This window comes from Gouania willdenowi, chromosome 22 (assembly GCF_900634775.1).
Source record: "Gouania willdenowi chromosome 22, fGouWil2.1, whole genome shotgun sequence".
NCBI classification, from domain to species: Eukaryota; Metazoa; Chordata; class Actinopteri; order Blenniiformes; family Gobiesocidae; genus Gouania; species Gouania willdenowi.
The window spans coordinates 19,703,869-19,762,286 of NC_041065.1; the positions used below are offsets into that span (position 1 = coordinate 19,703,869).

The window sequence follows — 58,418 nt, forward strand, 5'->3', positions numbered from 1 at the left end:
AAATGAATTTTAAGAAAAACTCCACAATAAACGCAAAAGGGGGAAAAAATAACACTACATCAATTACAGTATATAGGTTTATTTACCCAAAAGTTTATATTAAAATAAATTATGATTTTTGTCATCAGTTGGTGCACAAAATACCTTGTACACATTGCCCGATACCAGCTTCAGGCATGTGGAAAAATAATTTTCATTTCATTCATAATTTTTCATTGAATTTACATCGTCCCATTAAGTAAAGTAACTGCTGTAGAGTCTTCGATTTTTCCATTTCAAATTTTCCCCAATTACGTTTTGTTTCATTTCAGTTTAGTTTATTTCAATTTAATAAAACACATGATTAAACATGAGTAAAAAAGCCAGAATTAGCCAGGGAGGCTATTTTTCATCTGTAGTCCCCTGGCCATGATGTTAAAAAGCAATTAAAATACATTAACATGAAAAACACACATGATAGATAGATAGATATTGGTATTTCAGCCAGATTTTGTTTTAAAAGATAAAGACAGTGTAGACTGATATATCAAAGATCATCTCTTGCCAACATTGTCGGAAAAGTTTCAAGCATTGCATTGTGGGACGTGGAGTTCCGAATAGAAGTGGTTCTGCTTCTTTATTCCTGGGTAATCTTGTATTTGTACTCCCCGACACATTTCTGGTGTTTTTACGGAATGAAAGTAGTGGCAAAATGATGTCAGACGTTTATTTTGGGGTTTACACAAAAATATCCGAATCCAGTTTAAACTGAACATCTCGTGGAGTGATTTGTGCGTTCAAACACAACGCATCATTTTGTGGGTCCCACTTTTGCAATTGTGAGATGTTATTGCAAGAGGCATTCAGTATTTCTAAAAACAATTGTTACCTTATATTTTGAGTTTTGAGAGTAATTATGACGTGTGAAAACAATGTGAAATCATGCTTATAGATATGTTTATATTTGACTTCTAATTTAAGGCCATTGGATGAATTAATTTAATGCCTTTTAAGACTTCTTAAGGATACGTGGGAGCCCTGTAATATGAAATGCGCTTGGATTTGTCTCTCGTTACATAAGTAGGAGTACAAGACGATGTTTCCCCATGAATTATTTCCGCCTGTGGGACATTTGGTCACCATATGCAACATGTGTTCGCGTTTCACTCCAATCTGATCTCGCTCTTCCGGGGATCTTATCTGCACTAACGGGATTTCAGGAAGTCTTTCTGTTTTTCAGTAGTAAATAACTGTATCTATTGACATCTTGTTTAAATCTGTTGCTCTCATAACATTTGGGGGTTTGTGTGGGCAATCAGTGAGCATACTTCCTCTGTTTGCTTGACATGACAGAAGCTGCCCCAGCGTGTGATTGTTAGGGTTTATACACTGAACACAAACGCAACACTTGTTGTTTCTGCTTCCATTTTTCATGCGCTGAACTCACAGAACTAAAACATTTTCTATATACAGAAAATACCCATTCCCTTTAAAATATTGTTCACAAATGTGTCTAAATCTGTGTTAGTGAGCATTTCTCTTTTGCGAGATAATCCATTCCACCTCACAGGTGTGGGATATCAAAATGCTGATTAGACAGCATGATTATTGCACAGGTGTGCCTTAGGCTGGCCACAATAAAAGGCATCAGAAAACCAGTCAGTATCTGGTGTGATCACCATTTGCCTCATGCAGTGCAACACATCTCCTTTGCATAGAGTTGATCAGATTGATTGTGGAATGTTGGTCCTCTTCAATGGCTGTGTGAAGTTGCTGGATATTGGCAGGAACTGGAACACGCCGTCGTATACGCCGATCCAGAGCATCCCCAACATGCTCAATGGGTGAGTACGCTGGCCATTCAAGAACTGGGATGTTTTCAGCTTCCAGGAATTGTGTACAGATCCTTGCAACATGGGGCCGTGCATCATCATGATGTACTGTAACATGAGGTGATGGTCACGGATGAATGGCACAACAATGAGCCTCAGGGTCTCATCATGTTATCTTTGTGCATTCAAAATGCCATCAAGAAAATGTACCTGCATTTATTGTCCATAACATACGCCTGCCCATACCATAACCCCACCGCCACCATGGGCCACTCCATCCACAGACGTTGACGTCAGCAAACCGCTCACCCACACGATACCTCACACGCTGTCTGCCACCTGCCCTGAACAGTGAAAGGTCCTGGGCTGGTGTGGTTACACGTGGTCTGCAGTTGTGAGGCCGGTTGGATGTACTGCAAAATTCTCTGAAACGCCTTTGGAGACGGCTTATGGTAGAGAAACGAACATTCACGGGCAACAGCTCTGGTGGACATTCCTGCAGTCAGCATGACAATTGCACACTCCTTCAGAACTTGTGACATCTGTGGCATTGTTCTGTGTGAATAAACTGAACATTTTTAGAGTGGCCTTTTATTGTGGCCAGCCTAAGGCACACCTGTGCAGTAACCATGCTGTCTAATCAGCATCTTGATATGCTACACCTGTGAGGTGGGATGGATTATCTCTGCAAAGGAGAAGTGCTCACTAACACAGATTTAGACAGATATGTGAACAATATTTGAGAGAAAATGATATTTTGTGTATATAGAAGTGTTGTGTTTATATATTTTATTCATAAACGCATGTACGTGCAGTTTACCGAAGCATAAGAAGAGTCACAGAATGGAAAAGTTTGCTTCACCTTTTTTGAGACCAAACATGTTTTTCACAAAAGCTGTTATATAACATCTTGTGTATACAGGGCTGTTGTTTATCATGGCGAGGTCTCGCTGGTCATCTCTGATCTTTGTCACTGGCACTGCCCCTGAAACCAGCACAATGCTGATTCAGCAGGTTTTGAAGAGGGCATGAAAAGATTTTATCTTTTTACAGTGCATTTCAAAAAGCTGTTAATGGTGTTTTATAAAGAAATGCTAAAGAGCACATGCATGTTAACAGTAAATGGACATACCTGTGATAGAATTATAGCGCGGAACTAGATCGGTTAATGAACTCCAAGAGGAAACTGTTTCTCCCTCTGAGTTCAATCATGGCTCAACATTGCTCTTGGGTTTTAAACCTTACATGTCAAATGCCATGTCGTCAGAACTAAGAACATAAAATACTTCAATTAACTCATGAAAACACACATTTTACACGTTTCACAAATAAAATACCTCATTGGCCGCATCAACTCCAAGGAAATAAAGCTGAAGTCTTCTTCATAAATGACGACTTTAAATATCCTTTTATCAACTTTTCTCAGACATTTCAGGGAGACAATCCATCACCTTGTGCTGCTCAGGAGTGCCACAGCTACTAATAAGTTCTCACCCTGTGTCTCGCTGTAATTTTAACCAAATACACAAATTATATTTACATAAATCAACCAAATTATTACTTATTTATTAATTGAACATTTATATGAAATATGAACGTGAAATTATGTAATGCATTTATTATCTTATTAACTAAATATGAAAAGTATGAATTGCATTTATGAGAGAATCTGACGGCAACTAAAGAAAGTTGCGGGATATATTTGTATATGTTTTTGAATAATTCAAATTCAGTTCTAAAGCAGAACACTGAAGGACTTTTGAACGTTCGTATTTCAAATGTCATTTCACACCCTCTAAGCATTACCTTCAGATTCCAACAGGGAGCCACACTTTGGGAATTCCTTGTCTATATCAGATCATTAGACACTGACAGCTGGATAAGCAGGCTGTCAGCGCCACCATGTTAATGTAGCGTGTTTAGCTTTGCAAACAGAGTGTAACACAGCTGCCTGTAATCTATATATCACCCTCAACGGTGAAAGTTTTCAAAGTATTGTTTTCAAGCTGCGTTCTTTTGTTGTTATCCACCTCAAACCAGGAAATATCACACCAACTGACCCATTGTTTATTGGAACAGAAAGCAATTTCCAAGGACAATGCGCCCAATGTTTCATTGCACAATATTAAAGACGTCTGTAACGCACACAGACAGACACAAAAAACAGTGATTCACCTATTTCTAAGGTTAGTTTCATCCAATCAATTGCACATGCTAATACATTTCAAGGGTACCCCTAAACTTTATGCCAAAACAACTTCATCCCATTGTTAACATTGCATAAGTTACAGAAAAACATGGAGTTGAAGGTTTGTGGTTGTTACGCTAAATCAACTTTTCTGTGCTTTAAACATCATAAAAGTGCTATTTGGGCTTCATACACATGCCCAGTGTTTTTTTTCCATTAATTCCCACAATCATTAGTTAGAAGGTGATTTGCTCCTTTCTTACTACAGGGCGAGCCCAAACACCTCGCTCCACTTTGATGACGAATTTCCACTGAGCTGGAGAAGCCGCGCCTCCAGGAAGCTCTCTGCCGTGATTGACATGTAAACAGACACGCCCACGAAGGTGAGCATTTCAGCATCCTTTGCGCAGTGCTATGTATGTATTTTCTACAGTCTATGTATGTACCGGTGAACGCCCCGCCCCCACGCTCTGTCTCGTGTTTATAAAGCAGCATGAGCTCGGCTACAAGGGGGTGGGAGGAGGGCGGGCCGTCCTCGAGCCCTAAATCCCCGTGCGGGGAGGAGGAAGTCAATGTTCCCACTATAGACACGCCCACTCATGAATATGCATAAGTAGGCCACAAATCAGCCTCTTTGTGTAGAGTTGCTCAGAAAGTGACTTTTCGGAGGCTAAAACTCTGGAAAACAGGCAATTTTGGGAAAATAAAACTCAAATGCTATGTTTTTGGGGTTCTTTGAACAAATGAAGGTGGGTGAAAAATAGCATGACATAGGACCTTTAAACGGTCAGGTGGGAATGGTACTGCCCCCCGCAGTTCCTGTAAGGAACTCCACCAGGAAGTGGCTGCGCACCAGTTTTTATCCTTTGTTTACAAGATTCATCGATACATTGGCACTATAAAATCTGCGTCGATGAATTTTTGTAGTCAACGTTTATCGATTATGTCAACTAATCGTTGCAGCCTTATTCTCTACAGTTGTTTTTTTTTTTTTTTTCATAGCATTCTCAGCAAATTGTTGGAAAAAGGGGGTACTGGGATTCAGAAATAAGAGGAAAAAAGCCTATTGAGCAGTCACTGTGTTGCTGCAGCAGGTTGTTTATATCTTAAAGTCATTAATATATTTACATTGCAGAAGGAACTGCAACCCTTAGCAAATAAATGGTTACCCATTTTTAGGAAGTTGCTAGGGGAAAACAAGCCCAGCATGAGGAGTGCATAACGAATGATGATGCAACATCCTACTGTCTTGCATTCCAAATTCTCTCATACCTTACACACAACCCTCACATTGTGGACGGAAGCACATGGACGTCTTGTGACAGCCGTCATTTATTGAAGGCATTCATTCGACTGAGGAGTTTTTTGGTTTCGTTGCTGCAAAATATCCAAATAACTATAGCTTAGCCTTGATGACAGTGAACTGTGCTAGATTCTGTTGTGTTTACTTAAAATAATAATTTTCAACAAGTTACTTCCTCTTTTCAATCTTTCCTGCTGACAACATTAATAAAAAAAACAATAACTGATAATCACATATTTAAGGCAAGCACTGTAAATCGGTGACAATGAAAGGTTGTTGTGTCACCTTCGGTGCATGCTCTGTTATTGTATTACTGCATTCTTGGACTGTTTGATGGAGTTGAAACTCCCCTAATAGCATTTTTTAGGCCATGCCTTGACTTGTGTTTTTAAAAAGCAGACTTGGTTACACACTGATGTAGTATCTACAAATGATAATCATACCATTTCTTTGTATTTTAAGTTCCTGTATGGGAAAAAGAGAAGATCTCAACAGCTTGCAGGTTCTTCTTTACAAACTTTACTCTTTGCATAGTTAAATTACGAGATAAACTGGATCCACTAACGTTCTCCTGCATTTTGCCTTCAGGCAGCATGTTTGACACAACTGCAAGGTTTTTCATGCATGTTTACCACACCACGTCTCCTTCATACTCTCTCTAAATCAATCCTTTTTGTTTGTTTGTTTGTTTGTTTGCTTGTTTGTTGACAACTGTACAAACTCTGATAAACATAAACCAATGCATGCATGAAAAAACATATGCACGCCAAGAGAAAACAATGAGCCTTTACGTTCAATCTCTAGATGGTTCTGGGACGTTTTTACTAGTGTCTTACATCATGATTTTCCCCTTAGAGAAATACATTTTGTGTTAATTTATTGTATTCCTAAAAATATTCATAATTCTTTATGATATAAATTATTTTTTTCTTTGCAAATCCCAAACAGATCATTTCCCAGATAGCGCGCAGACGTCTCGACGATGACGGCCTCAGATCGTAAGTCAGCATTCTACTCCTAATGCGTCATTTTGTGCGTGTTTTTACCCCCAAATCGGTGATACCACTTATACAGTTGTAAAATATCACTTCAATGAAGCTGTTTTTGTGCTGGGGCTCTTTTGGCTATGCTGCTAAAAATACATTTATGATCATGAACTGTGTCTCTCATTATTTTGTCCACACGTAATAAGCTATGTAGTTGTAGTATATTGTTGTTTTGTTGTTGTTGTTGTGATATTGCCATATTCTTATCAGATTTAAGTAAATACTCACTATGGATATGGAGATATTTATACTAATTAAATGATCCCAGCTAAATAAAGGTTAATATAAGCTGTAGAGAGGCCGTGCTGAGCATCTTTAATCCATCGTCCAAGCATCAGCCAAACGCCGAAGTCTCCGCCAATGAGAAAACGCTCACCGATGCAACTTCATTCATCGTGCCAACGTCGGCGAGATGTATATGTGCTATTAGGGTTGATATATGCCTTAAACTAGTGACTTTTTAACAAGGGTTTTTGTCGTTCTTCAGTATTCAGTATTTATTTTACATTAAATTTTAATTTAATTAAAGGATGTTTTGATTAATACAGTTTAAATGGTAGATTTTCATAAAGAAAATTGTTTTATTTGAAATAATAAAAAAGGGTGGTGGGGGAGATCTGTTTTCTATTAAAAATTTGAATCTTTAACACTGTTTTCATTTTCCCACAGAGAAACAATTTTTTTATGTATATAAATAATTATACTCCTAAAATTGTTAAACCTTCTGTAAGATATAATTTCTTACTTTTTAGTTACTTTTTTTATTTAAATTCTTGCAAAACCCTGACAGCAATCATGACATTTCCTAAAACTTGTGACTTTGACTTTTTTTTTCTCCCTATCTTAAAATGTTCTCTAGATTCTTTCATTAAAAAAAAATCTCATTACTCTTTATTTTGACTTTCCAACTAAAAGTAGAAACTTTTTTTTGTATTTTTTTTGTATTTTAAAATGTTTTTTATAAATGATTTGTTTAACTTTTATAATTAAAATGTAAACCCTTGAGGATTTACACCATTGAACCTCAAACTTAATTTTTTTTTTAAATGAAATTGAAATGGTAGATTTTCATACCCTTTTTTTACATTGAACGAAGAAAAAAGGGGTGGGGGTGGGGCTCTGTTTTGTAATTACATTTCAATCTCTAATATAAATTTGGGGCTTTTTTTTTTACTTTTTTTTTTTTTTACATTTTGGTTTTCCTACAAAGAAACACATTTTTTATGAATAATTGTAATCCTAAAAATGTTAAACCTTCTGTAAGATATAATTTCTTACTGTTTACTTGATTTTTGCAAAACCCTGACAGTAATTGTAAATTTTTTATTATTATTATTATTATTATTATTCCTTTTGCAATTTAAAGATTTTTTTTTAATCAATGCTTAGCTTCCTATAATTTCTCCCACTTTTTATAATCAAAATGTAAACCTCTGAGGATTCAAACCATTGAACCTCAAACTTTGTTTACTTTTGTGTTTATTTCCTTTTTTTTTTTTTTCTTTTCTTTTTTTTATCCGTGTTGAAAGTCCTCGTGCTGGGAGCGGAGCACCTGTCCTCCTTCTCGCGCCGACACACGGACGACGCTCCGCGGGGGAAGGAGGGGTCGTACCCGGCGGGACAGCGGAGGGTTCCCTCCTCCTCCTCTTCACTCTCTGGGCGGTTCCTCCGTGGATCCTCTACACTCCCTCCAAACACCCGTACTTTAGCCGCCACCTTCCCCCGCAGCCGCCCATGTGCACGGACGCTTCGCCCCTCTTTCTCTCTCTCTATCTCTCTCTCTCGCTCCTTCTCCCTCTGCCGTGATGTGGCGGCGCTCTCCGCCTCCGGGAGCCGAGGAAAGTTGCCTGTAGATGCGGACACTTGTTGAGAATGAGAGCGTAGCCCCGGGTATTGCTGTCCTCCACCCCCTCCCTCACTAAGGCATCTCCCCCCGTCCCGCGCTGTCCTAAGTATGGTAGATAAAGGGCCCCTGTTAACCTCGGCCATCATTTTTTACCTGTCCATCGGGGCAGCGATTTTCCAAGTTCTGGAGGAGCCCAATTGGAAAAAGGCTGCAAAGCAATATAGTGCAAAGAAGGATGAAATACTCGCGGACTACCCCTGTCTGTCCAAAGATGATTTGGACAGAATATTAGAGGTATGGACCTTCTTTTCCACTATGGACTTTCCTCCTAACATCTGTTTATTTCCAGTGCAACAGCTGCATTGTGGTTTAAATGAAGCTGATTGTATCATTCATTCATGCCTCATTGTAGCACTGTTAAAGTAATGAAAAGATGTGAGGTTTAACCAGGGCTGGGTTAAAAAAAAAAAAAAAAAATCCATTTAAATCAGAATTTCTTTTGAATGGTCCGATATCAATGATAAAATCCTATATTTGATCATTTAATACATTTTTTTTCTCCTGTGTGGGGTCAAATCTTAATAATGTAACCATGAATATTTTGTACTGCACCAAGAGTTACTTTCTCCTTTTTATACCATTTGATCTTTGAGAATCTCATCCTTATTCAAGGAAAATTGTGAATGTGACTGAAATATCCTTTACAGAATCAATAAATCTAATTGAATCGAGAATCTAATAAAATATTGAAATCATATCTGAATCGATATTCAGCTGTATCTTTAACTGGCTTCATGATCATTCATAAATTGATATCTTGGACATCAACGGGTGAACATTCAGTGCTCAAGTTTGGAGTTTTAAAACTCTGAAAAGTTGGCACGTATATAGATTTAACTGAGTTTACGTCAGCATCATGGGTAAAGGTTGGTAGTTTGAACCCTAAAATAGTCAAGGTCCACCGTTCCCTGGCAAGGCATTGTCAGGCACCAGTTTTTGGTGTATGTGTGGTAAACAATAAACATGGGGTTAAAATTGCTGACCTTTCGCTCTTGTGTTTATGTGGTTTTGATGCATTGCATTGTGGGGATTTACACTTTTATGACAGATTGTCTTGTTTTTTTTTTTTTTTTTATTATGTGCACACTATTGATCGTGTCCAATGTTGGATCAAATCCCGTCTGCCACAGAAGATGGTAAAGTCCAAAGTTCACAGATAGTTTGCGGTAGGTTATTAGATAAGTGAAGCCCTGACGTGTGGGTCCTTATTCCTAATGAGTCTCAGCTGATACGTTAGCTTTCACTATCTCCTGAGGAATGACACTTTGTGGTTCATCTTTGCCATGTGGCAGACAATCCCAACCAACCGCGGTGATGCCTTAACACCGTTTTTACCCAACACATTGTGCATCTTACCTGAATCCAGCAGATGAAGTCCCGCTGACCGTATCTAATAATGCTAATTATTTTATGGACTGTAATGATTGGTTCTCTGTCGTAAAACTTGGGAGACTTTCAGTCTGAGGGAGTGGGTGTGATAATCCGTGCAGAAGCGCAAATCAGTAACGTATGCACGTCTTGGTAGCATTACGGGATGTTCTAGTAGTCTCTGCTCGCAAATCAAAGCTCTCTGTACCGTCCATCAGCACTGAATAAACTCGTAGTAAACAACACGTGTGCTTGGAGGTATTCACGTACCTCCATGACACAGATTACTGAGTGCAAGCGAAAGAAAAAGTTCATCTTTTTAAATCTGCACATATCTATTTTTTTACTTTATTTTGGGGGGGGGGGGGTTCTTTCACAAGTATGACCAGGAACATGTGTCAACATGACCCCCATTTTGGGCCCAGTATTGGGAAGATTTATTATCCCCACCATCCCCCCCTTCTCTTCTGCTTCTCTTTTGTGTCAGGGGGCCCAAAAGTTTCATGCCTAAAGGCAAATCCCCCAAACTATTCGTTTCCCATTTTTGGATGACCGAATTCCAGCAATGCCAGCTCACAAACGTGCTTCAAAAACTCCCACCATTGGGCAGCTTTGCTAACTTCCCTCCACAGTTTTTGCAGATAAGAGAGAGTGTTGGTTCTTTTCACTCTGCTGAAACTGAGCCTCTGCAATGCTCTTTGTGATCTCTCAGGGGTCTAAGGCAGCACAATACCATCTGTTGGGTTTCCAAGCTTTCACAAAAGATCATATTCAGTCGCATGTTGGAAATCTGAACCATTTCTTTGGCAGCAGGGACAGGTTTTGTTGCCGTGTCAGGTTAAATATCCATTTGTTTTTTCTTCCTCCCAGCAGCACCTGTTGGAGTCAGAATAAATCAACAATCACTGCCTTTATCTGCTGGGTTTGTGCTGGAGTCTGATAGATTTCATGACGGAAACTTTGCTCAGCTTGTTAACAATTAAAGACATATACACAAGATCTCTCTCTTAACAAGAGGGAGCGACAGTTGTAAAAGTTAGTCTTTCTCCGTTTTATTAACGAGGAGTTTTCTATTAACTCCAGGGCCCTTGAAGTGGTCACAGTTTACAGGTTGGATTTTATGGCCCATCAATGTTGGCTCTTGAGAAGCAGTTGTAAAACTTCAGTAGGGGAATTGGTTTGAACATTATCTCTTGTGCAAATAAGAATTCAACGTTATGTGCGAGCACAGTTGCGCTTCTCGAAAAGGGTTGTGGACCGAGAGAAAGGTTAAGGTGACGGTTAGAAATGCTAATATTTATATTACAGTGGTGTAATATGAAGTGTTGTATCTCAGACATGTTTTAAAGTGGGTCAGGTGTAATGGCCTTAGGGGGAATAAAACAATTCCTGTTCTTTTTTTAAGGTCAGGCTTTTTAAAAAATCAGTGATTGGCCAGAAAATTACAACCGGTGCACCCCTAGTTTTCATGGTCATAGAAAATGGACAGAATTCACTTTCTGAAAAAGGAATGGCAATTTTAAAATTGTATCTATTGATTTCAAATGTATCAAAGCAAAATCAGGGGGAAATAGCAATATAATGTTAAATATACCCTTACATGCATGTTTTGGACAATTTCAAGCATTTACGCGCTATTTCCTCATGAATGGATGTGTAGCAAAGAAACGGAAGTGTAATTACTGTTGGATTTCTCAGAAATTTCTTTGTGTTTGATGGCATTGCTTATTTGTATTAGGCTATATTTGCTTAAACTCAAAAGTCTTGCATCCGTTGGCATTCGCAGGGATGTTTTTAGATTTTTTATGTTTCAATAAACTCTCGTACAAACTTTAATGCTGCTGTGCATGTTCTACCAGGATAGAGATCCTTATTTTTTTTCCAGTAATTAGGAGAACTCTCAAATTTAATACGTGGGGTTTAGGAAAAGCTATCGAATACTTTATCCATCCATCTATTCATCCATTTTTAGACCCACTTATTCCTGTTTGACAGGGTCGCGAGGGTCTGCCGATGCCAATCTCCGGCTCTCATTGGGCGCTGAGCGGGGGTACACCCGGGACAGGGCGCCAGTCCATCGCAGGGCTGGGCTATTTTAGTATTCCAGTATTCTATCAATTATTACATTGAGAAATCAAATAAAATATAGTTTTGCTTTAAGCTCAATTTTAAACAACAGAAAATAAAACCAATCACCTAATAATAACAAGCAATTTCTGTTATTTTTAAGGGAAAAACAATTATTTATTCCATACAAGTTATCCAGAGTAAAAACAAAATCATGAAAAGATTCCAATTCACGTGGTGTCAACTTAAGAGGACAAATGCAGGAATAGTAGAAAATGTAATATTTGGAAAAAAGGAAAATACGCAAGGCTTTGAGGCCAAGGAAGAAAAGATTGATCAGTGTCAATCTTTTTTGTATTAGATGAAATCGTGGAATCGTTCCATCCCTAATACAGAGGGTCCATATCTATTAGAAGCTAGTTCAGAATTGTTTTTATAGTCTGATCACTGGTGTCAAATTACATTACTTAGTTTTTTAGACTAAGCATGCATAGTAAGAAGCTGGTTTATATCAAATGGCTTGTTTAGTTGGATAAAATGATCATGGCTTTCTGTTTGGAGCTTGCATGTTCTCCCTAAGGCTTTTCATTGTCAGATTTTAGTGATGACATTTCAAAATATGTCAGTAATGACTAAGCACCCGAGTATTTTATCTATATGTGGTTTGAACTCCTTTGCATGACTTTGCAATTCAGTGCTGCACATGACTGAACAAATTCCAATTTTGTTGCAATGTAAGATGTTTGAAAACCTCAAAGGCAAACAAGGCTTTGTTTATAGTTGTTGACAAAGTTCAAAGAGTGCCTGGATGTGCTGAGGAATGGACTGACACCGTCACATTGCAGTTATCTGACGTAACATCTGGCTCTAGGTCAACATTTCGCTCAACGCAAGCTACAACTGATCATCAAAGTAAAGATGCACCAGTTTCATCTGTCATTTATTTCAAAGACCCCAACGAAGATCTTTTCATGAGATTATAAACTACCACCAAAATTGGAGAAACCACTCACAAACTGTACATTTAAGAGTCCTTTCACATGAATTCACTGGTCGCTCCTTTCATAAATTTTATGCAAACCAGACCAAGATAGGCTTAAAGGGACTTTTTTTTCTTCCATATATTATTTTATTTAGGAAAATCTTGAGGAAAGGAACTCTGCATACACATTAATGGGAGAAGTTGTTAAATTTCCACCTTCATGTCGGGGAAAAGAAATGCTTGCAATTAACATTTTATTGTTGCCTAAACTTTTTTTTTTTTATTTAAAATGTTAACATTAAATGTGCAGTCTGTGTGTCGACGTTTTATAAATGGGACACATTGGAAGCTCTTTTTGGCACATTTTCTTATCTTTTCTCAAGGAATATTTTGAACGTCATCCAACCAATTTAGGCTTTTGACCTAAATTTCATAGTTAAACAGTTTTAATACATTAATTTTACTCTGACGAGATCTAAAACTATGATTCCCTCTAACCAGATCATCGTTTTTAACCTTTCTGATGGTGTAACAGCAATAGATATAATTATTATTGATATCCAAGTGTTTCAAAGTGTTCACCAACTTGGTCAGTTAGCATCTGTGCAGTTGTCCTGTTGGAAGTGGAAAAATACAAAGAGTGTGCAGTGCAACGCTCAGCTGCCAGCTGGCCTGATAACGGTTAGAGATTGTCTCTGTGTTTTTTTTCTTCTTCTGCTTTGTAGCTATCTGAGGGCGGCAGCGGCAGACTCCTCAACCTGCCGTTTGCAAAACATTTTTACTTCCACTAACGTGGAGGAACTTTCACTTTAAAGTGCTGCACAGGTTTTCTTGAGGGGTAGTTTAAGTTTTTCCATTGCGATCAAAGGAGTTCAACAAAAGCTGAGCAAAAGCTTTTTCCATCTGAATTATGTTTTGTTTTAAAAGCTTGTGTCATGAACTTGTTTTTCATTCTGATGGAATAAATGTTAATTTTCATAGTTATGAGGTTTCATCTTGCTTTTCCATTAACTGTCCGTGTTGGTGGCTTTGCTTGTTCATCTTGGAGCAGTCGGTTCGACACTCCTCCTGAACTCATTGAGGCAGACTTCAATGGAATTCTTTTATCTCACGCCACCAGCTTTATTAGTTTCATCCCTTGTATTCAGAGTCATTGGTGGCCTGGAACTACCATTAGGTGGTCTGTGCCTCATGACCTCTTTATGACCTTTTGCATTGCAAATCACTTCCTCACTCCTGCTTCTCTGAGACATCTTTTCAACCTTGTACAGAGAGAAAGAGTCATAACAAATGTCTATATTGAGCTGTTAGGAGTGGTTTCTGCTATCTTGTTAAAGGTTACGCCTTCTGTTTGACTGAAAGAGACTTGAGGGTAAATGCCTTTCACTCATGAATTAAAGTGCCATCGCTGAGAATCAGCACTTTCTGCAGTTTTTATCTGGCAGACAGATAAAATATCAGATCAGCCTTATTACGCTGAACTAAGGTGCGGAGTTGAACGCACTCAGACCACAGATGTGACGCGCAAACATAAAACATCTGTTTTCCACCAAGGGAAACAAAACCGCAAACCCTTCAATCTGGTTGGAAAAAAGTCTCATGGCGGTGACTTCTGAGGACTCTGAAGCGTTCGCTGTTTGTTCTGCAGTTTTAAGTTTGAAATATCAGTTTGGATTTTGCAAAGCCTGTGCAGCTGTATTATTGTAAACACCACACCACCTTCTATTAGTGCAAACAAAGTTTTAAAGCTCAAAATTTCTTTGTACACATACAATTTAGACGCATGTTTCCTGTGTGTACGCTATTAACTGACCCACATATTTATCATGGAAACTTCCTTATACAATTTTGCTGGTCAATGTGAAAATGACTAATATATGTTATTATATTAGTATATGAATTAGTTAAAAATGGCTTAATGGTTAAAAATGGCTTGACTGTCACATTTTGAGTTCCAATAGAAGCGTGTTTCTCTTCAATTTCTCACTCAGAATTAACTTCTATCAAAACAGACTTAATTTATATATTACTTTTTGAACTTCAATTACGATCAAGTAGCATTAAAGGGCTTTACGATTGTCAGCCCACGAATATACCTGGAATGGATATATTTTCAAGTGAGGCTTTTATTTTGAAACCAAAAGTGGCAATTTCCATTTACTTCTGCAAACTTTATAAATCCAGGAAAAATAAACAAAATTAATTCTCAAATCCCTGTCAGATGGTCACATCCCCGCAATTCAGACAAAGTAAGTGACGGAGCAGCTGCATGGCGCTAGTAATTACACTGATCTGATATTTGGAGTCCTGTGTGGCGTCAAAGTTTGTGATTTGATCTGTTTTTGCCTCATCATGGTTAATAAGTGGTTCACCCTATGTGTAAAAGTGTAACCAGTTATTATAGATGCTTTGGACTGCTGGAACTGCGTAAGCAAGGAGTTTTTTTCCTCTCTTGAACTCTAACCCAGTCATCATTCCTTAAACCCTCCAGTTCAACTACACAACTGTGCTGTTTTATGAGACGAAGGTCTCCTATTGCTTTAGCAGACAACAGTGTGGTATGTCAGAGCTCGGTTGAGATCTAAGTTGCAATGGATGGAAACTTTTATAATACTTCTTGCCATGTGTTAATTTTGCCATGTCTGCATATTTTTCCCCGTCCTTCAGCACACTTTTAGAAAGTGTAAACCAACACATTTCCTGAACAGACACAGCTGCAAGATCAACTCTCTAAGTGAGAATCCAGTCATGTTGTGGCTGCCGAGGACATACTTGGTTGACTGTGATGGATTTACCCTGTTCTTCCTATTACTCATGAATTTCCTTTAAAGGGTTTTTTGGTAATTTTTATTTCAGACTGTGTGGAGAAAAAATACTAGCACCACAGATAACAAGGACTGTAGATCTGAGTGGATACGCTTTGTAATTATTTACTATTACCATTTGATGATCAAAAAGCCATTTAGGGACGTAGTAGTTGACATCCGGTTTCTCTCCCAAAGTAAGCAGGAACAGGAACCATGAGGCCTTAAGGTCAGAGTTGGGTCTCCAGGGGGGAGGAAGGATGTAGATGAAGAAGTGCACATGGTAAACTTTATGGCCAAATTTATCAAAGAAAAAAAAAACTGTAGGAATCAATTTGTTTTTCTACCATGTGAAAGATCTCCTTTTTGCTAATGTGTTCCTGGTTTTCTTTGTCCTCAGGTGGTGTCAGATGCTGCAGGTCAAGGGGTCACCATAACTGGCAGTAAGACATTTAACAACTGGAACTGGCCAAATGCTGTAATCTTCGCTGCTACAGTTATCACAACTATTGGTAAGTTCTGAAAGTTCTTCAGTTTTCTAATTTGTGATGTTTTTCTGCTTCAAAAAATAAACCTCTGTTGAAACTTTGCCTCACCAAGCTATTGTTTTACTGTACATTCATCAGGGTATGGGAACATTGCTCCAAAAACATCAGCAGGACGCGTTTTCTGCATCTTCTACGGTTTGTTTGGCGTTCCTCTGTGCCTCACATGGATCAGCGAGCTAGGAAAGTTCTTTGGTGGCAGAGCCAAGCATCTGGGACAGTATTTAACGAAGAAAGGATTTTCTCTTGTTAGTTGACATTTCTTTTTGATTTCTCTTTAGTAGAAATAATCCGTTTCTTTTTTCCATATGAAGTAACTTTCTTGTCTCATTTTCACAGAGAAAAGCTCAGTTTACCTGCACAGCTATCTTTCTCCTGTGGGGTGTGCTGGTCCATTTACTACTTCCACCGTTTGTGTTTATGTCCCAGGAAGGTTGGTCTTACATAGAAGGCTTGTACTTCTCATTTGTAACCTTGACCACCATTGGTTTTGGAGATTTGGTTGCAGGTAAGGTTTAGCTTCTCCAGAATTACAATTTTTTTTTAGCTGTCTTTGATACAACAATTGATTAAAATATTTTTCTTTGTAATTTTAGGTGTGGAACCAAATAAAGAATATCCAACTTTGTATCGTTACTTTGTTGAGGTGTGGATTTATCTGGGATTGGCCTGGCTTTCCTTGTTCTTCAACTGGAAAGTGCGGATGGTGGTAGAAGCACACAAGGCACTAAAGAAACGACGCAAGCTCCGTAAACTATCCCTGGATGAGCTCCGGCATTACAAAGAGTCTCATAAAGCTTCTCTTCGCTTACCACCCTCCCCCAATGACGTCAACATCTTCAGTTTCTTGTCTAAGAAACAGGAAGGCTACAATGACTTGATCAAACAGATCGGCACCAAGAAACCTAGGAGAACCAAGGGAAGCTCTGCCAGTTCCATCAGTAAAGCCAAAGACATGAGCCGATCCAAGAGTTGCAATGATGCTCCCGTGTTTAATGGCCATACAATACTTAGCCTGGACCGATCTCCCCGCCAAAAGAGGCGCTACAGTTTCAGCGACCGTGTCACTGTTGCTTTTTCAAAGTCCAAGAACTACCTTCTGGGCACAGACAATGGTTCATTGCTTAAAGAGGACCAAGTAGAAGGTTACCTAGATCTTGACGAGGATCAGATGTTTGTGAATCAACTTGACAAAGACATGGACCTTAACCTAGGCGGTGTGGGAGATTGTGAACTTGGTGGTCGGAGGACTTGGGAATTGAAAGATTACCACTCTCTTTCTTTCAAAAATGCAAACATTACTTTTATCGATGAGGAAAACTTTCTCTGCAATAACTTTGTCAACTTGGAGGAGGAGGACATTGATGAGGATGATTCTGGCTCCAAGGCTAAACTTTCTATAACAACGTGTGACGAAAACACAGAATCAACCTCTAAGGAAGAGCATAATTCAGAGTCTGAAGAGTCGGTTTTCACCAGTGACAGTTCCGAGCACAGTCACTCCTACGAGAAACTGGTTGAGGAATATGCAAAGGAAGAAAACACAGACACCTGAGCCACAACATCTTCCTCCGAGCCAGAATCACAGTGTTTAAATGTGAACCCTTCTCAGGGATAATGATGTCAATCCATTGCACAGAAGCCCAGATTGAATTTCAAATTCAGTATTCTTTTATCAATAATCACACTTGTTTGACTGAACTTCCTTTTTAAAATCTTGAGCTTCCTGCTGAATATGAACTACCCAGTGTGAGATGCCGATGTAGTTATCGTTTTATACTGTTTGATTAACTTTGTTAGGTTTTGTTTTGTCGATATGTGAAACGTGTGATTTCACTAACTACCTTCACCATATTGGTGGTTTTGTTTGTTGAAATGAAGGACGTGCTATAGTTTATTCAGCAACTGAATGGGGTCATTTGTGTCCCATTGCACAATTTCATGAAACCAGGACAGGTCCAAGTCCGCTCTAGAACAAAATGTTTTTTTTAAAACCTTAGCTAATCTTTTATCTCAAAAGAAATAAAGAGTGCTCATGACGGTTTCACTCCCCTTCCTCTCCCCCTCCCCACCTTTAATATTTCATTTAATTGTTCTGTGAAATCCTTCATAACTGAGCAGCAAACCTGTGACTTGAAAAGGTCTAAAAATTACTTAAAGAGTCCTAGAACTGAGAGTCAAGGCATTAGACTGATCATTTTTTGTAATGCTGTTTGTTTTGTACATATGTTTTAAGATCTTTCTTGTCTTTTATGTGTATCTGTTAAATTCTGTTGTCCCCAACACATTTCTCACGCTTGTGCCACGCTGCTTGACTGCATGCCAGTTGTCAGACCTGTCACTCTGATGGTGCCTAATGGGAGAAAACCAACTGCAACAACGTTCTTACCTTCTGTTTCTATAGCATGCTTTCACTTGATTGTATTTGCCGTGCAAATATTGGCTGCAAGCCCATCAGTAGCCACCAACACAGCTCTTTTCAGGACACGGCCTTGCTACTTGTGTTTGCCTTGGTTGTTGCCAGGGGGGCTCGCCCTCACACGAATGACTGAAGTACCGCGGATGACAGACAGCTAAGGTTAACTTTCAGCAGATCGATATTGTATGACGTCGATTGTAGTCATAAGATCAAGTCAGTCTAAATGGTCCTCTGAACCCTTTTTATGTGAACACACAAGTGTAATTTCACATTATTGTAATGGTTTTGGTTGGTATTGCCAAGCCACTGCCTTTTGCACATCTTAACTTGCACATAAGACTTGATACAGTGTTATTATGAATGCTGATGTAGAGGTTATTCAATTTTTCAAAGGGCTTTTTCTGAATTTCAATTATAAGGAAGGAAAATACAGGAAACCAAAATGTTTTTTTTTTTTATGTGAATACACAACACACACATTCTGCTTGCTAAATTTGCCTTACAAGTGACTATTTTGACTAAGTATCCTTGAACATAGGACGGAGAAGATGAGCAACAGTGATTGAATGTACTGTAGTCGGCAGCAAATCTCTGTAAATTTGCAACTATTTGAATAATTGGTTCTTTATACTTTTCTGCGTCTTGTGTGTTTTAATTACTTTTCTTGTTTTCCTGCATCAGTTGCATTGATAACCTGCTATGGTACTAATATCGTTCAAGCATGTCTCTAGAGCACTAACAAAGAGCAGGTTAAACTGGTTAAAAGGCAATTGTCGCAAGTTTGTTCCTCCTATTGATGCTCCACTCTGTCAAAACTCCAGTGCACGTCTGTACAAGTGAAGTCGTTTTATAATGATTAAATTATTTATGTTTGTAAATACATTTTAAGCAAAACTGCATTTCATGTGAAATAACGCTTAATAAAAGTTGAACAACTACAACATTGGCCTGTTCCCTTTTTGTGCTGCAGCTGAGGAGGAAACCCAGGGATGAATGGAAAAGTCATTTGAGCTGGAACTTGGCAATAGAAAAAAACTCCTGGCAACAGCTCACTCTCAATGGAAAAATACACAAATATGGAGCATCACTTTAAAGCTTTGGCTGTATGACGATGGTATATTGAAGGTCTGAAGCTTCCACTGTTCAGCCACACCTGAGATCAGGACAGGTTCCAGGCTCCTCCCACAGTCCATCATTCATATAACATGTCTGGATAATTAAAGTGACTACATTGACATTAGAGCAATTAATTGCAATTAATTTGTTATTGTGGGAGTTATTTAATGTGTAGTCGATTGGACGAGGGCGTTCACCTGAGCACAATAGGAAAAAGATTGCGTTTCATTTGAAGAATGTTATCTTATTGAACCAGACACACAATGTTTTGTGACATTTAGACTGATTTCTTTTATATAAATGTTTTTTTTTAAGTTTATTGTTTTTATTTTGTTATGTTAAACTGTGTTTAGGATTTAGTTTTAAAGGCAGATAATTAGGTGTGAAAGAAACTAGACATTTTCGTTAATTCTTTAATTTTATTGTACATTTATCCCACTAATTAAGATTGGTAGAGGTTATGTATCACAAGATATTAAGATTGAAAGACTTACGTAATGAAAAGTATCTCAATGTTCTTTGTGGATTCCAGTTAAGTTCTTGTAACCCTTTCCAAGGAGGTTATGTTTTTGCCGGCGTTTGTTCATTTATTTATTTGACTAAACAATTTCACTCAAATATGAATTTTCGGGAAAAGGAAGAAGTGATCAATCCATGTTACTCCAGAATGATCTGGATTAACATGCCAAATCCGGATCAGTATTAAAAATTGAAAAATCCCCATCATCATTGGCAAAATTTCGATATGGGGGACTGCTATGGTGCGGTGGAGTACTGTGCTGTCTTTGTGCTTGTTATAGTGATGCTTTATCTTGGCTTCCTCAACATATCTAATCCATTTCCACTGGCATATCAGATTATCTAGATAAACTAAAATATTGGGGTTTTTTTAATATGGGAGAAAGAAAGCTATACATATACACAACTAGCACAGCAAGGACAGAATTGAACCTGCAGCCTTTTTGCGATGAGGCAGAAATGCTAATTACTACCCCACTGCATTGTCCCATTTCTTGATTATATTTCTTTTTATTCCTATTTCAAATTCTTACAAAATAAAGTTGGAAAGTGAAAAGTTAAAACTGGATCAAGTTGCCGTTGTTTTACTGTATCTTTAAATATTGTACAGTATGGGAGTATATTGCGTAACAGTTGGTCTGGTGTACAGACAGCACTAAACATACTGGACAGAGTGGAGGAGTTGAACCAGTGGAGTTAGTTTCTGAATAAGTCAGTGATTGCTGACACAGACTGGTCACAGTATAGACTCCACCTCATAGATCTGTTAACGTCAGGTTTTTGGTATTATAAAACGTTATAGTGTCTTACAGCAGTGGAATATTGCTTTACTTTCATTTTTTTTCCGCCAACATTAATGTTTGACCACTGAGGTTACGTTTGAAAATGTTCACCCATATGAATGTTAACTGACGAATGCTGATGTTGGTCAGTGAACCAGATGAAACGAGGACTCAGTGTGAAAATATGCTGAGTTTGGCGGAAACCTTAATGTCTCCTGTTACTGTGGAACTCCAGACGCTGCAGAAAGCAGTTCCTCTCAACGTCTTCAAGCTTCTCGGTCTGGTACACCCACTGGTTTAGTGGTTAGCACTTGGTTCCCACAGTCAGAAAATTCTCGGTTTGACTTTCTTGACCAAAAATTTTCTTCCTAGTTTTTGTCTTCAAAATTTTATTCAAATTTATATTTTAAACTTAATAACTAGACTATAACTAACAAAAAAAAATAATGCAAACTAAAACTATGTAATAATATATTCATATTTTGTCTACTAATAACAAAAACTAAACTATAATGTTCACAAAGAATGAAATCTAATCAGAACTTAGCTTGGTTTTTAGAAGGTATCCAATCAAAAAGTACTTTTGTTCCATGGAAGGCGAGACGAGCCTCAAAACCATCCCATATCAGGTTGATAAATGGTAATTGAATCTTGAAAAACTTTTTAAACACTGATGCTTTACATTTTAGTTGACTATACCTGTACCCGATTTAGTTGACTAGAATCTTAATGTCATTTAGTTGACTAAAACTAGACTAGAACTGAAATGGTCTTGATGACTAAATTTTGACTAAAACTAAGTTGCATTCTAGTCAAACGACTTTGACTAAAACAAGATCAAAATTTGCTGACAAAATTAACACGGATGAGAACTAGGGCTGGGCAAAAAATTGATTAAATCAATTATTCAAATTTGTCGATAAAAACGATTTTTATTTTGCAAATTCCATCCATCCATCCATCCATCTTCTCCCGCTTAGCCGTTTCCGGGTCGCGGGGGCAGCATCCTCAGTAGGGAGGCCCAGACTTCCCTCTCCCCGGCCACTTCCTCCAGCTCTTCCAGCTCTTGCAAATTATTAAAAAAAAATAAAAAATTATTTAAATTTTTTTTCCCACCACAGTTTTTTTTGGACTTTTTCACATTCTGATGTGAGCCAGCCCCCTCTGTGTTTACATGTGTTTACCCTTTGAGTAGGCCATACGTGTGCCACAGGCATGTTCAATTTTTTATTCACACTATGCTGAGACGCTAAGGGAAGAGTTTAATATGTTTTTAATTGTAATGTTATATGTTATAAATATGTAGTTATCTGATTTCTTAATCAGAAAATTTAAACTACTGTGAAGTTGCTGTTGCACTTTTGCTTAAACCTGGGTTAATGTTTGAAATAGTTGAATGACAGAACCTCATTTACTTTTGATTTTGGGATTGTTTTATGCATTTTAACTCTTGAGGACAATCACAGCAATAAAGTTGCACTTTTGACAATATATCTGATGTCTGCAGTCATTTTTAAGTGCATTTAAAAGAAAAAATTGAAAATCGAATCGAAACTCAAGTTCTTCTTTAAAAAATCGGAGATTTTTTTTTTTAGGCAAAATCGCCCAGCCCTAATGAGAACACAAAAAGACACATGTATCTACTAAAACTCTAAAGAGTTTGCTTTCATGCATGACGTTGAGCCTTTTATTTAAGACATCCAACAAAGAATGTTGAAAAATTTAACTTAATTGTATTACAAATTCAATACATTTGGGTTTCAACATCACTTCCTTGTGTGATTTCCCTGGTCTGAAATCTTGTTTTACAGTTTAAAAAAAACAACAACAATAAGCATTTGCAATAAACACTGACAAATATGAATTATTCAAGCAAGTTATAGTTTTATTTTAGGCTTTTATTTATTTAAATGTTTGAAATTATTGTTTTTCAATCTTATGAGAGTAAGTAGCGCAAAAGGAATGGTATGCCATCAATTTCTGATTTCTGTATCTATTGTTAACATGCTCTCACTATGTCTATTATAGACATTAAATATTGAGCATGATTTTTTTTTTCTCTAAAAAAGCCACAACCATGCACAGTCATTTTGGCACAAGCATCACCGTGCTAAATGAAAGCATTTCACACCCTCAATGTCAACAGGCCAAAAGTCACCATCTGTGGAGCTTCTATGGCTTGTATCAACGTCAAAGACATTGTCTGTTCGGAAAAGGTCATTTGCATTGCCTTCAATCACATAAAATGAAGTTAAGCACTCAGTTGCTTTCTGGAGAAAGGACTCAACGAGCCAGCGTTGCATGTCTGTCATTTTAAAGAAGAAGAAACAGCGACCCTGTTTTGTTCTTCATGTGTGAGATCCTTCGCGCTGATTCTGGCAAAGCCACAGATTAATGAAGATCAGAGAAACTTGTGCTGTTAGGTTCTCACTTCTCCTTATTCACATAATATCACGTGTGTGATATGGTCGAGGGGATTTTTGGGAGATACGACAAAGTAATACTTCCTTTTATTCAATGAATAAAGGCCAAATAGTTTTTTGAGTTAATATGGGGAAAAAACTACACAAATTTCACAACCATGAGACCAGTTAGCTCAGATGGTGGAGCATGAGACGTTTAATCTCAGGGTTGTGGGTTCAAGCCCCATACTGGGTGATTTGTGATCTAACTTGTGTAACTGAGCCTTGTCCATAGAGGAACATTCTGGTCTGTGAAAGCACTGTTTGACCCTTTTTATTGTAGTTTTATGTGGGAAAAAAAACTACACAAATTTCACAAGCGTGAGCCCAGTTAGCTCAGATGGTGTTGTGGGTTCGAGCCCCATATTGGGTGAATTGTGACCTAACTTGAGGAACAGTGCTTTGTCCAGAGAGGAACATTCTGGATGTTGAAGGGATTGTTTTTTTTTTTTTTAGTGTAGTTTAAGAGACTGAGGCTTGAGCTTTACCAATGATTAGCTCCTCTTGAAAGGACTTTGAATCTAAAATGCCTGGAGGAAGGAATGTGCGTTCCTGTTACAGTTTCTCTCTGCACATTAGCCTTGAGATCAATCTGTAACTCTTATCTTTCCAGTATGTACTTGGACTTGGCAGCCAGCCACTAGAATCAGGTGATAATGGATTAATGAACATCCAGGTTCTCCCGATGGCCAATTGTGATCTTTTCATTTCCATAGTCGACATATAGCCAGAAACGGCTCTGCTTCTACTATCTTTACTGCAGCTACTCATACAGATAGACATAACTTCAAATTATGTGTCGAGAATGAATGACGTGCATTGCTTACGAATGCTGACACATGTACATATACTAATACAACACTAATCAAATCATTGCCTTTGAATTAAATGATAAACAAGAGCACTCAGAGAATGCAACCACCGCACATCCTGTTTGTCAGATATTCACAGTTACTGCATCAGTGATCCTGATCATATTATCATGATCATTCACTCTTTAAAGGCTTGCATGAAAATTAAAACCCCATTAATTATGATATAGTAGGTCCGATTGTATGGGCATTTCTTCCACGATGAAAAGCCAATCCACAGTGGGGTAATTCAGGAACCAACCTGATATAACTGAGTCAAATTTCATAAAAGTCGTTAAATTACGAACCAAGATAACAATTTCTGCTAATGATGAAAGATTGGGATTTTTGGATTTTTTAAAAACGGATCCAGAATAAGTTTATTGATCCAGATTCCCTCCAAAATTTTATGGAATCTTCCATCACATAGTAAGTACTTTTGATGTAATCCTGCTAACAGACAAACAAGCAAATAAATACAATTAAAAAAATTTGAATATTAGAGTAAGACAATAGTGAAAAACAATTTTCCTGCAGTATCATCGAGGAGACCCACTTGGGAAGCTAGTGCATGATGTAACAATTGCAAAGTTCACCCTTGGTGTGATTATTCCCTAGAATCTTACACCGACATGTTGAGTGACATGCATTAGCCTGCAGCCATCAGCTAAAGATGATGTAACATTCAGCACCTTCATGTAAAAACAATCCAAATAGATCAAATTCATTTTGTTCTTGATTATTTCCACCTGAGCGTGACGTCCTCACAAACTTAGCTGTTATTTTACACGTACACAGCAGGATGTCAAAGTCAAGGATGTCAGCAGAAAGAAATCGAATCACTGTACTTTACTATGTGACACATCTCTTTGTTTGAACTGTTGCAAAAAAAAAAAAGCCAAGGTCTTTTACTGGTGACTTACACGTTGTGCATGTGAATAAATCAACACTATCTCCTTTTGTGTATCAACAGAACGTCCATCCTGACACACAGAGATGCCTGCTCACTTCCTCGTCAACAAAGGAAGATGAGGAACCAGATGGAGAATCCGTTTCTGCTGCTTGTAAATACGCCGATGCAACACTTCTAAGAGCAGAGGCGTGGGAGAGGGAAATGTGACGAGACCCAATTGTTTCCTGGGTTTCTATGTCTGGCCTTCCGCGTCGGAAACTGTTGGCACCCATTGAAGATGGGTGTGTATTTGTGCGCGGACAGAAACGTATATGTTTGTGCATGACCTGGATGTTGAGAGCGAGGAGGGATTGTTAATGAAGCCACAAGAAGTGCATTGGCAACGCGCCCGGTTCTTTTTAAAGAGTGTGTGAAAGACAGGAAAGAGTGCTGTGGAGCAATGACATTAGGAGCTGCTCATGAACACAGGGTTTGTTTTCACAGGAAAGGAAGGAAAACTTTGACCTTTGACCTACAGAATACTAAAATTAAAGATTTCGTACAGAACCATAACATGATCAGGTATAGAAACACAATATTGGACATAATGACATGCCTTTACATATGGATGGAGAAAACAGAAGGGGTTCTCAACTTGTGGGTCGTGGGCCTATCTGTAAAGGGCTGCAACCTACGCAGCAGTTGCAGGTGCAGTCACTGCTCCCGCCCCCCGTCGCTCTCACCGTGCCTGTGTGTGTGTGCGTGTGCGTGTGTGCGCGCGTGTGTGTGCGTGTGTGCCAAAATGACTGTGCATGGTTGTGGCTTTTTAGAAAAAACATATAATAATAAAATAAATAAAAATAAATAAATAAAAATAAATAAATAAATAAATGCTAAGTATCATTTTAAAGCTTTACTGCATCTTTGCATCCAGATGTTTGGGGACCACTACACTAAATGAATCAGTATTAAACTATCTGACATTGACATATGGGCTGGACTAGTGAAATGATGGCATTATAAATGATTTATTAAGACAATTCAATTCTAACTATTACCTTTTGTTTCAGTGCAAATGGGTCGGAGGTACATTAACTAATTAATAATAAGTGGGTTTTTTTGAACAAATGATCAAAATTAGTGCATGTATCCATTACACCTTACATATCACAGTTAATATTAAGATATTAGAACTAAACAGTGTAGTATTTTGAAATCTGGGAATTGTTTTACACTGACAAACATTTGTACCGTTACATCTGTTTGGAAATCCTGAACTGAGGTAGCAGTTATCTCTTTACATAGTAAATGTAAATATGCATCCATTAAAAATGACTTTAGGTTGGACATCAGTTAAGTTACACTGCCATATTTTGTTCACTTCAGGACTGCACAATCGAGGAATATCAGCTAAATCAATGCTAGAATAGGCTGTGATCACTAAATTGTGTTGTACTGTATGTTGTCTTCTCTCATGCTCTTAAAATGCACATATTTTAAAATTGTTTTTGAATTTAAAAAAAACGAAAGATAACTAAGTAAAAGTTGTATTTGTCTTCAACATTTTTTCCCAATAAGTGGATATTCAGTTTTATGTTTTGCAGTAAATACATTTTGGAAAATGTAAGGTTTTCTTTAGGCTTTCCTTTGTTTTGTTTTTTATTTATTTAATTGCAGATAATGAAAACATTTTGCTTGCCTCCCAATAGATAATAATAAAAAAAAACATTAATGTGTATCTTATATAATATGGGAAACAAATCGAGTGAATTATTACGTTTTAGACTCAGGAAAGACCATTTACATTTTTGTTTTGTGTTAGGTGCTTGTCCCGTTTGGTTTGTATTCGGATGTGATTTTTTTTAAGGATCTGTTTTGTTTTGGTGTACTCATTGCTCAATCTAAGTCACAAATTGCTCAATTGTACATAATGTAAATATGTGTCACTGGTTTTCCATTGATAGGCCTTCCACCAATGCAGGTTGAGTAAAATGTAAATACGTTGTTTTTTGTTTTGTTTTGTTTTTTTCTGTTTGTTTGTTTTTCAAAGGCAATTAAAAGAAGAAACAATTTTATAAAGTTACCTTTTACTCATAATATTGGTATGTATATTATGAAAGATAGTCGTGCATTCAAAATATGAATATATTGTTTGTTTTTGCAAATATCAATGCACCAATAAAAAATGTGTTTGAAACATTGAAAATGTCAGTTTAATCCCCCCAAAATAAATAAATAAATCAATAAATATGAAAACCAAATATTTAAAAAAAAAACAAAAAACATTATGCTCTTATTTTGAAAACGTGCCTCAATTCTTACCCGGAAGTACATTGATGTTGTTATTTTTATGATGTGTCAACACTCCAACATTTAGTCTGAAGTGGTATTTGAATATTTTAGAGGTGATAACAGAGTTTGACACCTCTTTAGGTGATAGTTTAAAACCTGCGGGAATCACTGTGTTTGTTGGAAAGCTGTCATCCACGACAACAGGAACAGGAACCGGACTCTTCACCCTGCGCAGAAGCTGCACAGCTGCTCGGTTAGCACGAAGCTAACTGGTCGCTTGTCTTGTCGGTTCTGACGGGTTAGTGAGGGATGTCCTGCAGCCTGTTGGAGTTCTGCAGGCTCCAGGAGCTGAAGACAGTCCGGGACCTGCTGTTCAAGAGCCAGGAGAGCGACCCAGAGGATGAGAGGAGCCACACAGGTCACTTCAGCTTTAAAATAAATCCTGGTCTGATTTTTACGTTTTAATTTTCTTCGAAATAGAAAAATATAATAAAATAAAACCAATATTGTGCTATTTTCCTTTCATAATAATATGTTTGTTTGTTTTTTTAAAAAGTGCCTATTCATACGGAAACGTATTAATAGACCCCAGGACTACTACTAAGCCTGATTTTTTCTTCTTCTTCATTTTAACATATTTAACACGGCAAATTCCGCCTTTAAAAATACATATACGAAAAATATTAATATTTTCGGGTATTTCCTGGTTTAGGGTTAGGGCTAAAATAAAAGGGTTAGCGGGGTAGCTAAAAATAAAAATAAAACTGACGGTACTTCAAGTCACGTGGTGCACCGATCACGTCACCTAAAATGGCCAATGAGAGTGCGCTCAGTACGGATAAAGGGGGAGTCAATTGATCATTTTTGTACGAATAGCCACAGCCTAATTAAAATCATTCAACTACCATAATCACTAGAGCTGGGTATCGCCAGGTACTTCACAATACGAAATATCGCAATATTTTACTGCGATAATCGATTTATCACGGGAAATTTTATCCACGATACATCACGGTATCTGTCACTGAAGAAATTCAGAATTTATCTACTGCACTGAATACTTTTCACAGGAGTTACAAAACTGCATCTGTTAAAGTGACCACAAGAGCAATCTATTCAGCATGTTTGCCTCTGATGAATATACAATTACATGTTCTGGGTGCATCTACAATAACACACAAATTATTGGAAGGAGGAAATGCAAATAGATCAGTTTAGCACACGCAAACCTGGAGGTGGAATTGTCGTGGCAAGTGTTTTAAAATATGTGTTGACCTTCTTCACAGAAAATGAGCTGTCCTGGGACACCTCCGACTGGGAGTCGACGTGGGATGGTGATGCCAAAGAGGAGGAATCCACGACTGCTACAAAGGTCCGTTGTTGGGTTTTCATTATCACCAAATTCTGCATCTATTTTATAAATATATTTATAAATTTTAAAAAAATAGCGATAATCGTTTAAAAAAGATAAAGATTTGTCAAAAACAGAGCATAGAGTTTGGTTTTCAAATGGGATTTAAAGGTACAGAAGAACCTAATGATCCTGATGATGATGAGTCCGCTAACTGGATGGTCAGAGGGTGGAGTTACAGTGTAAACAGTGTTGTGTATTTTGTGACGACTAAATACATGATCTAGATTTAATAGTTTTTTATTTCTTCCTTCCTCTTTCCAGCAGGTGGAGGATAGAGACACGGAGCAGAGTGGGCCATGGATGCAGGAATGTGTCTTATCGCTGTCACCCTGCTCTGACCTACTGGTGGTGGCTCATAAACACAAGGCCGTGTTTCTCTCAGGTCAGATGTCCAAACATAAATAATAATCCCTATTATTTTAGTCATTTAGCAACCAAAAAGTTATTTATTTTTTGTACAAAACAATGTAAAATATATTCTTTAAACAAAATTGTTCAAATCAAGTATTTTCACTTTTGCACAAAACAAAACACTTCTTGCACGTGATGTGTCTTTGCTCTAGGTCTTCATCATCAAACCAAAAGTGTTCCCATATAAGAGAATTTGACGTGCTTTGCTTGTTTACTAAGCGTTTTTGCTGCATTTCTCCTGCCGTGTTTCAAGACCACGAGCAACATTTTTCCTTGTGTGAGCCTGCAGGCAACATTTGCTTTGAGAGGGGCGGGGCATAGGAGCTTGCATTAAACAACTCAAAGTTGGCATAATAATCTTCTTTTTGTCTTGTGTATGCCAAGCTTCATTCTTTGTAGATATTTTATATCAAATTTATTTAGCAAATACGACATATGTATAGTTGAAAAAATATATATATATTTGTTTTATTTTTTTAAATAATCTTTTTTTTCTTGATTACGTTGTTTTTGAAATTGTAATCGACTAATTGCACAGTCTTTGTTCTCATAGTTTGGAGGTTTTCCTTTAATCTTGTCTGAAACTTGCAGCAAAGTGGCTCACAGACGGCAGTGGGAAGGAGGAAATGACTCTGGCAACAACTTGGTCTGGAACACTCAGCACAGAGGAGGGGTGAGACTTAATTATTCATATATCAACAACGATCGTAGTGGTGCATCCTGAAACAGAATTTTTAAAGTTGACGCACTGGTGTCGCACTTTGTGTTGCAGGGAGTCTGTGAGCAGTGTCATCTGTGTTCCTCTGGCAAGTCAAAAGAGGTATGAAATGAAGACGTGAAGTGATAAACTGCACAGTAGAGATGTGTGTGTGTGTTTTTAAACTGTGTTTTCTTCTGTAGGAGCTCCACTGGGCGACCTGATTGGACGTGTGTGGTGGTGGGCTTCACATCTGGTTACGTCCGCTTCTACACAGAGGTACCTTCCTCACATATATTTGTGTTCATCTTAAGCTGCACTTTGATGTACTCTGTTAAAGGTGCAGTCCGTTACTTTCAGATCCCTTTCCACCCCTCCCTCCCCGCTGCTCTCTTGCCCTGCCTCCAAACTTTCCAAAGTCCCTCCCAGCATATTACTGCAGCGCTTCTCTCTCTCTCTCAATGTGCACACACCTCAGCAGCAGCAACAACTCCGTATCACTTACAGCAGCCCACACGGCGGCTGCTGCGCGCACATGAACAACACATGCACCACAGAGTTCTAGTGTAACAATTGCAAATCAAACATAATGTAAATCAAGCAGCAGTAATTACCTTTCAAGCAGAAAAGTCACCAATTCCATCTTCTACTCCTCCAGACCATACACTGTAAAAAAGACAGCGCTCTGGCTCCGGTAAAGGGGCGGGGCCTGTGAGCAACAGCTGTAGGAGCAGCAGGGGGGACTCAATGAGCCTGCTTTTTTCACACAAACTACTAGTTTCATGGAAAGCTGTCCTTATATAGTGACAGCTTTCGCAAATATGACAAAAAGTAACTTTTATATAAGAGTTGCAGACTGCACCTTTAATGTCTTGAAACTGAAATCAGATGTTGACTGATATAATTTAATTGTTATATCAGAATGGGGTTCTCCTGTTGGCTCAGTTACTCCAAGAAGACAAAGTGTTGAGGCTCAAGTGCCGCACGTATGAGATCCCCCGTCACCCAGGAGTCACTGAGCAGGTAAACAAATTCACTGCATCAAAAGAAGCAGGAAAAATTAGATTTTTATCGAAACAGTTGCTTGACTTCAGTGTTTGTCTTCTTTTGCAGCCTGAGGAGCTGAGTATCCTGTACCCGGCTGCTTTAGTCACAATCGACGGTTTCAGCCTCTTTCAGTCTCTGCGTGCATGTAGGAACCAGGTGGCAAGAGGTACCTCATCCTCAGTTTGACCCATTAGTTCATGGCACTGCCTAAAGGAGAGGGTCACTGGCAAATGTTGATCAAAATGGGACTTTATTGCACACAGAAGATGTACTTTTCAATGAAAACACAAGGCGACCACTTTCTGAAGGGTACAATGTGATATATAGGGACATTTATGACTTATTCATAAAATAAATTATATTGGAATGTATTTAGATATTCAGCTCTGGTCCCCGTTGTGTGTTAAATCTTGGGTCATCAGATGTCATTTGCAAAAAGCCTGAAAACACCTGTCAGTTTTTATTTTTGTAATTGAGTTTGTAATTGGTTATGGCATGAATCTCAATATTCTAAGTGATCAGAATTGATGAATCAGGGTGATTAAACTTGTTAATATGTTAGATTACCAGTGAATGTAAAGGCATGTTGGTTACTCATTCAAGGACATCAACACAAATGTGCCTTTGCTACTACAAAGCACGGTGGTGGTACCATCATGCTGTGGCCAAGTTTGATTTTCAAATAAATGATGCAAACTTTACAAACAACGCATAACAAAATGTTTTTAAACAATGAGCTTCTGCTCTGAGAGTAAAAGTATTTTTTTTATTTGAACTATTTTTAATTGGTCAACATTCTTCTATGCAGCTGCAGCAGCAGGAAGTGATGTAATCCAGCCTCCTCCTTTGGCCTATAAGAAATGGGCTCTGCAGGAAATGGACTCCATAGTGGATCACAGCAGTGTGGGTAAGCAGCAGAAATGTTACTGGAGATTTCCTATTTACGCTTAACTCAGTGAGAGACGACGCATTCAAACGTAATTTGACAACGTGTTTACTTTGTTCCCTCCTGTGCTCACAGGCATCATGACTCTGTGCGTGTTTGACCAAATGAAGAACGCGTCCATCCTCGGAGGATTCCACGCTTCTGTCAAAGGGAACCCACCTGCCATGAGCCAGTACGTGACTGTAGGAGCCGGGCCGTACACAGGCTTTTACTATGCTGTGGAGGTGAGGAATAGGTTTACGTGGCGGAGCTACAGAGCATCAGTGTTTCATGAACAGAAAAGCACGGGACACTGATATTGTGTGTGTGTGTGTGTTTTTTTTCCTTAGGGAAGCTCCCAGCCTCTCCTGTCCCACGTGGCCATGGCTGTGGCCAGTAAACTCACCTCAGCTCTGTTCAATGCTGCCAGGTGAGAATATGTCTCACTGCACTATGTGAGAAAACATTGGATTCACTTTATTTTAGTTATTCCAGCAAGTTCATTTTGTCTTCTTTCTGAAACATGTGTTAAGGTTTCATTTATTTAGCAAATGCCTCTGAAGAAGACTGGCAGTTGGCAGTCGCAAACATGTCAGGAGATCAAAGTCAATTTCCTGAAAAATGTGTCTGAATAAATGAAACCTTGACATTTAATTAAAAAGGAAGAAAGATGGACTTGCTAGATTTATTACGCGGAAGTCAAGGATACATCAGAGCGATTAGCATACGCCTTTAAAGAAGACTGGCAGTTGACAGTCAAAACATGTCAGGAGATCAAAGTAAATTTCCTGAAAAATTTATATGAATAAATATAATAATATAAATAAATAAAACCTTAACATATTTCTTGTAGTTAGTTTTTGACATTTTTAAGCCTATGCATTATTAGAATGTCTTTATTCATTATGTAGAGTCTGTGCTGTATGGAAAGCTTTTTGCAATCCAAAGTTGTGTGATAGTTGCTACATAAACATAAATAAGAGTTAATATTATTTATTTTAAATCCACCAATGAACAAACATGATTCTGCATTATTCAAACACCTCTTTTGGCTGTTTCATTGCTGCTCAGGCAACACAAGCAAGAGAAAATCTACTTAAGCACAACTTTTCATGAGTTTGATGTAACACCTCAATTCAACAAATTATTTATTCTGGGAATTTTGATAAGTTCAATATTAACAAATTTAATCTTTAAAAGCAGCCTAACCATTCATGGTTTTTCAAGATTTGCTTGTGCCTTCTCTGGAAGACTTTGAGGCCTTATTTAGTGAAAAAATAAAGATAATCCCCTTCTTATGATCTTCAAATGAATTGCTTCCTTTTCTCTTCTTTTCTCTTGTTTTTTCTTGCTCTTGCACTCTCTTTTATTCTCTCAGTGGTTGGTTAGGATGGAATAAGAATAAGAATGAAGACGAGGCCGTCCAAAAACAGAAGCCAAAGGTAGAGCCTGCGACTCCGTTGGGCATCAGGTAGCAGAAGCACTTCCTTCTCTCCTTAAGCAGCTTTTTTGCTGTAATATCAGGTTTGCTCTTGTGGTTACGATGCCTTTAACCTCTTTCTATTAGATTTGGTCTCCCAGACTCTCGTCGTCATGGTGAATCCATATGTTTGTCCCCGTGCAACACGTTGGCTGGAGTGACGGATGATTTTGGTCGAGTCACGTTACTGGACTTGGTCCGTGGCATTGCCATTCGCATGTGGAAAGGTGAGATGGGTAAACGACCACGACTGTTAGCATAAATGAAACCGAACTGTCTTGTGTAATGGGGAGATAACTACAGATGGATGCATGAATATATCTGCATTTTTAACTACTCTAGGCTACAGAGACGCCCAGCTGGGTTGGCTGCAGGTTCCTGAAGAACGTGTTGATCGAGAGTTTTCCCCGTCCGTCGCTCGGCCCAAACGGCACGCCTTGTTCCTGGTCATCTACGCTCCTCGCAGGGGAATCCTGGAGGTGTGGGCCATGCAGCAGGGGCCTCGAGTCGGGGCTTTCACTGTGGGCAAACACTGCAGGTACAAACATGCTGGCTACATCTGACTGGTTATTATAATGTGTGACAAATTCACCTCAAATCCTCTAAGAATTCACTCTCTCTTGGTTAGTAGGGTTTCTATTTTTTCACGCATTTCTTTGCTATAATTCTTGTTTTTTTTGTCTTCATTACTCTGTAAATAATAATAATAATACATTTGATTTAAAAGCACCCTTCAGTTTCAGGACACCCAAGGACACTTTAGAATAAAAACAGAATAATAAAAAACAGTGCAATACAATATAAAACAGAATAATACAAAAAGAACAAATTAGGAGAAATTATGGAATAAAATGAAATATTGAATTACAGAGAATATGTAGATTGATAGAGGTAGGTTTAGTTGTAATTGCTAAATGTACCCAATAGAGATACAAAAAGTAATATATAGATGACATTTGTGATTTCTACTGATATTTTTTTACTTTTTGTGAAAAATTAAATCAACGATCCTCACTTAATTATTTTCTTTATTTTTATTTTATTTTTTTGTTTTAAAGCCATTCCACCAGTACAAATAAATACAATGGTAAATCATTCATTTGATTTATTACAAAACTGCTCATTAGAATCAGTGGGAAATCTGTTTTTGTCTAAGTATTGCATGGTCATATTTAATAATGTTAATGAGGTCTTTCAACATGTGGCTGTAATTTTAACTTCCTGGTTGTGTGTTCTAGGCTGCTGTATGCCGGCTACCGTCTGATGGGCGTGAACAGCGTGACCAGTCAGGGTTGGCAGCTGCACACCCAACAGGTGTGTCTGCTGGATCCCACCACAGGTGCACTGAGGACAGTCAACGTGCCCTTCCATCTGGCACTCAGGTTGGTGAAACAAACAAAAATCACAGAATAACAGAAAACATCTCGTTTCTCATCACTTATAATATTTTTCAAAATAAAAGTCCAGTTTAATTTCTGTACTTTGGTAAAATTGAAGCTACAAGTTTTGTGCCCATAGTTTTCATTTTTAATTCCTAATTGATCATCTTTGTAATCTACTTTCAAGTGATAAGAAGAGCGAACGAGCCAAAGATATGCATTTAATGAAGAAAATCACAACTTTACTGAGGAGTAGAGACATTAAGCCTGGTTAGTATGAGTGGAGATTACCAGTAAACCCTTCCCTGGAGTAGTGGTTCTCAACCTTTTCAACCCATCGGGCTCCGAGCATCGATGCATACACATCCATAGATTATACCTACTAAATTTCAGCCTGATCCGTTCATGAATAACAGAGAATTAGTGATTTTAACTAGTGTACACAACAAGAAGTACAAGAAGAAGAAGACCAACAACAACAACAACAAAATGAGTGGCATTTTGAGTCCGGAAGCCCGGGTTAAAAAAAATTCTTAGTTACTTGAAGGCATCTGATGACCCCAAATGGGGTCCCGATCTCAAGGTTGAGAACCCCTGCCTTGGTGGACCAGAAATCACTGATTTGTTTGAGGTGTCTGTTGCTTTTTTAGATGTTTTGGAGAACGAGGCGAGAAGTGTGCTGCTGGATATCAAACACCCAGCCATAAAGAAGCAGGTATGACCCAAACCTCACCATGTGCTCAGAAGATGGAATCCATATCAAATATTGCCTTTCCTTTCAGGCTTTGGAGTCTCTACTGTCAGCAAAAGACGCTCCAGTCTCCTGTCTCACTAATGTCACACGTGCCTTAAGTGAAACTTTAAAGCAGCAACGTAAGTAATGAGAGAATTCTAGTCAGAATATAATAATGTCTGTTTAAAAGTTTAATGTAACAAAAATATCTGTCTGTTATTGTGACTACAGCGCCAGAGGAAGTAGATGGTGCGTTACACCAGCTTTGCTCCTCGCAGCTCAAACTGCTTCAGCTCTACGTCGACATCCAGGAGCTGCACTCCGCTGAGGAATCCCAAGCCAGCTCAGTAAATGTAACACAGGCGCCAAAAAATCTTTTTAGGAATCATCGTCAACCTACACACGTTACATCATAATTCATCACGCACTTTCCCCCCGGCAGGACTCTCTCGAAGGCTTTGAGGAAGAGCTGTCACGAGTGGCTTCCACTTTGCAAAGTTACGCCCAACTCACCTCCAAACCCAGTGTTTCTTTTGCTCAGGACTCGCCCGACTCGCCCCTTTCTGCACAAGCATTTCTCTCCCAGATCGAATGCACAGTCGACGGGGAGCTGAAGATCAATGAGAAGTCGAACGCAGAGTGGAAAAAGCTTGGTAAAGCAACAGAAACATGCTCTGCCATGGCCTCTATTTACTTTAAAACATAATTAAATATGCTATGTGGACTTATCAGTCATCTATGATGATGTTCACCAGCCACAGTTAGTCTGTGCCATAGTTTTCAGGCTGTGCTGACTACATGTGGTAATAAACATATAACAATAATTTTGCACATTGTGAAGATGAATACCAAATATTTTAAATGCACATAGCAAAGTGAGGGCTTTTATATTTGTGTGTATTCTGCAGGAAACTTCCTGTTCTGGGGTTGTCTGTGTGGGAAAAGTCCCATCCATAAAGTGTGTGGCACACTGCAGCAGGCAGGCATCAGTCCTCAGCAGCTCCTGGTGAGACCAACAAGGGATTGAGTAAACACAATAAAGGCTTGGATTCATTCTGTTCTTGATGTTGAAAGGCTCCCCTGTTTCCTTTCAGTCTTTGCTGCTGAGCGTGTGGCTGCAACGAGAGAAGGAGGTGCTCCAAAACTCAGCAGTCACTGTCAGACAACTGCACACACTTCTCCTCTCCCTTAGTGACATGAAAGGTTGGCAGTGTTACAGTATGTGGAGATTGTTGATGAATTGGTTTTATTATGATTTCATTTGAGGGCATTGTTTGTGTTTCTTTCTGTTTGAAGGAGCTATTGAGGACTCCTGGGACCCCCAGTCTGTCTCTCCCTGGTGGCAGCAGGTTCGCTCCACGTGTATTCAGACAAACAACGCTGCTGCGGCTCTGCTCGCTGCGCTGGTCACCCACCGAGCAGCAAAGGCCAGCATCGCAGCCCGAGCTGACAGCAAGGTGCAGAATATTCAGCACTTCTTGACTCGGGTGATGTTAAATAATGTGGGCTGACTGTTGCTGCGTGTGTGTGTGTGTCTTTGTGTGTGTGGTGACAGCTTCAGTCGGAGTGGGAGGCGGTGTCCTTGGAACTGGAGCAGTGGGTGGTGTGTGTTCGTCAGTTGGAGGACGTCCTAGTGCTGCAGACTCTCCTATTGGTGCCTCCTCCACAGGGAGCAGCAGGGGGCGCTGCAGCACACTGCTCTATCAAAGTGCTGCTGGAGGGAGGCACAGGTTTGTTGATTTGTTTTAGGTTTTTTTAGATCCATGAATTCCATCATATTGTTGGAACATGCACGTGCTGAAGTGAAAAGCTTGTTTTTTAAGTTTTTATTTTACTTATTGGAGATGATCCCAGTTTGAGGTTCAACATGTTTCGGCCTGTGGGAGAATACCACAGAACTTGGAGAATATCTCTTCTGTTAGTGTAGATGGAATGATGTCCCCTCTTTTTGTCTCTTAAGGTGGAATTGCCGACAGTGTCTCTAAGTGGGTCTTCAGGCAAAACATGGCTCCTGAGAAGCTGAGGGAAATCGTGCTGAAGAGAAACGCTGATGACTCTGGGGAAGAAGCAGAGCAGAAGGCGGGGGGAGACCCCGAGGAAAAGGGGCGGAGCCAGGCGGACACAGACAGCACAGCAGGTAGGTAGTATTATTTGACAGTTGGAGGCGATTGACAGACTAAAAGTTCTCGTCTGATTCTGTCTTCTGGATTTCACAGAGCTTCTGACGGCTGTATGCCTCAGGTTCCCACAATCCCTTTCACCTGACCTGTTGTTCGCCCACAGCAGCTGGGAGTACGTGGTGCAGTGGAACAAGGACCCAGAGGTGCTCCAACACATACACGAATGCTGAGCTTCAACTTTAGAATCAAAGGGTTCAATCCAGTGCTTCTCAAACTTTCTTTTGGGTGTTTTCCACTTGAAGGTGAATTTTCAAGCCCCACCTGCATCCAGTGCCCCCCAAAATATCCTGACAAATAACAATAACAAATAACAATAACACTAAATTTAAAGATTTTTTTAAGTCAGCAGCTATTGAAAGTTTATTTATTGTTTTGCTCCACTTCACATGCCAACATAAATCATAATTTTTTTTAACTTTTATGCCACGTTGTTACCGTTTGCATTTCTAATGCAGTCTAATCATTTAATGCGCTTTTAATTTCTGCAAAATTTTTAGGCTTCTCATTATTACTTTCTTTGTGTGTAGGTGTTTTGTTTAGTGTTAATGATCTTTATTGTTTGTGAAGAAAGGTTTTTAAGAAGATTAGCATGAAATTGAACATTTCCTCCTGTTTGTTGCGCCCCACCTGTCATACGTTCATTTCCCACCAGGGAATGCGCCACACACTTTGAGAAGCACTGATTTAAAGGTGCAGTTTGTAACTTTCAGATTCCTCCCTCCCCCCTCCCTCTCTGCAGCTCTCTTGCCCTGCCTCCAAAGTCCCTCCCTCAGAGGAGCTAACAAGCTAACGTTAGCCCGACAGCAACATCACAGTAATATAACATGCACTGTTAAAAGCATATCACTGCAGTGCTCCTCTCTCTCAATGTGCACACAACAATCTATCAGCAGCAGCAACAACACAGTGTCACTCACAACAGCCCATACGGAGGCTGCAGTGAGAGCAGTGCGCACACAAACAACACATGCACTACAGAGTTCTAGTGTAACAATTACAAATCAAACAAAATGTAAATCAAGCAGCAGTAATTACCTTTCAAGCAGAAAATTCACCAATTCCATCTTCTACTCCTCCAGACCATACACTGTAAAAAAGATGGCGCTCCAGGCACTACCTTGTTATGACCATTGCTGTGTTTTGGCCACGGCAGAACGCGGCGGAGGCTGTGAGCAAAAGCTGTCAGACAGTCCATCAAACACAATCCTGGTTCTGATTGGTTCTTTTTGCTCGGTCGCGGTGCATTCTGCATTCTGGTAATCTGCCAAAGGCAGCAGTAGCAGTAGGTGGGACTCAATGAGCTTGTTTTTTTTTTTTTTTTACCATAAACTAGTTTCATGTAAGGTTGCCCTTACATAGTGACAGCTTTAGCAAATATGACAAAAAGTCACTTTTATAAGAATTACAGGCTGCACCTTTAATCTATGATCATCTTTTATCCGATACCTCAGCACATCTTTAAATGTCAAAAGGACTATAATTGTTCGACTTTAAAACTGTTTCTGACTGTAGGTGTTTGTCTTCACAGGAGGGTCGATATCTGAGCTGGGCCGTGGAACACCTGAAGCTCATCTCCAGTCCTCACATACAGTTAGGTCAGTCCATCTCTCTGTGCATTAATGCAGACCTTCTGTGAGTCGGCTACAGCAGCTTGATTGACGTTTGCTTTCAGGTATCTCTACGATGATGTGGAGCACGTTCATCGTGAAGCGTTTCTCTACAGCGGCCTTCCTCATGGAGAAGGTAAAGAGAACACAAGCAGATGTAGAGCAGACGTGTGTGAGGATTCATCCTTAAAGTGTTTATTTCCACAGGTGGGAAAAGCTCCTAAAGATCGCTTATGTCGACGGGTGAGTTCCTGTTTTAATAGGAAGATATATGTGGATTAAATACCTGATTATTTTTTCACACATACACAAACGTATAATATAATTTTAAGGTTTTCGTCGACTAAATCTGTTACAGCTATAGTCGACTAAATGATACAGAACAAGAAGAGTTGATAATTCAATTAGCATTTATCAACCTGATGTTAGATGGTATTATGTGTTTGTAAACAGACAGATTTGAATTTGAATACATTCAATATATATTCTACACAAAGTTTTATATATACACATACAGTACATACATACACATGCATGTACATAATGTTAATATTTTACCATTTAATATTTACTACACAAATTTCAATTCAATTTTAAATACAAAATATATAAATTCATAATATACTCTATCCCTATATATACCTTTATTACATTTATTGAGTAAGAATTAAAGGGGCGGTATTATGAAGAATTCACTTTATTATAGTTTTGCTACAGTGATATACATCCCTTTAGCCTCATTCAGAGGGCCAAAGTTGAAAAAGTTCTGTTTTCTCCCTCCCTTGTTATTCCACATTTTGTAAAAAGTTAGCTCCAAATGGGCGAGTTAGATTTTTCTCACTACTTGACGTCACCTAGCAGAAACTCCTCCTCTTGAAAATCCTGGCTCCTCCTACCCTATACAAATGTGAGCTCCTCCCTCTCAAACTAGCTCACAGCTAAAACAAACACATGCGGTTTAATATAGATTTACATTATACTTTATTGTCATATATGTAAAGCTACATACACAAAACGTGTTCTCTGCATTTAACCCCTCCCTGAGGAGCAGTGGGCAGCCACGGGGTGGCACCCGGGGAGCAGTTCCATTTTTAGTATCCGTTGACTTTGTGACACAATGCGACGCAGCGGTTGGACAAAATAAATGATTATCACCTTAAATGCACTATTCCTGTAGTTAATAGAGATGAGGAACAGAGAAAAGTGACTTGGCAGCTTAACACTCCAGTAATTGTTTGAAGCAGCTGACTGCTGCTGTGACAAACACACAGCTTGAAGCGCTGAGACGGACTCACAATCACAATAGCCCCTTAAATAGCTATGTGTTTTACTGTAATGTGCAGTTCTTTGGCTGAAAACAATAAAAACAGTGTGTGGATCGCAAAGAGAAAATCGCTTTGGTGGTCACTGATCAAAGAGCGAGGTATGAAGTCTGTGTCTATAGACACGCCCACTCATGAATATGCATAAAAAACATCATGAAATTGACTTTTTAGAGGGCTAAAACTGTGAATTTGGGAAAATAAACCTCAAATACTATATTGTTGGGGTTCTTACAACAAATGGAGATGGGTGAAAAATAGCATAATACCTCCCCTTTAATATGTTTTATACCATTATATACATATTATATATTATTGCTGCCCCAGTGATCATTGCGTAAAAGCACATGGTCACATGAGTTCTAAGTGGTTTTTATTTGTCGATGAAAATTTGTCATAATTTGTCAGTGTCATCATTTTTGTCACTTAAAGAAATGTAGTCACAAAAACTATGACGTATATGTTGTCGCTGGTGTGAATGTAATGTATTGTTGTTTGTTTGCAGGATGTGGGAATGGGAGACAAAGCCATGACGTCCTTCCTGGGCTCGTGTGTCCAGCTGCTGCAGATCCTCATGGAGGTGACTGAAGTATTGTTTAGGGATCAGGGCCATTTGTCTTTTATCCGATTCTATGTAAGTAACAAGGCAGGAAGGCCGAGCGCATGCAGAATGAGCGGCGCCTGCATTCAGTGCAGAAACACAAAGCATGGACGCAGCACAGTGAAGACAAGTCGGATACTGAGATTGCTTTGAGACAAATGTGGCTGAGATGTTTCTCAGGGTTTTGCTGAGACTGCAGTGGCTGGAAATGCTGAAGGTCATACAGACATGCCAGAAGTAAATAGACAACATGATTATTCTTAGATATGAGGCTAACTAATGTAACCTGAACCACAGCCTAAACAGTGTTAACCAGGATTCTAACTAAAGTTGCTTGATTGACCAATCAATCAGAACAATTACGCTTTTAATTAAAGCTGTGAAAACACTTTTTTTTACAGTAAAATTTTCACTCCCGTTTATTTGTTTGTTCATCTTTTCTCAGGATTACGTCAAAAGTACTTACAAGGTTTACGCCATGGAAGATTCCATTTGATTTGAGGGATCAATTTACTCATTCTGGATCATTTTGAAAAATTCAAAAATCCCAATCTTTCGTCATTGACAAAATTTTAAAGAATTCATATCTCAGTTTGTAATAGACAGATTTTTAGTAAATTTGACTCAGTTATGTCATTGTGGTTTGTCAATTATCTCACAGACTTTCATTGGGATCAGATCCAGATTGTGCATTTCATCACAATTAAAAACAAATAAAAAATGGTGACACCATTATATTTGGTACTGCCAATATATCGTAAAGAGGATATTTGGTGCTTGGTGAAGGTTTCCACTCTCCTATTGTGAGCTTGTAAACTTCTGCTTTGTAAAATAATTTTACACTTTACTAACTTTACCAGTCAGGTTTGTTTACTTTATTTATTTATTTATTTATTTTTAAAGCTTGAAGCCTAAAGCCTCACCATCCTCTAATGCAGATGTGCCCACATTTGTTTGTGGAACAGCATCTGGAAACATCAGCATTAGGCCATAACAGTCTCAGTAAAAAAATGTGAAACACTTGAACGTGTTTGTTTTATCGCCGGCTGGATGAGAATGATGGAACAGTTTAAAATGCATCTGCTTCTACTAATGCTCTGCTTCACCTGCACATGTACACGACACGTGTATGTGATACGCACTTAAAGCCAGATTACAGAGGAGGACTTGGGTCATTTGTTGATGTGGAACAAACCATTATGAAGGTCTTTGAGCACATTTTGTGTTTGTTTTTATCCTAATTGTAATGCTTGTTCATTTATCACGTAATGCAGGTGCTTTTTTTTTTTGCATATATAACCTGGATTTTATATGTTTTTCTTGTTTTTATAAATCAGTATTTTTACAGGTATTATTGTTTCTATTTTGTCCCTGATTTCTTGTGCTTTTTATTGTATTTTTTTAACCTTATTTTATTAATTTAAAGTATATTTGATTTGAAACGTAATCTACTTACCCTTCACTTTCTCCTGTTTATGTCCTGTGTATGATTGTGTGTTGGTATACTATTGAAGCCAAAGTAATTTATTGGGTCAGAATAAAGTAACTTATCTTCTCCTCTGATGCTCCACCTGCAGGCCGACTCGGCTGTGGAGGAGGTCTCGGCTCCGGAGCTTTCTGTGGAGGAGGTTTGGTGTGGAGCTGATGGTCCAGCGTCCATAGCCGAGCTCGCTCTGGATCAAAGAGGCGTCCACTTCCCTCTGGTCCAGCACCACTTCCTGTTAGCGTCACTGCTACACGTGGCCATGACCTTCAGTCTCAGGGTGAAACCGCTCAGCCTGTTCGACAGCAAGGTGAGAATCCAGGACCACGTGTTTGTGTTCAGCCCAGAGTTTGTGTTGATGCGTCGGTATTTGTTCGTAGGGAAAGAACGCTTTTTTTAGAGACCTGACCACCATCCAGCTCATGCCCAGTGGAGACATGGACCCAGGCTTGATCTCACTGCGACAGGAGGTGAGAGTATTTTTTAATGTAGACACTGAAGAAACCATAGTCCTGTACACATGGTCTAAGCCCCACCCCACCAACACTTGTGTTTCTGTAGTTCCTGATGCGGGCGCTGGTCGGCTGGGTGCAGGCCATAGACGATGTAGCGAGCACCCCTTCCACCCCTCTACCTGCCACAGGCCCCACAGCCGACTGGTGGCCTTCACTGTGTCTGGAACTGGGAGTCCTGCTGCAGGTCAACCCAGACATCCTTCAACGCCACCTCGTCTGTGAACTCTACAACCAAGGCCTGGATGTACGCGCTGAAGAGGTGCAACAATTATTTATTATGCCTTACCTTCATTTTAGGGCTTTTGTCTAAATTCACTTATTTTTTATGCCTTACTGCTGCCTTGCCTCTGTTTTATGGTGTTCACCATAATACTAGTTTTTAGAGGCTTAATATAGCGTTACCTCAAATAAAAAAAGTATACACATGTGCCATTTGACCTTTAATGGTGGTTTTTCTGCATTTTTTTTACTCCTTACCTCCATTTTATTGTGTTTATCATTATTGCACTAGTTTATAGTGTACTGTATATAGTCTTCCTACAATTCACATTTTTATGCCTTACCTTTGTTTCCATCCAAGTTATGCATTTCATGCCTTACTCCAAATTATGAGTATTTCTTGTATTTTTCTCATTTCCTTTACTATGGTTTTACCTCTGTTTTATGATGTCCATCATACTTGCATTAGTTTTTTAGGACTTACTGTAGCCTAACCTAAAATTGAAAAAAAAAACATGCCTCAACCCAATTTTGTGTTTGACAGATTCTCGTCATTTTCTTGGGCCTTACTTCCATTTTATGGTGTTGATCAAAATTGAAATAGCTTTTAGGAAATTACTATAGTCTAATTTTCCTTTTGGTTCATGCCATACCTCCTAATTTTACTAGTTTTTAGGCCGGGCTACCAGACTCAAAACGCCATTCATTTTGTTGTTCTTGTTATCTACACTAGTTAAAATCACTACTCCTCCGTTATTCGTGAACGGATTGGGCTGAAATTTGGTAGGTATATTCTATGGATGTGTACGCATCGACGCTCGGAGCCTAATTTTTGATTTGGGGTCCCAAAAAAAAAAAAGATGAAAGTCGATTTCTCATTTATTTGTGAATCAAATATTACGACGGTTGGTGGTACCGAATCATTGGCACATACCAATATATAAATGGGGCCCATTACCCCCACGGGGCCCCATTTTTTCAAACGACTACTCCTTCGTTAGTTCTTGTTAGATTGAAATGTAGTTTGGTATGAACAAATATGAGATGCTCAGATCCCTTTTTTTGGAGTAGGGTAGGTGGCACAGGGGCCTAACCCCTATTTCCGGTAATTTCCAAATTTATGGGAACATAGTCGTGTGATATATCGTTGCAAAGGTAATTCAACCGAGATTACTACTATGCCTCGCACAATTTAATTAGGGGCCCACCTCCGTTTTTTAGTTAATTTCAAGTCATTTTCTCATTTATTTGTGAGTCAAATATTGCGACAGTTGACACATTCTATATGTGCCACGGGGGCTCCATTTTTTAAATGACTATTCCTCCGTTAATGCTCGTTGAATTGGGCTGTAATTTTAAATGGACATTCTATGAGCGGATATCAAGAGTCTCTCGGAGACCTTTTTGAAAGGGACGTAGGCCACCAAATTTCTACATTTATTGGAACATAGTCGTGTGATATATGTCGTTTCAAAGGCAATTAAACATAGATTACAATTTGATGTCGCACAATTTCATTTGTTTTACTCGGTGGAACAGAGTCATTTCACTGAATTCTCGGGAACGTGGCACGTGCTCTTCGGCGCAGAGACGTTGTAGTTCATCAGAACTTGTTAGTCAAAGTCAACATGTCAGCATTTCCCATGTTTCTTGCAGATGATGTTAGAGGTAGAAGACAAAGACGTTCTGGGTTCACAGCTGCTGGTGCTGACGGGCCAGAGGCTGTGCTACTCCCTCCTTCACAGTCAGAGTCAGACACAGGCTGCCATGGAGCTGCTGGCCCGCCTTCCCCCCACCCTCTGCACATGGCTGAAGGCAATGGTGAGAAGCACGAACTTTCACAGGATATAATGGCACATTTCCACTACAATAAAACCAAAATTCCATTTCTCTGGCGAAAACATCCAAACCTGCCTGAATATTGACATGGAAGGCACTGTATGCTCAAAACTTTAGTTTAGACACATCTTAAATGTAAAGATTATAAAGTACCATAGAATAGTAGGTTGCTAAACATAACCAAGCCTGTTTGGAAATCCAGTATCTAGTGGATACTGTGGCACAACTCTACACTTTTTCCATTAGACTTATTTGAGTTAGTCTTTAAGGCTGTGTTTGATTTTCTGCTCCATAGGATCCTAGTGAGCTCAGATGTCCCATGGTGCCACTGGCCCAGACCAGCAGGCTGGTGGGGCGACTGATAGAGATGCTCCCTGAGAATCACGCCCAGTACAGCCTGGCTCTGCATTTACTGGAAGCTGTGGACGTTCTAACCACTGAGGACTGATGAAGCTTCATAGACTCTGAGGTTTCTCTTACTTCAGCTCATGTTTATACAGATTTCCTCTAATGAATTACTTTAACCATTCATTTCACCATCATGTCTTTGTGCATGTCTCATACATGTATCTTTGTTGTGTTGAAAGGTTAGGTCATACTCACTATGTTTGGCCCATCAGATTTGTTTCCTTACATGTGTGTCATCCAGAAATGAATTTAAACATTTTTTTATTTATAGAGACTCAGTTCTGAACTCCATGTGCCTGTACACACTACTCTGTAGCTCTTTGTCTGGACGTTCACACTGGGCTTGGACACAGAATAAAGATTTACTGGAAGAAAGAAGTCATACAAGCATCTGTGTTGTAAACCAGCAAAGAGAGACGGTTTCTCATTTGTATGGAAAAAACAAACAAAATGGTTTTCTTTTAAATTACATCTTGACTATTTACAGTATGGTTATGGTCACTGAGTCTGGGTCACGAGGTTCTGGCAGCGAGGACACAGACAGTCTGTAACCTGGGACGTGTATCGGCGACAGCGCGGGCAGCGTGAGGCAGAGGTGGGAACCACAGCGATGCTGAAGGCGGTTTCCTCCCGTATGACACCACCTGAGGACACACATATACACACACAGCCATGAAGGACGAATGCCATCATCAATATTCAACAGGTAGATGCTCACCTTCCAGGTTGATGAGGAAGCTGCCGTGCTTCAGCAGAGTGTCTGGGGGGAGATCACGAGGCAGCGCGCTCGTCAGGGTCACCTGAGCCGCCATCATCAGCTCAGCCAGCTGTGAGAAGGAAGAGGTCGGCTCCTCCTGCAGCGACTGAGTCACACGGAGACAAGTGAATTTACTGCTAGAAACCTAATCATCTAAATCTTTTAAGAATTAACATGTCTTTGTTATAATATGAGGCTGCTATAAAAACACATGTCAAATTCAAGGCCCAGGGGCCAAATCGAGCCCTTTAAAGTATCCAATTTGGGCCGCAGAACAAGTAACAATGACAGAGAAAATATGAATTATTGTTTAAATTACCAACTAATTCCATTGTAGGTATCGCTGCCCCTCCAAACACACAAATTCAAACAAATTTCACAATAATTGTAGGGTTTAGTTTTCCCACGATTCATTGTATCACATGATGGCACTCATTTTTAATCTCAAATTGTTGAAAGACCTCTAATTTTCTCCAAAATATCCACAAAAAAATCCCCATATTAAATAAAAAATGGTAAATTAAAAAAATAAAGGAAATTTACAGAGAATTTTAAGTGTATTAAGGATATTGTCAGTGCCTTACGTATTTTACATATCTCGTCTGTAATCTGCACCACATTTAAGATCAAATACAATGAGTTTCCCTGGTTCAAAGTATAGGACAGAACTGAATTCAAACTAAATCCAGTGTGAAATTGAGTTTTGAATGACTACAGCTGTCAAAATTCCTTACAAACATCTCTATGAACAATTTCAGCCCCAAGTCTCCATTAGTCACAGGTTTCTAATATTATAAACAATAAAGTGAGGCAGCTTCTAGAGGTTATGTTCTCATACCAAGCCTTGGTGGTACACTTTGTGTCATTACACTGTTAGAAGGTCCATTAATGAAGAATGTGGAACATTGGTTTCCACTCGATCATATATCATGTGTACCATTTTTTTAACCATGTCTACAGTTATTCAGATGATCTTTGGCTCTATTTTACCTCCATGAGCTCAAACAGAAGTCCTGGTTCGATGGCGATGGTGAGGTTGTATTCTGCTGCGTTTTTTCCAGGAATGGAGGACAGGAAGGTGTCCCTGATGGCACAGCCTCCCTCCACTGCCTCCTCCAACCCCGGCCTCCGCCACACAGAACTGCTTTTGATCCAGCCGCTTTTAAACAGGGTTTCCCCTTCTGTAGGGATGATGATTACACGAGTGTGAAACTTAGGAATGGTGATTATTGTAGGATACTAAAGTAGACCAACAGGCACATACGTTCATGTCCAGGAGCGTGCAGGTAGACCTCTTCTGCCAGATGTGGCAGGATGGGAGCGATGCATCTGGTGACTCCATCCAGAATCTCCTCTAAGACTGTCTGACAGGATCTTCTCCCTAAGGATTCCTCGGGGTCGCAGTATAACCTGCAGAACGGAAGCAGTGATGATGCCTCGTACACAGAGAGCTGGTGGCTGACTGAGCTGCGTACCGGTCTTTGATGATGCTGAAGTAAAAGCTGGACAGGTCTCTGCTGATGAAGGCCTGCAGGGTGCGGATCACCCTGCCCGAGTCAAACTCGCTGTAGCCGTCTGTGACCTTCATGCTGAACTCCCGCAGCAGGTGCAGCATGTACTGGTCGATGTAGTGCATCTGTTTGGGGTCCACGGCTTGTGCACGGGGGTCGAAGCCATGAAGGTTCCCCAGGAGGAACTTCAGAGTGTTCCTCAGCTGAGAGACAAAGAGACACATAGTGAGAGGAAAGGACAAACCTTCATCTGAGTCTGTCTCTGCTGCACAGATACGGTACCTTGTTAATGTTGTCTCGGGCTGAATTGAGAGCGTTGGGTCCAATTTGAACCTCAGTGAAGACGTTTGACTCAGCAACCCACCATCGAAGGACATCAGCGCCATAGGCAGGTAAACTGGAGTCCTGACACACACACACACAGCATTTGATTGGAACGATGTCACTTTTAAAATAACAGTGCAGTTCCACCTCTTTACTTAAACGTAACCATCTTTAAAATCAATACATGCAACATGACGTACTTCAGCTGTCCTTTTGTCAGTGGATTTAATAAAATAAACATGTAAAATAATAGATACTGGGGGTGTGCATTACCATGAATCTGGTGATACGATTCACAATGCGATATATCCCGATGCTAAACAATATGATATTCATATTGCGATACCAATAATTACAAATTTCACCTCTACAAGTATAAAATGGTATGAAATACAATTTGTTAAAACTAAACTTAATTTGCGGGAACAAGTAAATGGTAACTGACTGTAATTGAAGTACCAATATCAAAAACAAGGGGTATGTTTATCAAGAACTGATTCTGTTAAAAGTGACCACATACATCTATAAAAGTGCCCAGTATGTTTTATGAAAAAGAGTGACTTAGTTTAACAAGGTCTGATGTGGTTCACTGACACCTAGTGACCAAACGTACTGTGCATATCTTAGCACATTTAAATGTTTTATTTGTTAAAAAAATTGATTTGGAAGTTTTTTTGGATTTATATGGTAACCGCGCTGTGAAATATCACAACATATCCCCAAATCAATTATTACTTTCACCCTTAATAGATACCTTTCCTCCATTAACAACCACATCCGGGTCCACTACGTTTCCCAGAGACTTGGACATCTTTTCTCCTTTCTCAGTGACGGCAAAGCCATGCACTACTAGAGACCTGCAGCACATTATAGACACACAAGACGTCATCAAAAGGAAAGTAGCAAACGTTTCCATAACTTCCATCCTCACACACTAAAGCCTCTCACTTGTATGGTGCTTTGTTCCTCACAGCCACACTGGTGAGCAGCGACGACTGGAACCAGCCCCCGATCTGATCCTTTCCCTCCACGTAAGCGTCTGCCCTGGAATCCGACTCTTCAGGAGGAAGGAGAAAGAAAGATAATGAGTGTAAGGTACACTTTCAAAAATCTGATGCAAAGAGTGTTAGTTTCAACCCAAGGGAAGGAAAACATCTGGAAATAGACGAGAGGGGAGCAGCTGTTAGTTTAAAACTGCAACAAATGACAGAGAGGGTCCGACTCCACAGCCTGAAAAAAAAGAAGAGTGCCACACCCTCACAGGAAAGCTTTGAAACCATAGATTAAGCTTTAGATGGTCAGCCATGTTATATCATAGAGGAACTGCAGCCAATCTAAATGAAGGGATCCACAGAGCAAACACAATCCTGCAGAAACAAAACCAACTATGGTCGAGTTATTCAGAGTGAAGCCCAGCATGCAAATAGAAGAGTTATACACAAAGGAGAACAAATAACACAATAGGGTGACTTTCACATGAGCATCAAAAATAAAGTTTGGCCTTTAAAAAAAAAAAAAATGTATCCAAAATTAAGCAATTAAGCACATTTTATTTTAAAAATATTTTTTACCCACACGCTGAAACATAATACCCCAGAGACATTTTTATAATATTACGTTTTTTAAAATTGATTTATAATGTATTTTACAATTAGTCTAATTAATTTTAATTATTTATTTAATATATTTAGTTTTTTATTATTGTTTTTTTTTTTTTCAACGTACAATATTTTTCATGATAGCTTTTGTGTCAGGCTGTGCCGTTTTACAGTCAAACCATCAGAAGGAACCAAAACAGAGTTTTTACAGTTGAATATTCAGCGGTACACTACTATGACACTAATATGTAGTTGTTTTTTTACCTAAATTTTTATGAAACAATTTTGTTTCAAAAAATTGTTGCATATTTTTAAAAAAAAATGGCTTTAAAACCTGAGGAGGCTCTTAAATGTATCAGGCCAGTCATTCCCAAGCAGAAATAATGATAAAGGATGAAGTGGCAGCTGATAGAACACAGAGGAACCTGCAGGTGAAAGGTGGAAACACCTGTGACCAGAGGTTTGCGTAGCGGAGCGGGGAGCCAGCTGAGGTTAGACTCCGCCTCCTCTGCATCCTCGGCCTTCTCCTCTAAAGAAAACAACAGTCAAACACATGTCACGTCCCAATGGATCACTGAGGAACCTTCAGCCAATCATTGCACAGCATCACTGCTTTGTTTTTAGTGTTCATGTGACATCAAAATAATCAAAAATTAAAACAGGTAGTGTTAAATATTCGCACGGAATCACCCGTCTCATAATATAATTTAATTTACAATCACTTAAATTTGTATCTTTAGAAAAGAAGATAATCAGAAGTTCTCCTTTAAACTATATAAATATTAAGAGCATTTAAAAAGGGTTTTAAAAAAAATGTATGATTACACAGCTATACAAGGAAATAGTAAAATAAAGTTGTGCTTTGTAAATATAAAGCAGCTATTTCTAATTGCCCACAACACTGCATTTAAAAAAGAAAAAAATCCCCTTCAAAATAAAAGCACAAAATTACTATTTATAAGTTAACAACTCATATTTGCAGGCAACAAATAAAAAGTGCATCCTTCCCATTCTCAGTAGGTAGAACATTCAACACACATGCTGTCATTTGTATACTGCTGACCTAACAATGTGCTGGAAAAGACGGGTGTAGATCATGAGGCAGGTGTCAATTTACAAGCATGTGATGCATTAAAAGTCTATAGATCAACAATCAACCACTTACTCCAGTGGAGAGTCAAACAGCGCTCGTAGCTGGTTTAAAAACCAAAGGCAGTGCAGGTAGAACAGTTTAAAGCACGTTATAAAAGTTAAAGAAGTGCTCATTAAAAACCCCAGCACTGTGCTGACTCAGCACAGGCTGCTAATCTGAGTCAGCTTCACGTCTCCCTAATGATACTTTGGAAAATGAACAGGTGACGACATGCAGGAGCTTTTAGTGTCATAATAAAAAGTCATGACAGGACAGACTGAAGGCCTGTGTGCATTGCCATGAATCTGACCATACGATTCACAATATGCATATCACAATACAATTTATCATGATACTAAAGAATAAGATAAACATTGTGATATCTATCATTACATTTACAAGTATAAAATGGGATGAAATACAATTTATTTCATTTTTTCTTTACTTACGAGAACAAGTAAATGGTAACATACTGTAATTCAAGTACAAATATCAAAAACAAGTGGTAATGCATGTTTATCAAACTGTCAAATTACATTTTTCAAAAAGGTTTCAGTTCCTGATTCTGTTAAGTTCCTTTTTTTTTTGTTAAAAAACATCTGTAAAAAAATCAATTTGGACATTTTTTTGGACCAATACGATAAGCGTGCATAATCGTGATATATTGCAGAATCAATTTTTCTCTTCCCCCCTCAGTGGAAAGACTGCACTTACACTGTAAACATAAGTCTAATAATCTCATACACGCAACAAGACTCACAAAGAAACCTTCAATCACATTAGAATGTGTCTGACAGAGTGAATATTCAGGCGTACCTTCTAGTACCGCAGCCCACGAGGCTCCGCTGTCGAACCAGATGTCCAGGACGTCGTCTCCACGGATGAAGTCTGTCACAGGACCAGCTTTACTCTGATTAATCAATCAAACAGAAAAACAACTGATGTATTTGTGAACTGATGTATTTGGTACAGTGAACTGATGTATTTGGTACAGTGAACTGATGTATTTGGTACAGTATTGTGGTCATTTCCTGTGTTGATGTTCTGTTCAGATCCCTCATCACGGCTCCTCTCACCTTCTTCAGCACATCTGCAGGCAGCAGCGTCTCCATAGGGAGCTCCCACCAGCAGTCACTGCCCTTCTCTTTGAACAGTTTAGCAACGTGTGACACCGTGTGCCTGCAGAGGTAACACACATTTTTTTGATCATGTTTATTATACTTTTTTTTTTTTTTTTTTACAATTATAGAGTAGCCAGGACAAGTTGTGCCAGCTCAGATATTTTTTTTTACTGCATTTTGTTATTAATATTAACTAGATTTAGATTTATCAATAGAATACAGTTGTTTAAGAATGTGTTTTTTTTATTCAAAAAAGAATAATTAAAAAATAAAATCAGTAATTTATCTTTTTTATCAATTACTAGATATTTCAGGCAACCCCACTTGAATTCCGGGTGACCACACATGGGGTCCTGACCCCAAGGTTGAAAAGCACTGCTTTAGTAGGAAAGTGGAAAACAAAACAAACTAGAAAATGTGTCTGTTCTGTGAAGAAAGTCTTAGTGATAGTGTAGTATAGTGTGTGTAGCTGCACGTGCGTAGCTGTATGTTTTTAGTCTCACTTGTTGATGAGGGCGTCTCCACTCTCTCGGTGGTAGAACACTGGGATGGGGACGCCCCAGCTCCTCTGTCTGGAGATGCACCAGTACGTCCTCCTGTCCAGCATGGCCAGCAGGCTGCCTCTGGCCGACTCTGGTAGAATGCGGACCTTCTGCAATGCATCCTGGGGAAGAAAAATTGGACACGAAAAAATATTAATACAACAAAGATTGAAAATCCAAACGATCTGACTGGTGCTGCTGTGTCACCGTTGCTTTGTCCTTCAGTGAGGCCGTGTTGATAAACCACTGTTTACTGGGCCTGATGACCACGGGCTGCTTGGTCCTCCAATCGTACGGGTAGCTGTGGACACAGTCCTGCTCCATGAGCAGAGCCCCGCCCTCCTTCAGCATGGAGATGACTGACAGCACAAACAGCAACAGTTAGAAACCAGTTTGAAAAGGAAAGCCCGGCTGTTTTCCAGTGTCTACCTTTAGCAGAACCTTCAGTCATCACACACAGGCTGTGGAGCTCTGGTCCAGCCTGCTCAGTGAACTTCCCGTCCTCGTCCACCAGACATTCCTTTGATAGAGCAAACACGCACACACACAGTGAAGTGATGAGGGAATAGCAGGTGCTAACACTTTAGCATTGGATTTAAAGGGTAGATAAATTACTACATATGGTTTACTCAACCCTAACCTGCATTTACTGGTTATTTGTTCAAGATGTTTCCCACCATGGTTGGGGTCAATTACATTTTTCAATTACAATTGCTTCTTCAAACATCCATGTTCAATTACAACTCAATTATGATCATGGTGACCAGCATTTTTTCCAATTACAATTAAGACTACAATAATTTTTTTCCCCCTGAAAGTCAATAAAATTACATTCTCAATTACTAAAGCTCAAATTCAATTAATCATAATTAAGGAGACCATAATAAAGAAATACATACATATATAAATACATTTCCTCTTGTGTTAGCATATCTTATAACAGGTCGGTTTTGACCCATGTCTTAAATCAGCTGTAAATACACTTAAAAATATTATCTAGCATCCATTTTGTTTTTCATATTTTAATTACCTTGTTAGGCTTCCTATCAATAATAAATATTGGTATTAATGTTTTTGGTGTGGGCGTCTGAGCCTTTTCTCTGTCAGTATACGACAAGAGTTCAACTTTTTTGGAAAAAATGGTAAAATGATCCTTCAGAGAAGTGACAGGTAAACTTGATACGAAACATATTTTAATACCATAATTAACTACGTATGTATAAGCATAGAACTGTAACACGGTCCCCCTAGTTTGCATTTAATTAAATTTATAGGATTTGTAATTTTTTTACTTCAATTACAAAGTCAATTATCTGAACTCAACTTTAATTCAATTATGATCACAACAGCAAAATGTTTTTTCAATTACATTTATGATTACATCATAATTGTAATTAATTAATAATCAGGCAATTACAAATATATTTGACCCCCAACCCTGCTTCCCACCCTGCGTCCAATGTGAGCTGGAATAGACATCAGCTGACCCAGGAAGGTAATAATTACAACAACACCCCTTCAGGGTCAGGTTGGTGTAATTCATATGAATTCTTTGGTCCTGAGTGAGTTTTGGCTGTAGTCGCCCATCCTCTCTCTTACATTCCTACGTACCACAGGCAGTTTGAACTGTGAAGCCACGCTGTAGTCGTCCATGCCGTGGGCGGGCGCCGTATGGACCAATCCAGTTCCCTTTGTCATGGTCACGTGATTGGCTGGCAGTAAGGGCACATGCTTGTCAGGAATTGTTGGATGTTTGCACATTCCTCCTTCCAGCTGGGAACCTTGGAAAGCCAAGATGAAATAATCAGTCACTAAAGATTTAGAGTATGAGCATCACACTCAAATTAATTCAACCAGATAAAAAAAAAAAAACTAGTAAAAAGAAATAAAACAGGGCTTGTATGTGTCTGTGTGCGAACCTGTGAAGGTGGCCACACTGAGCAGCTTAGTTCCCAGCAGCGCTGCCATGCTGCTGGTGCGTTCAGTGGCCATTAACAGCAGCTGACCGTTGTCCTCTCTCTTCACCACAGAGTACCTGTGAAGACCAACACTCAGTGGCTTCTGAAAACTACACCATACACTACACACTTTGCATGATTATTGTTAAACCCAGTTCAGAATTCTTACTGGGCTTTGGGCATGAAGCACACTGCCTGGTTGGCGGGGATGGTCCAAGGCTGAGTGGTCCACACCAACACGGAGAAGCTCTCCAGACCTGCTGAGAATCAGAGCCAGCAGTTACAAACGTCAATTCAGAGTTTTTTTTTTGCCCATATCTGATTTTTTCATGTTAATGTTAACAGTACAATTCCCATTTTTTTTTTTTTTTTTAAATCCTACCCAGGCCACTTTCAAATGTGGCTATAAATCTGATGCGTATCTGATATTTTGCAATGCGACTGCTGTCTGAACGGCCAAGTCGCATTCTATCCCACCTTCAAGTCATCAAAATGAAATCGCGTCATAATTCTGCATCCCAGACGGAGCGGCAGGGGAGGAGGGATACCATGGTGGAGGATGTAAGTAGAAAAGTAGACGATGGAAGGAGAGTGCGTTCTTAAAATTAATAAATCTTTATTTTATTATACATGTTATCAGTGCTACACACACACCGAGACAAGATGCCACCATATTTACTTCCATAAACAGTGCGCGCCTGCGTACCTCAGGACCTCTTTTGCGGATGCGGGTCACCTCAAGGTCATACTCCAAACTGATGGAAGACGCATTTAATGTGTAAATATGTACAAGCACACAAAAAAAACCTGATTTTTCAAAAATATCCGAACTGAGCATAAAGACCTGCAGTGTGAACGTGGCCTTACCAGTGTGTGTGTGTGTGTGTGTGTGTGTGTGTGTCTTTACCTTCTACCGAGGTAATCTTTGGAGGCATGGTGACCAGGGGAAATGTGGCATAAATGGCTTTGCTCACATGTTCAGGGTTGTACTCAAGCTCCGCCTCCGCCAGAGCTGTTCTATAAAGGAACGCAGAACCACAGACTACATAATCACCCACTGATCAAAACACATTTGAGATGTTATATCAGATCTGTTCATGAAATATTCATCGGTTGCACATCATTGCTAGTAAAATAAAAAGTGAAAACAAACTATTAGGAATCTACTATTTTTTATATATACATATATGGAAAAACCTTGTTAGGAATCCTTCAGTACCGTGATGAGGGAGACCAGTAGACTGGTTTATAATCCTGGTAAACAAGCCCCTTGTTGTGCATCTCCAGAAACACTTTCAACTGCGCCGCCTCATAGGTCCCGTCAAATGTGAAGTAGCACTGGTCCCAGTCTGCCATCACACCCCATCGCTGGAAGGCTGCCCTCTGTCGAGCGATCGCACCCTCTGCAAACTCCCGCGCTTTAAAGAAACACAAACATCAGCTGCTGCGACTCCATTAGAGTCTGTGACAGATGTGAGTTGTTCCCACCTTTCTGTCTGATCTGGAGTGGACTGAGTTGACTGGTATCCTGCTCTCCCAGAGCCTTCAGCTCGATGGGGAGGCCGTGGCAGTCCCAGCCAGGGATGTAGTGGACCTGTCTCCCTCGCAGCATCTCAAAGCGGTTGCGGATGTCTTTTAGGATCTAATGTGGCCAGAAAAACACACACCCAGTAAATTAAAAACTTAAACTGTGATGTTTATCTATATTTATAATGATAAGTATCACAAAGATGAGTTTTTATATTATGAAAGGCTGTCAGTAGACTGATTTGAACATCAAAGATGTGTTATTTTCTATAAAATCACCTTGTTGAGTGCATGACCAACGTGAGGATCTCCGTTAGCGTACGGCGGTCCATCATGAAGGCAAAACTCCTTTTTTGCCTTTCTCTCCCTCTGCCATGAGTATAATTCTGCAAAGCCACACTCCTGATGGAAACATGAGAAGAACGCATATAATTATACAGTAGCTATCAAACCTTCTTAAACTTGGAGAACCAATTGAATTTCTACCATTTTTTTTAAAAGTGAGAAAGTAGCCTAACAAAATGTTAAAGTACGACCGAAGCAAAGCCGCGATCGACACCCAATGCCTCCCCAAAAGTGATCAAAGATCGCGGTGGACGTTTCAAGTGCTCACGCTCTGGACCATCCTAAGCTTTTCATGCTGATCTGAATGTCCATGCTGGAACAACATTGCAAGCTGAAAGTTAAAACTTCTCCTCATAGTTAGCTTTAAAGCAAAAATTCTGAACATTTATCAAACTGTTCAAAATTACCACCAACTTAATGAAAAGCATGATGCCGCCACCACCATGCTTTATTCTGTATAGTGTTTTTTTTTGGTGATAATGGACAATAGATTGTGACAAACATACAATGAAAACTTTCAGATGTACTCATAAATTCTTAACCCTCCTGTAATCAAACTGTAAGACAAGCGTTAGATGGACTTAATGTTTACTAAACTTTACTAAAACTTGGGGGTTATTAATCCACTTCTTGCTGCACTTACAGATAACTCATAACTACAGCAGGTGGAGCACAAACTTATAAAAACTCACTGTAAACAAGTCAAGAAACTTTAGAAACCAAACCTGACTTTATTTCCGATCATCTGATATTTTAATTGATTAGCAGGTCTGCATTGAGTGTTATATAACCACATTAGCATGCGACTAGAAATAAGTGTAACAGCATGACATAATTATTAAAAAATGGGTCTAAAAATAGTAAATACAAACGTGTGCTGGGAAAATATCTAATTAAAGGGTCAACGTTCAGTTAACATGGGATTAAAGATGATAAATGTCCCTTTTTATATTAAGGCTTTGTTTTCCGACAGTTACCTTCTGTATCTGCTCCTCCCTGTCCAGCAGCTTCTGTCCAGTCAGTTTCATCGGAAACTCAGTCCGGGGAAGAAGTACCGTGTCCCGGTACTGTGACTGAGCGGAGCCGGTCTCCGTGGGCTGAACGCTGCCTTCCCCGGAGTTTAGGCTCTGAGGGCGGGCAAAGCTGAATGAGAGAGTCCGGTGCAGGAGGCCGCAGCCCGGTTGAGACTTCCGGGCACATCTCGCCAACACCTGTCTCACTGACAGAACCCGGGACAGCAGCATGGGGAGAATAAATTGGGTTAAAGAACTAACAGGAAAAAAGTGTCCTTGGTTCAGTGTCTAACTCCAGCCGTCCCGCTGTCATATTCCGTCCTCCAGAAGAGCCGTGTTTCACCCGGAAGAAATATGAAGTAGGACAACGCTTATTTGTTCACTTGTTTATTTATTTATTTATTTTATTTAACTTTGTAAACAATACAAACACATTCCGATATCAAATTAAAACAAAAAACAGAATGTATCAGGTTGAGCAAATATAAAAAAAAACAACCATAAAAGTAATTGTTTTGGTGCATTACCGCCACCTTCTGCTTTCGGAGCTGCGGAACGTTTACCAAACTTTACAATATACAGTATATTTTGTCGCCTCTTTTAACATTTATATCACAGTTGTACTTGTGCTTGTAAGCAGGATTTATACTGCGTTTTCTTAAGAAAAAATACATTATTTTGCAAAAATAACACATCTAAATTCAAGTAGAAATATATTTTCATTTTCGTGTTTTAATTATTATTATTATTATTTATTTTATTTTATTTTTTGAGCAAAAAAGATATAACCAAGCAATTGTTAATTGAAATTGAAAATAATATATACAAAGCTCGAAGCTGGTGGAATTTCAATAAATTCGAGGAAAGTTTAAACAATGTAAAACAAAAGGGAAACAAATATGCGTGTACAAAAAAAAAATGTATAAAACAAATCGTCAAATGCCACAAATGTCCACCTCTTTTTCCTATATGTGTAG

The 58,418-nt window shown here is 39.1% G+C and overlaps 3 protein-coding genes across 10 annotated transcripts; 2 read left to right on the forward strand and 1 right to left on the reverse strand.

The window, feature by feature from the left end:
• Positions 1-7,940: 7,940 nt before the first annotated feature.
• On the forward strand, positions 7,941-19,380 carry kcnk5a (potassium channel, subfamily K, member 5a). Of its 3 annotated transcripts, XM_028438546.1 has the most exons (6): positions 13,920-15,098; positions 15,674-15,758; positions 15,876-15,987; positions 16,102-16,268; positions 16,360-16,528; positions 16,617-19,380. In XM_028438546.1, the coding sequence occupies exons 2-6, from the start codon at positions 15,756-15,758 to the stop codon at positions 17,573-17,575; spliced, it is 1,410 nt and encodes a 469-aa protein (XP_028294347.1). In that variant the 5' UTR covers positions 13,920-15,098; positions 15,674-15,755; the 3' UTR covers positions 17,576-19,380. The 3 variants fall into 3 exon arrangements, with proteins under 3 accessions (XP_028294345.1, XP_028294347.1, XP_028294346.1); XM_028438544.1 differs by lacking the exons at positions 13,920-15,098; positions 15,674-15,758 and adding an exon at positions 7,941-8,488; XM_028438545.1 differs by having other exon boundaries at positions 13,920-15,758.
• Positions 19,381-27,393: 8,013 nt separating this feature from the next.
• On the forward strand, positions 27,394-46,161 carry rab3gap2 (RAB3 GTPase activating protein subunit 2 (non-catalytic)). Of its 4 annotated transcripts, none has more exons than XM_028437487.1 (35): positions 27,394-27,771; positions 28,640-28,725; positions 29,029-29,149; positions 29,770-29,851; positions 29,951-29,998; positions 30,079-30,154; positions 30,797-30,898; positions 30,989-31,088; positions 31,731-31,829; positions 31,944-32,092; positions 32,198-32,277; positions 33,226-33,318; positions 33,415-33,554; positions 33,670-33,865; positions 34,566-34,709; positions 34,894-34,976; positions 35,357-35,421; positions 35,489-35,579; positions 35,671-35,792; positions 35,882-36,092; positions 36,348-36,445; positions 36,534-36,642; positions 36,736-36,896; positions 36,995-37,169; positions 37,400-37,576; positions 37,656-37,762; positions 39,148-39,214; positions 39,292-39,362; positions 39,434-39,469; positions 41,054-41,182; positions 42,727-42,942; positions 43,013-43,102; positions 43,194-43,406; positions 45,023-45,187; positions 45,501-46,161. In XM_028437487.1, exons 1-35 carry the CDS (start codon positions 27,663-27,665, stop codon positions 45,651-45,653), a joined length of 4,164 nt encoding a protein of 1,387 aa, XP_028293288.1. In that variant the 5' UTR covers positions 27,394-27,662; the 3' UTR covers positions 45,654-46,161. The 4 variants fall into 4 exon arrangements, with proteins under 4 accessions (XP_028293288.1, XP_028293291.1, XP_028293290.1 ...); XM_028437490.1 differs by having other exon boundaries at positions 41,054-41,128; XM_028437489.1 differs by having other exon boundaries at positions 35,671-35,786.
• On the reverse strand, positions 45,858-57,789 carry iars2 (isoleucyl-tRNA synthetase 2, mitochondrial). 3 transcript variants are annotated; one of them, XM_028437492.1, is made up of 22 exons: positions 57,406-57,789; positions 56,363-56,485; positions 56,045-56,198; positions 55,776-55,974; positions 55,464-55,573; positions 54,726-54,813; positions 54,518-54,633; positions 54,210-54,379; positions 53,028-53,118; positions 52,806-52,957; positions 52,560-52,720; positions 52,012-52,114; positions 51,752-51,845; positions 50,252-50,332; positions 49,154-49,262; positions 48,960-49,062; positions 48,164-48,286; positions 47,846-48,084; positions 47,635-47,780; positions 47,361-47,551; positions 46,332-46,476; positions 45,858-46,257 (listed from the first exon to the last, which is right to left on the reverse strand). In XM_028437492.1, exons 1-22 carry the CDS (start codon positions 57,670-57,672, stop codon positions 46,112-46,114), a joined length of 3,111 nt encoding a protein of 1,036 aa, XP_028293293.1. In that variant the 5' UTR covers positions 57,673-57,789; the 3' UTR covers positions 45,858-46,111. The 3 variants fall into 3 exon arrangements, with proteins under 3 accessions (XP_028293293.1, XP_028293292.1, XP_028293295.1); XM_028437491.1 differs by having other exon boundaries at positions 54,726-54,816; XM_028437494.1 differs by lacking the exon at positions 50,252-50,332 and having other exon boundaries at positions 54,726-54,816.
• Between the last annotated feature and the right edge of the window lie 629 nt (positions 57,790-58,418).

Bases quoted from the DNA above. Each gene is read 5' to 3' on its own strand.
- kcnk5a (XM_028438544.1), top strand. From the start codon at position 8,303: ATGGTAGATAAAGGGCCCCTGTTAACCTCGGCCATCATTTTTTACCTG. The intron at 15,988-16,101 runs GTAAGTTCTGAA...TACATTCATCAG, and splicing joins TACAGTTATCACAACTATTG to GGTATGGGAACATTGCTCCA. The intron at 16,269-16,359 runs GTTAGTTGACAT...TCATTTTCACAG, and splicing joins CGAAGAAAGGATTTTCTCTT to AGAAAAGCTCAGTTTACCTG.
- rab3gap2 (XM_028437487.1), top strand. From the start codon at position 27,663: ATGTCCTGCAGCCTGTTGGAGTTCTGCAGGCTCCAGGAGCTGAAGACA. The intron at 27,772-28,639 runs GTCACTTCAGCT...CCTTCTTCACAG, and splicing joins GGATGAGAGGAGCCACACAG to AAAATGAGCTGTCCTGGGAC. The intron at 35,793-35,881 runs GTAACACAGGCG...TCCCCCCGGCAG, and splicing joins CCCAAGCCAGCTCAGTAAAT to GACTCTCTCGAAGGCTTTGA.
- iars2 (XM_028437491.1), bottom strand. From the start codon at position 57,672: ATGCTGCTGTCCCGGGTTCTGTCAGTGAGACAGGTGTTGGCGAGATGT. The intron at 49,263-50,251 runs GTGTTTCCACCT...TTCCTCCTGAAG, and splicing joins ACGCAAACCTCTGGTCACAG to AGTCGGATTCCAGGGCAGAC. The intron at 48,287-48,959 runs GTATCTATTAAG...TGTGTGTGTCAG, and splicing joins TGGTTGTTAATGGAGGAAAG to GACTCCAGTTTACCTGCCTA.